General features: G+C 46.5%; 2 protein-coding genes across 2 annotated transcripts in view; one reads left to right on the forward strand and one right to left on the reverse strand.

Annotated features, from left to right (window-relative positions):
* Positions 1–29682: 29682 nt before the first annotated feature.
* On the forward strand, positions 29683–59416 carry pkp2 (plakophilin 2). Its single transcript, XM_061252127.1, has 13 exons — positions 29683–30044; positions 33079–33161; positions 37651–38288; positions 39574–39712; positions 42397–42604; positions 42897–43074; positions 52422–52539; positions 53191–53352; positions 53948–54124; positions 54922–55075; positions 55938–56130; positions 57362–57449; positions 57691–59416. Exons 1-13 carry the CDS (start codon positions 29828–29830, stop codon positions 57757–57759), a joined length of 2424 nt encoding a protein of 807 aa, XP_061108111.1. The 5' UTR covers positions 29683–29827; the 3' UTR covers positions 57760–59416.
* A 6612-nt stretch (positions 59417–66028) lies between these two features.
* The window catches only part of bmal2 (basic helix-loop-helix ARNT like 2), a 22108-nt gene continuing 16047 nt past the window's right edge, over positions 66029–72089 (reverse strand). The window contains 7 exon segments of the mRNA XM_061251538.1: positions 66029–67255; positions 68672–68771; positions 69246–69339; positions 69527–69641; positions 70107–70174; positions 71531–71681; positions 71915–72021. Coding sequence (XP_061107522.1) covers positions 67098–67255; positions 68672–68771; positions 69246–69339; positions 69527–69641; positions 70107–70174; positions 71531–71681; positions 71915–72021 — 793 coding nt within the window. The 3' untranslated portion in view covers positions 66029–67097.

Genomic DNA, 72089 nt, shown 5'->3' on the forward strand with positions numbered 1-72089 from the left:
TAGCAACTATATTTGAGTTTAAACCCTACACATGTCTAGTTTCTACAATTTTACTCAGTGAGTTTCCAGTTAAAGCATCTAAGTATGTTTACAAGTTGCCTGCACCAAGAGTTTAGATGCAATGCATTGAAGTGCAACTACCCCAAGTGCGTAATACATTCTTGTGTGTGGACTGCACAGCGCTCGACTGCTGTAAGTATTGGTTTCCTATGACCCAGCCATCTGGTTATTTATTGAATTTGTAGTTCAATAAACTTCCATATGCAAAACAAGCATTTTTGGGCTGGTGCTGAAGCTTCTAGATATTTTAATTGGTTTTATTCCCTAAATTAACACTCAACTGATTTTTTTTTTTTTTTTTGTAAAGCAAAATGGAAGCAATAGTAGCCAAAAAAATGTAGCAGGGTGCGTTGCTTGCTTTGAAACCAGTGGTATCTCTGTTTTTAGAAAACACACACAAGAACATACACAGTAGTAAATCATGTAAGAGATTTTTTTTTCTGTTTCTGTTTTTGTGCTCTGTGTTACTAGACTGTGCCAATCAATGGAGTGCAGGAAAAGAAAGGAACACACACTTATAAACAGTATCTTTAGAGAACAGAACACACACTTATAAACAGTATCTTTAGAGAACAGAACACACACTTATAAACAGTATCTTTAGAGAACAGAACACACACTTATAAACAGTATCTTTAGAGAACAGAACACACACTTATAAACAGTATCTTTAGAGAACAGAACACACATTTATAAACAGTATCTTTAGAGAACAGAACACACACTTATAAACAGTATCTTTAGAGAACAGAACACACACTTACAAACAGTATCTTTAGAGAACAGAACACACACTTATAAACAGTATCTTTAGAGAACAGAACACACACTTATAAACAGTATTTTCAGGGAACAGAACACACACACACATAAACAGTATCTTTAGAGAACAGAACACACACTTATAAATAGTATCTTTAGAGAACAGAACACACACTTATAAACAGTATCTTTAGAGAACAGAACACACACTTATAAACAGTATCTTTAGAGAACAGAACACACACTTATAAACAGTATCTTCAGGGAACAGAACACACACACACATAAACAGTATCTTTAGAGAACAGAACACACACTTATAAATAGTATCTTTAGAGAACAGAACACACTTATAAACAGTATCTTTAGAGAAAGGAACACACAAACACTTATAAACAGTATCTTTAGAGAACAGAACACACACTTATAAACATTATCTTTAGAGAACAGAACACAACACACTTATAAACAGTATCTTTAGAGAAAGGAACACACAAACACTTATAAACATTATCTTTAGAGAAAGGAACACACACACACTTATAAACATTATCTTTAGAGAAAGGAACACACAAACACTTATAAACAGTATCTTTAGGGAACAGAACATACACACACATAAACAGTATCTTTAGAGAACAGAACACACACATAAACAGTATCTTTAGGGAACAGAACACACACACACACACACACACACATAAACAGTATCTTTAGGGAACAGAACACACACACACACATAAACAGTATCTTTAGTGAACAAACTGGCTGAAGATGAACAGGGCCCTTTGTGTAATACTACACAGCAGTGCGATCACATGACCCAGCTCCAAGAGTTATATTTGTACAATCGCTTATTTCCTATCTGTCATGCAGTCATTTTTGCTAAATATTAATCTTAACTCCTTTATTTAATTATGCAAAAAAGAATTGGAAATGGATATGCCAAATTCAAAAGGGCTGTTATTTAACTTTAGCAGGTCCCTATTAATAAAAACATTTAAAAGATTGTCATGTAAAAAATGTAGCATGTACTCATAAGTACACTTGGTTTCCTGGTCAGTGAAATTGATACATATTTCATATGCCAATATGTGTTTGTACTGTATGCGGATAAACTTATAGATCAATGGATGTATGTATGTATTTGATAGCTACTTTCATTAAGATTTGTTAACATAAAAAATGGTTAACAATGTGTACACTGTACTGTTTTTCTCTGGGTTGTTTGATGATAATTTTTGCCACGTGTTTTTTGACATATTTGTACACAGTTTGCTGCCTTTGTGAACATTATAGAGAAATAATGTGTTAAATTTTACATGTGTATTGCACTATGCCACACGGGACAGACATTCCTGTGCAGTTGAATTTTCTGCTTCTCGATGTGTACTGTATGCATATTTGTCATATCAAAAGCAGCAGCAAAAGCGGTCAAAACGTTGCAAAGTGTACAGTTTGTGATAACTTTTGTAACAAGTAAGATATGTAACATTTGAGATTAATTTGATGTACTCAATTCCTATGTATTTTAATGAGAAAATCTAAAATAAACTTCAGCATTAAGATTTGCTCAATCTTTTCATGTACAGTATTGATTTTATTTATTTATATCTATATACATTGTAACATTGCCGCAGGTGAGGCATAAATGTTAATATCAGCCACTGAAAACAGCTTGGTTTACAAATGAATCATTGCTTAAAGTTAAGACATTCACATAATGTATTACACTATATTGTTGAAGGTTAGAAACTAACATTATGTTCCCTTTCATTTCACAATTAAATGATGGACTAGCTTAGATTAGCTTTTGTACTTTCAACAGTTAAGTCTGGTACTGTGGCCTTGAAAGCCTTGGGTATATCTGGATCTGGAGTGACTCGTCAGAATGTGTCAAACGCAGGAGTGGGCGGGGAGATCTTTTTGGGGAACATTGACTCAGGCAGTAAGAGCAGTCGTCTGGCAGTCAGCTCCTGATGAGCTGGTTGGTGCTTTATATGGCAGCCGATCGCCACTGGTGTGTGAGTGTGTGTATGAATGGGTGAATGAGAAGCATCCTTTGTACAGTGCTTTGGATAAAGGCGCTATAAAAATGCCAACCATTTTTTTTTTCTATCTTTCAGAGGGGTGGCTCAAATGCTTCCTGAGGGATTCATATACACACAACAGTCCAAAGGCAATGGCATTGAGCTTGCCCTTACAAAATATCCATACGAACAAAATCACAATTTCACATGAATTTAACATTTTCACACATGACTGAAAATGTTTGCATGCAGAAAGATAATGTAACCTGCGAAGTGGGCATTTTGAAATGTGAACAACAATTTTCACGTGTGAAAGCAAAACAAGTGTCTTAGTATAGACTACCCTTTCCTGCTCTCATCTTACAGGTAGAATTATGTTGTGTGTTCACTTGCGGTTTTTGAACATGTGATACTTTAAGGGTGTAGACCTGGGGTGTAGAATCATGCCATGTTTCCCCTTCACTGGCTCCCTGCAGCGAATCAGAATCAACAGTCAAGACCTACACCCTGGCTCCATCAATCGGGTCGTCCGACACAGGTCACCTGACACAGGTCACCTGGCAACTCCCACTCAAAGATCCAGAGGAGAGATAGATCACTAATCCATCTCGAGCATTGTCCAGGGTGGCCTGTAGCGTAGTGGTTAAGGTGAATGACTGGGAGACGCAAGGTCGGTGGTTCTAATCCCGGTGTAGCCACAATAAGATCCGCACAGCCGTTGGGCCCTTGAGCAAGGCCCTTAACCCTGAATTGCTCAAGGGGAGGATTGTCTCCTGCTTAGTCTAATCAACTGTACGTCGCTCTGGATAAGAGTGTGCCACATGCCAGTAGTGTAGTGTAGTGTAGTGTAGTGTAGTGTAGTGTAGTGTAATGTAGTGTAATGTAGTGTAGTGTAGTGTAGTGTAGTGTAGTGTAGTGTAGTGTAATGTAGTGTAGTGTAGTGTAGTGTAATGTAGTGTAATGTAGTGTAGTGTAGTGTAGTGTAGTGTAGTGTAATGTAGTGTAGTGTAGTGTAATGTAGTGTAGTGTAATGTAGTGTAGTGTAATGTAGTGTAGTGTAGTGTAATGTAGTGTAGTGTAGTGTAGTGTAGTGTAGTGTAATGTAATGTAGTGTAGTGTAGTGTAGTGTAGTGTAGTGTAGTGTAATGTAATGTAGTGTAGTGTAGTGTAGTGTAGTGTAGTGTAGTGTAATGTAGTGTAGTGTAGTGTAGTGTAATGTAGTGTAGTGTAGTGTAGTGTAGTGTAGTGTAGTGTAATGTAGTGTAGTGCAGTGTAATGTAGTGTAGTGTAGTGTAGTGTAGTGTAGTGTAATGTAGTGTAGTGCAGTGTAATGTAGTGTAGTGTAGTGTAGTGTAGTGTAGTGTAGTGTAATGTAGTGTAGTGCAGTGCAGTGTAGTGTAGTGTAGTGTAGTGTAATGTAGTGTAGTGTAATGTAGTGTAGTGTAGTGTAGTGTAGTGTAATGTAGTGTAGTGTAATGTAGTGTAGTGTAGTGTAATGTAGTGTAGTGTAATGTAGTGTAGTGTAGTGTAGTGTAGTGTAATGTAGTGTAGTGTAGTGTAGTGTAGTGTAGTGTAGTGTAGTGTAGTGTAATGTAATGTAGTGTAGTGTAATGTAGTGTAGTGTAGTGTAGTGTAGTGTAGTGTAATGTAATATCCACCGGGCCATCTCGTGGCCCGAGACTGACCTTCTGACAGAGTGGTCACCGTGGAGGCAGACACACTGGGGGATACTACTTAGCTTTCAGGTAAACATGACGCAACATAAACATTATGTTACGTTATGACTGAAGACTTATCTCTTCAAAGAACACCTGGACGAAACACTTACCCATCCTGCTTTTTTCCCCTCACTTTCCACTTAAAACCTTTTAATTTGTTGTTTACACAGTAATTATTTGTTTTTTTTTACTTGCTAATATGTTATGCAAAGCTATCTTGTCATAATTCAAAGCACATGCCAAGTGATGTATAATGCATTTGTTTGGACCAGTAGTCATGCAAATGTTTAAAGTACATTCAACATTTTCAGCTACTTACATATTAATGTATTCACCTCAGGTTTAGTGGAGTGAGACAGTTTTGTTTATAGACCAACAGAGTTCAACCGAATATGAGTGTATCCAGGCACTGTAATTAAAGTAATGCTTCTCACAGTGTGGTCTCAAATAAGCATAAGATTGCACGGCAGTCTCAAATTAATTGTTGCCGTGTGCTTCACCGAGCGCATTACTGAAGTCCAGTGGGAACCAGGGAGAATATGATGTGAAATCTATTAAACATAAGAGCTATTATACAGAGAAAACAAGGCATAAATACAAAATGTTTTTCAATCCCTTTGAATAGCAGGTTTTTTGGGATGTTTTTCTTTTCAATGTTCTAAGTCAGTGTCCCAGAACTCCATTGCTTTCAAAAATCCACCAGCAGTGATTGTGACATCAGCACTAGAATGCTCAGTTAAAAACATTCTAATCACACATTTGGTTCAAACTTTACAGAAAGGGTACATTAGTTGTTGAATTAACTGATGTATAAATAGATTAATTAAGCATCTAGTTACATTTTCTTAAGTGAATATATTGTAATTATTACTAATAACAGTGTAATAATGTATTTGTTACAGGAATATTTATACATTAGGGTACAGTAATTAGTTAACCATTAACAAATACACAAACTGACTTTTTCATTCCAATAACTAATGTAGCTGTTAACATGAATTAACGATGTAGTAATACATGAGCAACACTGAACAGATTAACTTCTCAGTAGTAGTTACATTAGTTCATGCCAATTAATGTAACCTCATTGTACAGTGATGCCAAGATTTCTGGCCTCAGCCCTGAAAGGGTTAATTGTGTGACTTGTGCCTCAGCCCTGAAGGGGTTAATTGTGTGACTTGTGCCTCAGCCCTGAAGGGGTTAATTGTGTGACTTGTGCCTCAGCCCTGAAGGGGTTAATTGTGTGACTTGTGCCTCAGCCCTGAAGGGGTTAATTGTGTGACTTGTGCCTCAGCCCAGAAAGGGTTAATTGTGTGACTTGTGCCTCAGCCCTGAAAGGGTTAATTGTGTGACTTGTGCCTCAGCCCTGAAGGGGTTAATTGTGTGACTTGTGCCTCAGCCCTGAAGGGGTTAATTGTGTGACTTGTGCCTCAGCCCTGAAGGGGTTAATTGTGTGACTTGTGCCTCAGCCCTGAAGGGGTTAATTGTGTGACTTGTGCCTCAGCCCTGAAGGGGTTAATTGTGTGACTTGTGCCTCAGCCCTGAAAGGGTTAATTGTGTGACTTGTGCCTCAGCCCTGAAGGGGTTAATTGTGTGACTTGTGCCTCAGCCCTGAAGGGGTTAATTGTGTGACTTGTGCCTCAGCCCTGAAAGGGTTAATTGTGTGACTTGTGCCTCAGCCCTGAAAGGGTTAATTGTGTGACTTGTGCCTCAGCCCTGAAGGGGTTAATTGTGTGACTTGTGCCTCAGCCCTGAAGGGGTTAATTGTGTGACTTGTGCCTCAGCCCTGAAGGGGTTAATTGTGTGACTTGTGCCTCAGCCCTGAAGGGGTTAATTGTGTGACTTGTGCCTCAGCCCTGAAGGGGTTAATTGTGTGACTTGTGCCTCAGCCCTGAAAGGGTTAATTGTGTGACTTGTGCCTCAGCCCTGAAGGGGTTAATTGTGTGACTTGTGCCTCAGCCCTGAAGGGGTTAATTGTGTGACTTGTGCCTCAGCCCTGAAAGGGTTAATTGTGTGACTTGTGCCTCAGCCCTGAAGGGGTTAATTGTGTGACTTGTGCCTCAGCCCTGAAGGGGTTAATTGTGTGACTTGTGCCTCAGCCCTGAAAGGGTTCATTGTGTGACTTGGGCCTCAGCCCTGTATAAGTTTCTCTGGGGTTTTTCCCTCGTCGAGCCACAGTGGGTCCCCAGACCGTCGACTCACACAAGCAAGAAATATGTCTTTTGTATTCCCTTTTCATGAGTGTTGGCAGTTGTTGAACATTTTGTGCCAGTCAATCAAAAACTTGTTACATCAGCTCTAGAGTGTTCGTTTGAGAACATAATCACAATATGAAAAATCACTAAGACGCCTTTTTCTGGACATGTAGCTGCTTTGTTGTTGGCGGGTTCAAGGCTTCAGGTCTCCTACATGTTTTTATACAAGGAAACAACTTGCGGTAGACTGCATTGTCAAGACTGGGTGGAAAATTTTGTGTCTACACCTTTGATTTTACATTGCTGTAAGACCAATTGTTCTGGATTGAACTGGGTTTGCTGGGGGAAATGTATTGAAGCGACCGGCTGAAAATAGACACTGTACCTCACGGACACAGAACTGCAATCAGCTTTCATTAGACGTCCGTCTGCGGATATTCGTCTTGACGTGTGTCACCACCACCACCACGTAACGTAGACCTGCAGATGCTGTTCACTCCACAGCGAGTGTTTAAAAATGCTAATTGTGTGTTTAAAGATAAAGAATTAATTAGTCTGCTTATCATGGTCTACATTCGGAAGACATTTCTCACATGATTAAATGCTGACTTAAAAAATGAATAGATGAATGATGATGATAAATGAGTGGAAATTAAGTCACAAATGAATGCATGTCAAATATGTGGAAGCGCAAGATTCCCACATGCTAGTTTTCATCATCATATTTTCCCTTCAGGCCTGTGTACAGGGTGTTATGTATAAAACGTGCTGTCATTTCTACAAGGTCAAACCAAAATGTATACAAACAACCTTTAATAAAAGCAAAACATCTGCACTTTACCATATGCAATTTTATTTTACAAATCTAAAATTGTGGAGTATGGAGCCAAATCAAGACAAAAATAAGTAATTATGAGTCTCACTGTGTATGACATGCAATATGACTATATATGACTCGGCAAAAAAACTGCTTCTGTTTCTGTAAAATGATAAAACAGTCATGCACATACCACAAAATAAAAGCCGTTTGTCTGTTCTTTTGCCTCAGTCATCTTTTGATCTCAAATTCCAATGTCTTAAGTACGCCAAAAAAAGATATATATATTTTTTTAATTCACTCGACTGTTCCCATAGTTTTAGAGGGCACGGTAATACTACAGAAAGCCATTTTCACTTAACAAGCTTGAGACAAAAATGTACCTATTTTTTGCCATTGTCCTGATTTATGTCACACAGGGAGGGGGAACCATTGTTATAAATTATAGAGGGAAGGGGGGAGGGTGTCGGGGACGCGCATGTGAATCCTAATGCAGGCATTTATCAAGGTGGATGGATTGCGTGGGTGCCATCTCAATGATCCACACGCCTTCTCCAGTCGTCCTGGGGGCCTTAATGCAGATGGCCTGCAGCCCTGCTTATGCATGCTGGGGGGGACCGCAAAGCCCTGTTCTCAGCTCTGCCCGCTGAACATCCACCAGACCACCTGCCAACAGACCTTTTCTTTTCTTTTCTTCGTTTCAAGGGGGTCAGCACCTAAATATCAGCTGCGTTGTTCAACGGCCCGCTTCGGAAAACCCACATTATCACAACACTTTACATTAGTACACACAACAAATATTTGGATGAGTGAGAGAGGCAAAAATGTCTCTCATTACATAGCAGCTGTGGCTGCTGCCTTCCTCACAAAGAAACAGTCCGCAGGGCAGCCTGTAGATAATAATAACATCCGCACAGCCGCTGGGCCCTTGAGCAAGGCCCTTAAACCTGCAGTGCTCCAGGGGGGATTAGTCCCCCCCCCCCCCTCCTCAGTCTAATCAACTGTAAGTAGCTATGGATAAAAGCGAAATGTTTTTAATTACTTATAGCATGCACAGGTACATGTTGCACAGTGTGGGTGGAGGCTGATCGGGGGATCAGGATGAAGTCATGGTATGAGCGACGCACTCAGTTCCAGTAAGCGCACGTGTTTGGTGATGCACACAGTTGTCATGGTTACAGCAATTGTAGTCAGTGAATTCACGGGACGTTTTATCGCCTGCTTTTTCTGACTGGTCATGGTGCCTCAGACTGCGTTTAACCTCCTTCAGGTGAAGACCTGTTGTTGTTGTTGTTGTTGCTGTTGTTGTTGTTGTTGTTGTTGGTTTGAGAATCTCAGAAACTGCTGATCTCCTGGCATTTTCACAGACACTAGTCTCTAGAGTTTGCAAAGCGTGGTGCCAAATAAAAAAACATCCAGTGAGCAGCAGTTCTGCAGACAGAGACGCCTTGTTAATGAGAGAAAAGGGTCAGACTGATCAAAGCTGACAGGAAGGTGACAGTAACACAAATAACCACACATGACAACAGTGGTACGCAGAAGAGCATCTCTGAACACACAAAGCAGCATAACTCTAAGTGGATAGGCTACAGCAATAGAAGTCTAAAAAATAAGTCTAATAAATACCTAATAAAATGCTTGGTGAGTGTAATAGTATTTTTTTCCAATAATACTACTGGAGTTAATATTACATGATGCATCTTGCGTGTTTATGGCGAGTAAAAATAAAAACAGAAAAACTGAATATCTTACGTTGTTTTTCGTCGAAGCTCAATTCAGAACTGACCAGCGGCCATGAGCCCTTCTACTGGGCGCAGAGGTCCAGAGTGGTGAGAGGCATCGGAGTCACGCGTCGGAGTCACGGGTCAGAGTCACGCATTTGGGGAAATGAAAGAACACCTGTGTTTACTCTCTGACTCACCCGTTCACTCACTGTGTGAAGGAGCAGCTAGCCGGCGTAGCGTACTGCACTCACTGTGTGGAGGAGCAGCTAACCAGCGTAGCGTACTGCACTCACTGTGTGAAGGAGCAGCTAGCCCCCGTAGCGTACTGCACTCACTGTGTGGAGTAGCAGCTAGCCAGCGTAGCGTACTGCACTCACTGTGTGGAGGAGCAGCTAGCCCCCGTTGCGTACTGCACTCACTGTGTGGAGGAGCAGCTAGCCAGCGTAGCGTACTGCACTCACTGTGTGAAGGAGCAGCTAGCCGGCGTAGCGTACTGCACTCAGTGTGTGAAGGAGCAGCTAGCCCTCGTAGCGTACTGCACTCACTGTGTGGAGGAGCAGCTAGCCCCCGTAGCGTACTGCACTCACTGTGTGGAGGAGCAGCTAGCCCCCGTAGCGTACTGCACTCACTGTGTAGAGGAGCAGCTAGCCCCCGTAGCGTACTGCACTCACTGTGTGGAGGAGCAGCTAGCCCCCGTAGCGTACTGCACTCACTGTGTGGAGGAGCAGCTAGCCCCCGTAGCGTACTGCACTCACTGTGTGGAGGAGCAGCTAGCCCCCGTAGCGTACTGCACTCACTGTGTGGAGGAGCAGCTAGCCCCCGTAGCGTACTGCACTCACTGTGTGGAGGAGCAGCTAGCCCCCGTAGCGTACTGCACTCACTGTGTGGAGGAGCAGCTAGCCCCCGTAGCGTACTGCACTCACTGTGTGGAGGAGCAGCTAGCCGGCATAGCGTACTGCACTCACTGTGTGGAGGAGCAGCTAGCCCCCGTAGCGTACTGCACTCACTGTGTGGAGGAGCAGCTAGCCCCCGTAGCGTACTGCACTCACTGTGTGGAGGAGCAGCTAGCCCTCGTAGCGTACTGCACTCACTGTGTGGAGGAGCAGCTAGCCCCCGTAGCGTACTGCACTCACTGTGTGAAGGAGCAGCTAGCCGGCGTAGCGTACTGCACTCACTGTGTGGAGGAGCAGCTAGCCGTAGCGTACTGCACTCACTGTGTGGAGGAGCAGCTAGCCGTAGCGTACTGCACTCACTGTGTGGAGGAGCAGCTAGCCCCCGTAGCGTACTGCACTCACTGTGTGGAGGAGCAGCTAGCCCCCGTAGCGTACTGCACTCACTGTGTGAAGGAGCAGCTAGCCCCCGTAGCGTACTGCACTCACTGTGTGAAGGAGCAGCTAGCCCCCGTAGCGTACTGCACTCACTGTGTGAAGGAGCAGCTAGCCCCCGTAGCGTACTGCACTCACTGTGTGGAGGAGCAGCTAGCCCCCGTAGCGTACTGCACTCACTGTGTGGAGGAGCAGCTAGCCCCCGTAGCGTACTGCACTCACTGTGTGGAGGAGCAGCTAGCCCCCGTAGCGTACTGCACTCAGTGTGTGAAGGAGCAGCTAGCCCCCGTAGCGTACTGCACTCACTGTGTGGAGGAGCAGCTAGCCCCCGTAGCGTACTGCACTCACTGTGTGGAGGAGCAGCTAGCCCCCGTAGCGTACTGCACTCACTGTGTGGAGGAGCAGCTAGCCAGCGTAGCGTACTGCACTCACTGTGTGGAGGAGCAGCTAGCCCCCGTAGCGTACTGCACTCAGTGTGTGGAGGAGCAGCAAGCCCCCGTAGCGTACTGCACTCAGTGTGTGGAGGAGCAGCTAGCCCCCGTAGCGTACTGCACTCAGTGTGTGGAGGAGCAGCTAGCCCCCGTAGCGTACTGCACTCAGTGTGTGGAGGAGCAGCAAGCCCCCGTAGCGTACTGCACTCACTGTGTGGAGGAGCAGCTAGCCCCCGTAGCGTACTGCACTCACTGTGTGGAGGAGCAGCTAGCCCCCGTAGCGTACTGCACTCACTGTGTGAAGGAGCAGCTAGCCCCCGTTGCGTACTGCACTCACTGTGTGGAGGAGCAGCTAGCCCCCGTAGCGTACTGCACTCACTGTGTGAAGGAGCAGCTAGCCGGCGTAGCGTACTGCACTCACTGTGTGAAGGAGCAGCTAGCCAGCGTAGCGTACTGCACTCACTGTGTGGAGGAGCAGCTAGCCAGCGTAGCGTACTGCACTCACTGTGTGAAGGAGCAGCTAGCCAGCGTAGCGTACTGCACTCACTGTGTGGAGGAGCAGCTAGCCAGCGTAGCGTACTGCACTCACTGTGTGAAGGAGCAGCTAGCCGGCGTAGCGTACTGCACTCACTGTGTGAAGGAGCAGCTAGCCAGCGTAGCGTACTGCACTCACTGTGTGAAGGAGCAGCTAGCCCCCGTAGCGTACTGCACTCACTGTGTGAAGGAGCAGCTAGCCCCCGTTGCGTACTGCACTCACTGTGTGGAGGAGCAGCTAGCCCCCGTAGCGTACTGCACTCACTGTGTGAAGGAGCAGCTAGCCGGCGTAGCGTACTGCACTCACTGTGTGAAGGAGCAGCTAGCCAGCGTAGCGTACTGCACTCACTGTGTGGAGGAGCAGCTAGCCAGCGTAGCGTACTGCACTCACTGTGTGAAGGAGCAGCTAGCCGGCGTAGCGTACTGCACTCACTGTGTGAAGGAGCAGCTAGCCAGCGTAGCGTACTGCACTCACTGTGTGGAGGAGCAGCTAGCCAGCGTAGCGTACTGCACTCACTGTGTGAAGGAGCAGCTAGCCCCCGTTGCGTACTGCACTCACTGTGTGGAGGAGCAGCTAGCCGGCGTAGCGTACTGCACTCACTGTGTGAAGGAGCAGCTAGCCAGCGTAGCGTACTGCACTCACTGTGTGGAGGAGCAGCTAGCCAGCGTAGCGTACTGCACTCACTGTGTGAAGGAGCAGCTAGCCGGCGTAGCGTACTGCACTCACTGTGTGAAGGAGCAGCTAGCCAGCGTAGCGTACTGCACTCACTGTGTGGAGGAGCAGCTAGCCAGCGTAGCGTACTGCACTCACTGTGTGAAGGAGCAGCTAGCCGGCGTAGCGTACTGCACTCACTGTGTGGAGGAGCAGCTAGCCCCCGTTGCGTACTGCACTCACTGTGTGGAGGAGCAGCTAGCCAGCGTAGCGTACTGCACTCACTGTGTGAAGGAGCAGCTAGCCGGCGTAGCGTACTGCACTCACTGTGTGAAGGAGCAGCTAGCCAGCGTAGCGTACTGCACTCACTGTGTGGAGGAGCAGCTAGCCAGCGTAGCGTACTGCACTCACTGTGTGAAGGAGCAGCTAGCCGGCGTAGCGTACTGCACTCACTGTGTGAAGGAGCAGCTAGCCAGCGTAGCGTACTGCACTCACTGTGTGGAGGAGCAGCTAGCCAGCGTAGCGTACTGCACTCACTGTGTGAAGGAGCAGCTAGCCGGCGTAGCGTACTGCACTCACTGTGTGAAGGAGCAGCTAGCCCCCGTAGCGTACTGCACTCACTGTGTGAAGGAGCAGCTAGCCCCCGTAGCGTACTGCACTCACTGTGTGGAGGAGCAGCTAGCCCCCGTAGCGTACTGCACTCACTGTGTGGAGGAGCAGCTAGCCCCCGTAGCGTACTGCACTCACTGTGTGGAGGAGCAGCTAGCCCCCGTAGCGTACTGCACTCACTGTGTGGAGGAGCAGCTAGCCCCCGTAGCGTACTGCACTCACTGTGTGGAGGAGCAGCTAGCCAGCGTAGCGTACTGCACTCACTGTGTGGAGGAGCAGCTAACCAGCGTAGCGTACTGCACTCACTGTGTGAAGGAGCAGCTAGCCGGCGTAGCGTACTGCACTCACTGTGTGGAGGAGCAGCTAGCCCCCGTTGCGTACTGCACTCACTGTGTGGAGGAGCAGCTAGCCAGCGTAGCGTACTGCACTCACTGTGTGAAGGAGCAGCTAGCCGGCGTAGCGTACTGCACTCACTGTGTGAAGGAGCAGCTAGCCAGCGTAGCGTACTGCACTCACTGTGTGGAGGAGCAGCTAGCCAGCGTAGCGTACTGCACTCACTGTGTGAAGGAGCAGCTAGCCGGCGTAGCGTACTGCACTCACTGTGTGGAGGAGCAGCTAGCCCCCGTAGCGTACTGCACTCACTGTGTGAAGGAGCAGCAAGCCCCCGTAGCGTACTGCACTCACTGTGTGGAGGAGCAGCTAGCCGTAGCGTACTGCACTCACTGTGTGAAGGAGCAGCTAGCCCCCGTAGCGTACTGCACTCACTGTGTGAAGGAGCAGCTAGCCCCCGTAGCGTACTGCACTCACTGTGTGGAGGAGCAGCTAGCCGCCGTAGCGTACTGCACTCACTGTGTGGAGGAGCAGCTAGCCGTAGCGTACTGCACTCACTGTGTGGAGGAGCAGCTAGCCGTAGCGTACTGCACTCACTGTGTGGAGGAGCAGCTAGCCCCCGTAGCGTACTGCACTCACTGTGTGGAGGAGCAGCTAGCCGTAGCGTACTGCACTCACTGTGTGGTGGAGCAGCTAGCCCCCGTAGCATACTGCACTCACTGTGTGGAGGAGCAGCTAGCCAGCGTAGCGTACTGCACTCACTGTGTGGAGGAGCAGCTAGCCCCCATAGCGTACTGCACTCACTGTGTGGAGGAGCAGCTAGCCCCCGTAGCGTACTGCACTCACTGTGTGGAGGAGCAGCTAGCCCCCGTAGCGTACTGCACTCACTGTGTGGAGGAGCAGCTAGCCCCCGTAGCGTACTGCACTCACTGTGTGGAGGAGCAGCTAGCCGCCGTAGCGTACTGCACTCACTGTGTGGAGGAGCAGCTAGCCCCCGTAGCGTACTGCACTCACTGTGTGGAGGAGCAGCAAGCCCCGATAGCGTACTGCACTCACTGTGTGGAGGAGCAGCTAGCCGTAGCGTACTGCACTCACTGTGTGGAGGAGCAGCTAGCCGTAGCGTACTGCACTCACTGTGTGGAGGAGCAGCTAGCCGCCGTAGCGTACTGCACTCACTGTGTGGAGGAGCAGCTAGCCGTAGCGTACTGCACTCGCTGTGTGGAGGAGCAGCTAGCCGTAGCGTACTGCACTCACTGTGTGGAGGAGCAGCTAGCCCCCGTAGCGTACTGCACTCACTGTGTGGAGGAGCAGCTAGCCCCCGTAGCGTACTGCACTCACTGTGTGGAGGAGCAGCTAGCCCCCGTAGCGTACTGCACTCACTGTGTGGAGGAGCAGCTAGCCCCCGTAGCGTACTGCACTCACTGTGTGGAGGAGCAGCTAGCCCCCGTAGCGTACTGCACTCACTGTGTGGAGGAGCAGCTAGCCGTAGCGTACTGCACTCACTGTGTGGAGGAGCAGCTAGCCGCCGTAGCGTACTGCACTCACTGTGTGGAGGAGCAGCTAGCCGGCATAGCGTACTGCACTCACTGTGTGGAGGAGCAGCTAGCCGGCGTAGCGTACTGCACTCACTGTGTGAAGGAGCAGCTAGCCGGCGTAGCGTACTGCACTCACTGTGTGGAGGAGCAGCTAGCCCCCGTAGCGTACTGCACTCACTGTGTGGAGGAGCAGCTAGCCCCCGTAGCGTACTGCACTCACTGTGTGAAGGAGCAGCTAGCCCCCGTAGCGTACTGCACTCACTGTGTGGAGGAGCAGCTAGCCCCCGTAGCGTACTGCACTCACTGTGTGAAGGAGCAGCTAGCCCTCGTAGCGTACTGCACTCACTGTGTGGAGGAGCAGCTAGCCGCCGTAGCGTACTGCACTCACTGTGTGGAGGAGCAGCTAGTCGTAGCGTACTGCACTCACTGTGTGAAGGAGCAGCTAGCCCCCGTAGCGTACTGCACTCACTGTGTGGAGGAGCAGATAGCCCCCGTAGCGTACTGCACTCACTGTGTGAAGGAGCAGCTAGCCCCCGTAGCGTACTGCACTCACTGTGTGAAGGAGCAGCTAGCCCCCGTAGCGTACTGCACTCACTGTGTGGAGGAGCAGCTAGCCCCCGTAGCGTACTGCACTCACTGTGTGGAGGAGCAGCTAGCCGTAGCGTACTGCACTCACTGTGTGAAGGAGCAGCTAGCCCCCGTAGCGTACTGCACTCACTGTGTGGAGGAGCAGCTAGCCCCCGTAGCGTACTGCACTCACTGTGTGGAGGAGCAGCTAGCCCCCGTAGCGTACTGCACTCACTGTGTGGAGGAGCAGCTAGCCCCCGTAGCGTACTGCACTCACTGTGTGGAGTAGCAGCTAGCCCCCGTAGCGTACTGCACTCACTGTGTGGAGGAGCAGCTAGCCCCCGTAGCGTACTGCACTCACTGTGTGAAGGAGCAGCTAGCCCCCGTAGCGTACTGCACTCACTGTGTGGAGGAGCAGCTAGCCCCCGTAGCGTACTGCACTCACTGTGTGGAGGAGCAGCTAGGCCCCATAGCGTACTGCACTCACTGTGTGGAGGAGCAGCTAGCCCCCGTAGCGTACTGCACTCACTGTGTGGAGGAGCAGCTAGCCGTAGCGTACTGCACTCACTGTGTGGAGGAGCAGCTAGCCGCCGTAGCGTACTGCACTCACTGTGTGGAGGAGCAGCTAGCCGTAGCGTACTGCACTCACTGTGTGGAGTAGCAGCTAGCCCCCGTAGCGTACTGCACTCACTGTGTGGAGGAGCAGCTAGCCGGGTAGCGTACTGCACTCACTGTGTGGAGGAGCAGCTAGCCCCGTAGCGTACTGCACTCACTGTGTGGAGGAGCAGCTAGCCGTAGCGTACTGCACTCACTGTGTGGAGTAGCAGCTAGCCCCCGTAGCGTACTGCACTCACTGTGTGGAGGAGCAGCTAGCCGCGTAGCGTACTGCACTCACTGTGTGGAGGAGCAGCTAGCCCCCGTAGCGTACTGCACTCACTGTGTGGAGGAGCAGCTAGCCCCCGTAGCGTACTGCACTCACTGTGTGAAGGAGCAGCTAGCCCCCATAGCGTACTGCACTCACTGTGTGGAGGAGCAGCTAGCCCCCGTAGCGTACTGCACTCACTGTGTGAAGGAGCAGCTAGCCCCCGTAGCGTACTGCACTCACTGTGTGGAGGAGCAGCTAGCCCCCGTAGCGTACTGCACTCACTGTGTGGAGGAGCAGCTAGCCCCCGTAGCGTACTGCACTCACTGTGTGGAGGAGCAGCTAGCCCCCGTAGCGTACTGCACTCACTGTGTGGAGGAGCAGCTAGCCCCCGTAGCGTACTGCACTCACTGTGTGGAGGAGCAGCTAGCCCCCGTAGCGTACTGCACTCACTGTGTGGAGGAGCAGCTAGCCCCCGTAGCGTACTGCACTCACTGTGTGGAGGAGCAGCTAGCCCCCGTAGCGTACTGCACTCACTGTGTGGAGGAGCAGCTAGCCCCCGTAGCGTACTGCACTCACTGTGTGGAGTAGCAGCTAGCCCCCGTAGCGTACTGCACTCACTGTGTGGAGGAGCAGCTAGCCCCCGTAGCGTACTGCACTCACTGTGTGGAGGAGCAGCTAGCCCCCATAGCGTACTGCACTCACTGTGTGGAGGAGCAGCTAGCCCCCGTAGCGTACTGCACTCACTGTGTGGAGGAGCAGCTAGCCCGTAGCGTACTGCACTCACTGTGTGAAGGAGCAGCTAGCCCCCGTAGCGTACTGCACTCACTGTGTGGAGGAGCAGCTAGCCCCCGTAGCGTACTGCACTCACTGTGTGGAGGAGCAGCTAGCCCTCGTAGCGTACTGCACTCACTGTGTGGAGGAGCAGCTAGCCCCCGTAGCGTACTGCACTCACTGTGTGGAGGAGCAGCTAGCCCTCGTAGCGTACTGCACTCACTGTGTGGAGGAGCAGCTAGCCCCCGTAGCGTACTGCACTCACTGTGTGAAGGAGCAGCTAGCCGTAGCGTACTGCACTCACTGTGTGGAGGAGCAGCTAGCCCCCGTAGCGTACTGCACTCACTGTGTGGAGGAGCAGCTAGCCCCCGTAGCGTACTGCACTCACTGTGTGAAGGAGCAGCTAGCCCCCGTAGCGTACTGCACTCACTGTGTGAAGGAGCAGCTAGCCCCCGTAGCGTACTGCACTCACTGTGTGGAGGAGCAGCTAGCCCCCGTAGCGTACTGCACTCACTGTGTGGAGGAGCAGCTAGCCCCCGTAGCGTACTGCACTCACTGTGTGGAGGAGCAGCTAGGCCCCGTAGCGTACTGCACTCACTGTGTGGAGGAGCAGCTAGCCCCCGTAGCGTACTGCACTCACTGTGTAGAGGAGCAGCTAGCCCCCGTAGCGTACTGCACTCACTGTGTGGAGGAGCAGCTAGCCGTAGCGTACTGCACTCACTGTGTGAAGGAGCAGCTAGCCGTAGCGTACTGCACTCACTGTGTGAAGGAGCAGCTAGCCCCCGTAGCGTACTGCACTCACTGTGTGGAGGAGCAGCTAGCCCCCGTAGCGTACTGCACTCACTGTGTGGAGGAGCAGCTAGCCCCCGTAGCGTACTGCACTCACTGTGTGGAGGAGCAGCTAGCCCCCGTAGCGTACTGCACTCACTGTGTGGAGGAGCAGCTAGCCCCCGTAGCGTACTGCACTCACTGTGTGGAGGAGCAGCTAGCCCCCGTAGCGTACTGCACTCACTGTGTGAAGGAGCAGCTAGCCCCCGTAGCGTACTGCACTCACTGTGTGGAGGAGCAGCTAGCCCCCGTAGCGTACTGCACTCACTGTGTGGAGGAGCAGCTAGCCCTCGTAGCGTACTGCACTCACTGTGTGGAGGAGCAGCTAGCCCCCGTAGCGTACTGCACTCACTGTGTGAAGGAGCAGCTAGCCCCCGTAGCGTACTGCACTCACTGTGTGGAGGAGCAGCTAGCCCCCGTAGCGTACTGCACTCACTGTGTGGAGGAGCAGCTAGCCCCCGTAGCGTACTGCACTCACTGTGTGAAGGAGCAGCTAGCCCCCGTAGCGTACTGCACTCACTGTGTGAAGGAGCAGCTAGCCCCCGTAGCGTACTGCACTCACTGTGTGGAGGAGCAGCTAGGCCCCATAGCGTACTGCACTCACTGTGTGGAGGAGCAGCTAGCCGGCGTAGCGTACTGCACTCACTGTGTAGAGGAGCAGCTAGCCCCCATAGCGTACTGCACTCACTGTGTGGAGGAGCAGCTAGCCCCCGTAGCGTACTGCACTCACTGTGTGGAGGAGCAGCTAGCCCCCGTAGCGTACTGCACTCACTGTGTGGAGGAGCAGCTAGCCCCCGTAGCGTACTGCACTCACTGTGTGGAGGAGCAGCTAGCCCCCGTAGCGTACTGCACTCACTGTGTGGAGGAGCAGCTAGCCGTAGCGTACTGCACTCACTGTGTGGAGGAGCAGCTAGCCCCCGTAGCGTACTGCACTCACTGTGTGGAGGAGCAGCTAGCCCCCGTAGCGTACTGCACTCACTGTGTGGAGGAGCAGCTAGCCAGCGTAGCGTACTGCACTCACTGTGTGGAGGAGCAGCTAGCCCCCGTAGCGTACTGCACTCACTGTGTGGAGTAGCAGCTAGCCCTCGTAGCGTACTGCACTCACTGTGTGGAGGAGCAGCTAGCCCCCGTAGCGTACTGCACTCACTGTGTGAAGGAGCAGCTAGCCGGCGTAGCGTACTGCACTCACTGTGTGGAGGAGCAGCTAGCCAGCGTAGCGTACTGCACTCACTGTGTGAAGGAGCAGCTAGCCCCCGTAGCGTACTGCACTCAGTGTGTGAAGGAGCAGCTAGCCCTCGTAGCGTACTGCACTCACTGTGTAGAGGAGCAGCTAGCCCCCATAGCGTACTGCACTCACTGTGTGGAGGAGCAGCTAGGCCCCATAGCGTACTGCACTCACTGTGTGGAGGAGCAGCTAGGCCCCATAGCGTACTGCACTCACTGTGTGGAGGAGCAGCTAGCCGGCGTAGCGTACTGCACTCACTGTGTGGAGGAGCAGCTAGCCCCCGTAGCGTACTGCACTCACTGTGTGGAGGAGCAGCTAGCCCCCGTAGCGTACTGCACTCACTGTGTGGAGGAGCAGCTAGCCCCCGTAGCGTACTGCACTCACTGTGTGGAGGAGCAGCTAGCCCCCGTAGCGTACTGCACTCACTGTGTAGAGGAGCAGCTAGCCCCCGTAGCGTACTGCACTCACTGTGTGGAGGAGCAGCTAGCCCCCGTAGCGTACTGCACTCACTGTGTGGAGGAGCAGCTAGCCCCCGTAGCGTACTGCACTCACTGTGTGGAGGAGCAGCTAGCCCCCGTAGCGTACTGCACTCAGTGTGTGGAGGAGCAGCTAGCCCTCGTAGCGTACTGCACTCACTGTGTGGAGGAGCAGCTAGCCCCCGTAGCGTACTGCACTCACTGTGTGGAGGAGCAGCTAGCCCCCGTAGCGTACTGCACTCACTGTGTGGAGGAGCAGCTAGCCAGCGTAGCGTACTGCACTCACTGTGTGGAGGAGCAGCTAGCCCCCGTAGCGTACTGCACTCACTGTGTGAAGGAGCAGCTAGCCCCCGTAGCGTACTGCACTCACTGTGTGAAGGAGCAGCTAGCCCCCGTAGCGTACTGCACTCACTGTGTGGAGGAGCAGCTAGCCCCCGTAGCGTACTGCACTCACTGTGTGGAGTAGCAGCTAGCCCCCGTAGCGTACTGCACTCACTGTGTGGAGGAGCAGCTAGCCCCCGTAGCGTACTGCACTCACTGTGTGGAGGAGCAGCTAGCCCCCGTAGCGTACTGCACTCACTGTGTGGAGGAGCAGCTAGCCCCCGTAGCGTACTGCACTCACTGTGTGGAGGAGCAGCTAGCCGGCATAGCGTACTGCACTCACTGTGTGGAGGAGCAGCTAGCCAGCGTAGCGTACTGCACTCACTGTGTGAAGGAGCAGCTAGCCAGCGTAGCGTACTGCACTCACTGTGTGAAGGAGCAGCTAGCCGGCATAGCGTACTGCACTCACTGTGTGGAGGAGCAGCTAGCCAGCGTAGCGTACTGCACTCACTGTGTGAAGGAGCAGCTAGCCCCCGTAGCGTACTGCACTCACTGTGTGAAGGAGCAGCTAGCCCCCGTAGCGTACTGCACTCACTGTGTGGAGGAGCAGCTAGCCCCCGTAGCGTACTGCACTCACTGTGTGGAGGAGCAGCTAGCCCCCGTAGCGTACTGCACTCACTGTGTGGAGGAGCAGCTAGCCCCCGTAGCGTACTGCACTCACTGTGTGGAGGAGCAGCTAGCCCCCGTAGCGTACTGCACTCACTGTGTGGAGTAGCAGCTAGCCCCCGTAGCGTACTGCACTCACTGTGTGGAGGAGCAGCTAGCCAGCGTAGCGTACTGCACTCACTGTGTGGAGGAGCAGCTAGCCCCCGTAGCGTACTGCACTCACTGTGTGGAGTAGCAGCTAGCCGTAGCGTACTGCACTCACTGTGTGGAGTAGCAGCTAGCCCCCGTAGCGTACTGCACTCACTGTGTGGAGGAGCAGCTAGCCCCCGTAGCGTACTGCACTCACTGTGTGGAGTAGCAGCTAGCCCCCGTAGCGTACTGCACTCACTGTGTGGAGGAGCAGCTAGCCGTAGCGTACTGCACTCACTGTGTGGAGTAGCAGCTAGCCCCCGTAGCGTACTGCACTCACTGTGTGGAGGAGCAGCTAGCCCCCGTAGCGTACTGCACTCACTGTGTGGAGGAGCAGCTAGCCCCCGTAGCGTACTGCACTCACTGTGTGGAGGAGCAGCTAGCCCCCGTAGCGTACTGCACTCACTGTGTGGAGGAGCAGCTAGCCCCCGTAGCGTACTGCACTCACTGTGTGGAGGAGCAGCTAGCCGTAGCGTACTGCACTCACTGTGTGGAGGAGCAGCTAGCCCCCGTAGCGTACTGCACTCACTGTGTGGAGGAGCAGCTAGCCGTAGCGTACTGCACTCACTGTGTGGAGGAGCAGCTAGCCCCCGTAGCGTACTGCACTCACTGTGTGGAGGAGCAGCTAGCCGTAGCGTACTGCACTCACTGTGTGAAGGAGCAGCTAGCCCCCGTAGCGTACTGCACTCACTGTGTGGAGGAGCAGCTAGCCCCCGTAGCGTACTGCACTCACTGTGTGGAGGAGCAGCTAGCCCCCGTAGCGTACTGCACTCACTGTGTGGAGGAGCAGCTAGCCCCCGTAGCGTACTGCACTCACTGTGTGAAGGAGCAGCTAGCCCCCGTAGCGTACTGCACTCACTGTGTGAAGGAGCAGCTAGCCCCCGTAGCGTACTGCACTCACTGTGTGAAGGAGCAGCTAGCCGGCGTAGCGTACTGCACTCACTGTGTGGAGGAGCAGCTAGCCGTAGCGTACTGCACTCAGTGTGTGAAGGAGCAGCTAGCCCCCGTAGCGTACTGCACTCACTGTGTGGAGGAGCAGCTAGCCCCCGTAGCGTACTGCACTCACTGTGTGAAGGAGCAGCTAGCCCCCGTAGCGTACTGCACTCACTGTGTGGAGGAGCAGCTAGCCGTAGCGTACTGTACTCACTGTGTGGAGGAGCAGCTAGCCCCCGTAGCGTACTGCACTCACTGTGTGGAGGAGCAGCTAGCCCCCGTAGCGTACTGCACTCAGTGTGTGGAGGAGCAGCTAGCCCCCGTAGCGTACTGCACTCACTGTGTGAAGGAGCAGCTAGCCCCCGTAGCGTACTGCACTCACTGTGTGAAGGAGCAGCTAGCCCCCGTAGCGTACTGCACTCACTGTGTGGAGGAGCAGCTAGCCGTAGCGTACTGCACTCACTGTGTGGAGGAGCAGCTAGCCCCCGTAGCGTACTGCACTCACTGTGTGAAGGAGCAGCTAGCCCCCGTAGCGTACTGCACTCACTGTGTGGAGGAGCAGCTAGCCCCCGTAGCGTACTGCACTCACTGTGTGGAGGAGCAGATAGCCCCCGTAGCGTACTGCACTCACTGTGTGAAGGAGCAGCTAGCCGTAGCATACTGCACCACTTCTGGAGTGCGGCGCCTGTCAGGCCGTTGATTCATTCCGCTACACAGGCAGACAGCGCTGGATTATCACCATTATCCCTGCTGTGGCTTCAGCCTCCCACACCAATGAGCTGTGTTCCAGGTTGTAGACGGCCTGTATCCACACGCACACGCACACGCACACGCACACGCACACGCACACTCATACTCACACACACACACACACACACACACACACACACACACACACAGACACAGACACACACACACACGCTCACACACACACACACATGCTCACACACACACACACATGCTCACACACACACACACACACACACACACACACACACACACACACACACACACACGGGGGGGCGATCCCCCGTCCGGGCTGTGTCGAAGTGTCCCTGAACAAGACACCTAACCCCTAAATGTTCCTGACGAGTGGGTCAGCGCCTTGCATGGCAGCCAATCGCCGTCAGTGTGTGAGTGTGTGTATGAATGGCTGAATGAGAAGCATCATTTGTACAGCACTTTGGATAAAGGCGCTATATAAATGCCAACCATTTACCATTACACACACTCACAGCGATAGGCTGCCATGCAAAACACCAGCCAGCTCGTTGGGAGCTATTGAGGGTTAGGCGTCTTACTCAGGGACACTTTGACACACCCGGGGCGGGGGATCGAACCCGCAATCCTCAGCTATTCCAACGCAATGGACTTCTAGAACACTGACTCGGAATTTTAAAGAAAACAATAAAAAAAAATTAAAAAAACACTCTTCAAAGTCTTAGAGCCGATCGATAGCCCCCCCGCCTGAAAGATAGCAGACACTTGTTTTATGCATCTCAAAGTGACACGCAGTCCTGCGGAGGGGCTGAAGGGAGGGGTAGGCTGAAGCTAGCATCAGGCTGTGGCAGTGAGATTAATGTCCCGTCGGCTCGGCTAAACCCAGGTTATCCCGTCGGGCCGGCGGGCGATCCCAGCTCAATTTCCCTTCAGGGCGGAAAAGGAACCAGCAGTTCCCTCCACCTTCTTCGGGGACGCAGACGTCGTTCATCTTCAACATCGCAACATTCCAGGCGACAGGCTTCCTCTCGGTGTAGTCTGCCAGTTTTCACTAGAGATAGGACTGTGCATTACAGAGAAATATCCAGAGGACAGTCCCTCGGTAGTCTTGTGGTTTGTTCGTGTGTGTAGCGTAGTGGTTATGGTAAATGACTGGGACACGCAAGGTCCGCGGTTCTAATCCTGGTGTAGCCACAATAAGATCCGCACAGCCGTTGGGCCCTTGAGCAAGGCCCTTAACCCTGCATTGCTCCAGGGGAGGATTGACTCCTGCTTAGTCTAATCAACTGTATGTTGCTCTGGATAAGAGTGTCTGCCAAATGCCAGTAATGTAATGTAATGTAATGTAATGATTAGTGTACCTGTATAGGGAAGAGAAAACTGTGAACAGTACGATGTGGAGAGAAACTGATCTACACTACTGATGTACACACCCCAGAGAGCTTTATGTATCTCTACACTACTGATGTACACACCCCAGAGAGCTTTATGTACCTCTACACTACTGATGTACACACCCCAGAGAGCTTTATGTATCTCTACACTACTGATGTACACATCCCACAGACAGCTTTATGTACCTTTCCGTTGATCACTATTTTTATGAACACTTTGTTTCCCGTGTCCTCCTCTTTGTTCCAGCCACTGGGGCAGGTTGTAACATTTGAATGTTTATAAAACTCATGATCGCTCATGAAGCTCCTCAGATTGAGCCTGTTATCTCTGATGTAAAGCCGTGACCTCTACACTACAGGGATGCACCCACACACATTTCGTTTCTCCTCCCCTGCAAACAGAGCAGACGAGTGGGGTTAAATCAAACGCAGCATAACCGTCGTTGGTGAGAAGCCGTCTGCCCAGCTTAACTCAGGAGGCGGGTCCTCATCGTGAAGCGATGTTTGGAGAAAAAGCTGTTGAGCTCCCATTGAGCCTTGCTGTCTGTAGCTTATTAATCTTCTTTAAAAAGCAGCACCACACTATGACAGGACACCCTCAAAATGGCTGCCAAGTTTCCAACTCAAAAAGAAACCTCCCTATGTAGACTCGGCTGTATAAAGATGAAACATACCTTGTAAAAAATGATGCCAGTTGCTACAATAGGAAAATACAAAAAAGAAAAACTAAATCTATATTGTGTTTTGGTGGCATTTCATACCTGTAGAATGTCACTCATTTCCAAAATCAAACATATGGATCGAGGTACTGAAAACTGATTTTTCTGAGGTAATCAAATTAATCACCTCACAAAGGATCCAGGGGCCTGTATCAGGAAGCAGGATTACTGAGTTAGCTCGATAACTGCATTGAGTAAAACTCACAAAGCAGGATAACTGAGTTAGCTGGATAACTGCACTGAGTAAACCCCACAAAGCAGGATTACTGAGTTAGCTGGATAACTGCACTGAGTAAAACCCACAAAGCAGGATTACTGAGTTAGCAGGATAACTGCACTGAGTAAAACCCACAAAGCAGGATTACGGAGTTAGCTGGATAACTGCACTGAGTAAAACCCACAAAGCAGGATTACTGAGTTAGCTGGATAACTGCACTGAGTAAAACCCACAAAGCAGGATTACTGAGTTAGCTGGATAACTGCACTGAGTAAAACCCACAAAGCAGGATTACTGAGTTAGCTGGATAACTGCACTAAGTAAAACCCACAAAGCAGGATTACTGAGTTAGCTGGATAACTGCACTGAGTAAAACCCACAAAGCAGGATTACTGAGTTAGCTGTGTAGCAGTGCCTCCCAGTCACAGTGCAGTTATCCAGCTAACTCAGTAATCCTGCTTTGTGATACAGCCCTCTAGTGCCACGGCACTATAATAAATGACCTGAATGTCTCCGTCTCTGAGTGTGACTGAGGTGGGAGATGTGTGGTTATTGCAGTTAGAGAATGTTTAGGATGGCTGTCTCACCAACAGCTGACCTTCAGGCAAGGGAGGAAAGAAATTTACCACAAAAACATAGAGAGAGAGAGAGAGAGAGAAAAGAGAGAGAGAGAGAGAGAGAGAGAGAGAGAGAGAGAGAGAGAGAGAGAGGTTGTTTTAATCACTGTGGTTACTGTGCGCATTGTTGATATGCCTGATGTTATGTGTGTGCTGGAAATAAGCTGGAACATGCTGTACTGAAAGCCAATTCACCAGGCTGGCTGTGTGGTCATTAATCTATCTGAATCTGAACCGTTCAAAACAAAAGGCATGCCTCTGTCTTCGCAATCTATAATCCTGTCCACGGTTTGCTCAGGAAGCAGCTGTGATTATTGTGTCGGACTGCCCCTCCCCCCCTCCTCTCATACACACACCCATACTGTGTCACCTTTAATTAACCCCCTGCCTGGCTCCTTTCAACCCCCCCCCCCCCCCCGGATATTCAGCTGTCAATCACCGGGTCACACACCCAGTGGAACCACCCCCACTATATCCCTCCAGATTAGCATATGCTAATTTCAATAATGTCTGGGTCACGTATCGCCAGTCACCCCCGCTGAAATCACCCCCGCTGAAATCACCCCCGCTGAAATCTCATCCTCACCCCCGTTTTCTCGCCACGCACTTAGAAACGGCACAGGCAGGCGCCATTCTGCCCTGTTACAGGTGCAATAGGTAAGATTGTTGTGTCAAAACATTGTTACAAGACCATTGTTAATCCCTTCCTGTCATTGAAAAAGGCTCACTGACGTGCTGACGCACCCTCTGCCTGTGTTTATAGTCCGTATATAAAATATACAGCTGACGGGCCGGCACAAAAACATTGTATAGCTGTACAATAATTCAAGCTCATTGGTTGAAAATTGGTTCTAATTGTCAGCGCATTTACAGAGAAGGGGAAGGGATAAACAGTGTTGTGGTCTGAACGTGTTTGTTGCTGCTATTCCTCTCTTGACCATTAAATATTGTACCATTAAGCATAAGTCCTGCTACTGTTGAAAAAGTGTCTCTCGGTCACAATATCGGGGCCAGACTACAGAGGAATATAGCAAGGACCTTAGAGTACCTGTGCACAGAACATAGTGGCAAAGAACGGATGATACCTGTTTCACTGCGGCGGATTTCTCAGCAGGAATTCAGGCCTTTGACTGAGGATGTTAGAGCCCTGGTCAGTTCTCTCACTGCCCCCAGGGCGCCAAACAGCCCCCAGTGCCCCAAACAGCCCCCGGTGCACCAAACAGCCCCCAGTGCACCAAACAGCCCCCAGTGCCCCAAACAGCCCCCAGTGCACCAAACAGCCCCCGGTGCACCAAACAGCCCCCGGTGCCCCAAACAGCCCCCGGTGCACCAAACAGCCCCCAGTGCCCCAAACAGCCCCCAGTGCACCAAACAGCCCCCGGTGCACCAAACAGCCCCCAGTGCCCCAAACAGCCCCCGGTGCCCCAAACAGCCCCCAGTGCCCCAAACAGCCCCCGGTGCCCCAAACAGCCCCCGGTGCACCAAACAGGACCCAGGGCACCAAACAGCCCCCGGTGCCCCAAACAGCCCCCAGGGCCCCAAACAGCCCCCGGTGCCCCAAACAGCCCCCAGTGCCCCAAACAGCCCCCAGTGCACCAAACAGCAGGCATTTGACAGAAACATTATTTTTCTAAGCACTGGGAAGTAAAAAAAAAAATAGTTTGGGTTGAATGGAAGCCTGGTAATGTGTTGCCTGCCTGGTCAGAACATGTTACTTTGTGTTAGTAATAGCAGCTATGAGTTACAATTGTGGACTGTCATTGGCTTTTATATATATATATACATTTTTTTTTTTTTTGCAGGGCCCCTTTGGCCTATTTTTTAAACACTGCATTAATTTGGCCTGACTCGAGAGACCCCTGGTTTTGTTTCAGAAATAGGTTCATACATTGATGTACGGTAGCAATACACACAGAACAGTCCTGGACCGGGCTGGTCAGTTGTGAGGAGATTTTAATGAATTTGAATTATGTCACCGTTGCAAAAGTACAAAGTCAATGCATGTTAAACAATGCAGTCTTCAAAATTATTTATTTTCTCAGATTCTCAGCCAAATATCATTTTATATATCGTATAACTAGATTGAAACATGATAGAGGGTACAACCATTAAAATCTGGCATAACGTCTCAAAAGGAAATGTATACAGTAAATATTTCACTAAATATGGCTAAAACTCTTTCAATGATCCTTTTCATGAAAAACACAGGAGCAATCATGTGGAAGTTTACTTCCCCTAGTGGTAATGGAGGTAATACTTGGCTGTGAAATTAAAGTGTTTCTCACAGTCTCACAGTCACAGCCAACAGAAAGGCAGTTCTCACACATTTCCACTAGATGGCACTAAGTGCATAAGTGTATTTTTAACCAGATACTCAACTCCTAAAAACAAATGATATATGCGTTGAGAAGATGTGTAAACTATGATTTTGTTGCATGTATAACTAAGACCAAGGAACCCAGCAATGCACCAGGACGGTGACTGTCCATCTGAATGCAGCATTTCTCCAGTTACAAGATTGCACAGCAAACTTCAAGCAAAATCTAAATGGCACCATTTATGAAGCATGAAAACATATCATATTAAATATTGAATATAAAAAAATGCAAAGGTGACAGTGGTATCCCTAATCTCAGCTACCCCCTAAGAACAATTAGCGTTGGTGCCCTTGCGAAAAAAAACATGCGAAATATGCCCTTTCACGTGTGAATTTAGCATTCACAATATTCACATGTGAAAAGAAAGGCTACTAAACTAATGCAAAATTTTCAAAAAGAATTTAATTTGTGAAAACAAAACATGTGACTTGACATAGCAGTTTACCCTTTTTCTGATCTCATTTTATAAACTGGATTATTTGTCTAGTGCACATGTGAACTGTACATGTTGGGTGTTCACACGTGGTTTATTTTTTGTCTTTTGTAAGGGTGCACTCTCACCCTCACTCAGATGTAGCCACTAGAACTGGCACATGAGACAAAAATAACAAATGCAGACAAAATTAAAGTACAAGAAAGCAAAAGTTTCAGCGTTGTATTCATCCACGGTGTATAGAGAACGGAGATGCACCCAGCGGACAGCATGTTGTTAAACAGGTGTGAGACAGTTTATCTCCGTAAGTGAACATCACACATGACAGATAGTTCCACAGAGTTCATCAAAATGCATAAAAACAAAGGAGGAGTACTTGTATATAATTGTATACTGTAACTATAGATACAGGAGCGGGCTGATGGGTAGGTGGAGCCAGGTATGGTGCCCGTGCGAGTCGCCTAAGGGCCTAAAGTGTTACAGGAAACACTAAGATTCAAACGTTTTATTCCGTTTTAGACAGAGGATGAGGGTTTTCAGGGAAAGAAACTTGTTTTGCACTGAAGTACCAACTGTAGGTGCTATTCTGTGTTCCGCCTTCTGTCATTTTAAACTACACAATCAATTGCACAAAATTGCAATTCGGAATTGCAAATAGATGTTTCTCAAGCCGCCACAAAACAATGAGCGCTTCAATATCGGGATTTATTTAGGAGAGACGTGTTTGGAAACGCCGCAGAATGACCGGAGAAATCCGGGACATCGACAAAGCAATAAGAAGTATCGATAAAGAAAGAGAAAAAGGATGCACTGGATGGTTAAGCATCAGCAAAATCAAATGCATTGAATATCAATTTATAAACATTCCCGTCTATTCCTATGTGCGGATTGAATGAGCTATGTTGTTTTCAATATAAAATGCATGTCTGACTTGAAATGTGTGTTATTATTAGTTATTTGGCTGCACTAATTTGAATATATATTTGGTGTGTAGTGGTTACAAATTTTATCAAAATCAAAATGATCAAAATTGTCCAGTCATTTTAAATCAATGTCCCTCTTCTCGAGGAAAAAAAGATTAATTTAAAATGTAATGTGTTCTAACACACTACACAGTAAGTCAGATGATAAATTATAAAATAAACTGGCCTCATTCTCATACACCTGATGAAGTGGTAGCCTCTGAATTAATTCATAGCTTGAAACAAGATAATAACTTGGGATTCTTCCGCATACCCTTTTCACGCAAGATAGGTTACATTAAATAAACACATATTGTTGATTATTCGATATACTTACGGTCATACATTAGTTCCCATCTGGCTACAATAATGCAAGATTATGCGTCTATTAACTAGCCTATATTCAAGCTAAGCATAATGGTTTGTTCTAATATAGCCTAATGAAAGTGTTCAAGTCTGCAGCAGGGGAACATAATCTCCTCTCAGTTTAGGACAAATCCGCCCGTCTTTTTTGAGGAAACACTTCCGACATTGGAACAAAGGTTCGGTCATTGTAAAACGATCGCATAAGGTGAGGCCTGACCTGTTTAGGCCACACCCATCTCTCTCTCTCCCACGCACGCACGCACAAACACACACACACACACACACACACACACACACACACACACACACAGAGGGAGAGAAACGCAGCGCAGTGAATTGGGGAGCAAGGCTGTTTTGCCTACTCAGCTGAAAAGTGTCAACTTAAAGCACGGATAAAAAAAGCTTTGATCGTCGCTCGCAAAGACAGGCTACGGAGTTTATAGGTGAACGTGGGAAACATGGCATCAGTATCAGTAAAAAAGAAAAACTTTTTCAAATCGGTTCTACCAGCGCAAGAGGTTTTTCTTGGGACTATAGAAGACACAAGTTTGGCGTTGCCGTTGGAGGGAAAGATACGCTCGTCGCAAAACCACACGACCGAGAGAGGTTCCAGAGTGCAACAGCAAGTGCAACTTACCCTAGCGCGGAAGGGGAAAAGGACATCATCATCTAATGGTATGATATTAGACACCAACCTGTCCGGTAAACGGAGCAGGCCAGCGATTTAGCATTTCAGCACATGCGCCGTGTGGGTCGACGAGCCTGTCGTCATCTGTTTGAGCTCGTGGCAGACGTGTTGTGAAATTAAATGGACCCCCATACATTTGTTCTCTTGTCTTTTTTAAACATTAAACATTAAATATAATAATCATCTTTGTCAATACAAAAGTCGCTATTTGGCTTTTAACTTTTCATTTCGCATAATAGCCCACAGCAAACACAACGTTTTATGAGCTGTAAGGACTGGTTGAACATACTCAGTATTCTTCTCGGGATGAATTGACGTATTATTGGCTCGTAAGGCAGAACCTCCAAACTGCGTCTATATTTTATCGAAATGAAGCATACTCTTTATGGGCAACTTTGGTTCCAAATGAGGTGTCCTGTAAGAAGTTTATCGCCCATTTGTAAATGACACAGTCTGAAATAATTGTTTCCGGAGAAATTTCTTTTCTCGAGCTTTTAATATATGTCGTGTAGGCTATGCAACGGTTACCTTCTACGTCGCTCATTCATTAATGTGCTGTATATTACAACATAACATTATAGGAAGGGTCCGTTGGATGGTGGGTGTGTGTTTTGTATTGTAAAAACAATTTTCAATATCAAAACGTTTGCTTTGCTGCTGTGCCAGAAAATCCAGGTGTACATGGACTACGACATGCATTTCTTTATTTTTAATCACTTTGGTATTGTAATCGTCGCATTATTGTAAACTTCCCTACTTAAAAAAGTTGAACAAAAGTATTGTTTAATGATTGCTTATAACTAGCTTTAACTTGTTTACATCAGGAAATTAGCAAAGTTCCAGTGATACTGTGTACATGATTTCAATTGACATTTCTAATGGCCTTGAGAGAATGCCAGCTATTTTAGTTACACTGCAGTTACTGAACTTTACTTCAGGGCCAGAGCGGGAAGCTTAGCTCACACTGCAGCCAGGTTCAGCCCTAGCCGCTGCAGTTAAAGAAAATGGTCTATTGGTCTATTGGTAAATTGTGAACCTGAATATTGTGGACTCATGCAGTCCTGCCACAGGGATAGATCCATGTCTTTGGTAGTGTACTATTGTACTAAATACAGCTCCTTTTCCTCCTTACATACAGCTGTGAGGTGAACAAGGGTGTTAAATGCACGTGCATGCCTTTACAATTCTTTATCATTAAATTGTATGGAAAGGAGACTTGTTATGATCCTGAAATTGACTGGCACAAACTGCTCTCTGACTTGAGGTCTGAAGTGCTGTCATCGAGTGATAAATAAGTGCTGGTTTTCTCACCAGTCGTTTTTAACAAAATACTCTTTATGCAATTATGTATAAAGAGAATCCACACACCTCTTATATTCCCCTGCCTAATGATAATCCCTCTTTGGTCTATTCCATACACTCACAGACAAAAGGGTTCTTTGGCTGGTCTCCGTAAGGGAACCCTAGTTGTTTATAGAACCCTCTATTGTAGGCGTGAAGTGTGAATGCTCCTGCGTTGAGCGGTTTTGCCTGACGGAGAACCCCTGACCTAGATCAGGCTCCTCTATTGATTGGTATTGGTACACAGAAGAACCTTTTGGAACCTTTTCTTGGGGCAGGCTGGCTGATGGGCAGCGGCAATAAAAAGCTCCAAATTTGTAGTCCCGGCAAGAACAGATTTGACCTTCCGTTGACGCAGCTTACGAAGAGGCCAGGCCACAGCCGTTTTATTATTTTTCTTTGAGGCTCAGAGAGGCCCAGAGGCTCCCCACTGCACATGTTTGCACGCAACGCTATCTCTCAACATTTCATTTCACCCCGTGCCCCACGTACATGCACGCCATAACTGAATTCACACAGACCCCTTAGTCTACAATTTTACCTTTATTCACGGAATGAACTGCAAATAAACATTATACATGACATTAAACATTAATTAAGTGAAATAAAACTGATTATAATAATAATGATAATGATTAAGTACAAAATCCATTTTATTTGCATAGCGTTTTTAATAGAAATCAGCCTGTGCTGCCCACAAAGCCATTGGTCTTTGGGCTTTATGCCTGGGGTTCAAAGAGGGCCAGGGTGGCTGCAGGCTTTAATCTCAACCAAGCAGCTACACACCTGACTCTGCTACAGTACTCAAGCAAGCAGCTACACACCTGACTCTGCTACAGTACTCAACCAAGCTGCTACACACCTGACTCTGCTACAGTACTCAACCAAGCAGCTACACACCTGACTCTGCTACAGTACTCAACCAAGCAGCTACACACCTGACTCTGCTACAGTACTCAACCAAGCTGCTACACACCTGACTCTGCTACAGTACTCAACCAAGCTGCTACACACCTGACTCTGCTACAGTACTCAACCAAGCAGCTACACACCTGACTCTGCTACAGTACTCAACCAAGCAGCTACACACCTGACTCTGCTACAGTACTCAACCAAGCAGCTACACACCTGACTCTGCTACAGTACTCAAGCAAGCAGCTACACACCTGACTCTGCTACAGTACTCAACCAAGCAGCTACACACCTGACTCTGCTACAGTACTCAACCAAGCAGCTACACACCTGACTCTACAGTACTCAACCAAGCAGCTACACACCTGACTCTGCTACAGTACTCAACCAAGCAGCTACACACCTGACTCTGCTACAGTACTCAACCAAGCAGCTACACACCTGACTCTGCTACAGTACTCAACCAAGCAGCTACACACCTGACTCTGCTACAGTACTCAACCAAGCAGCTACACACCTGACTCTGCTACAGTACTCAACCAAGCAGCTACACACCTGACTCTGCTACAATAGCCCACCACGAGAGTCTTTGCTAAGGACCTTGATTCGTACAATCGGGTGTTTTTACTGCTTGGTTGAAAGCCAAGGTGAAAAGCCTGGCCACACACTGGGTAAGATTGTGAATGACCCCTGCTTCATGCAAATAAAAACGGAATTGAACTGAATTCCAGAAGTCGCCATGTTAATAATGCTTATGTGTCGTTTCAGGCAGTCTCTACCCTTCCAGAAATCAGCAGTTCACAGACTGCTTTTCAGCACCGGGCTCCGCAAGTGGGCTCCTGTACAGTAAGGTAAGGGCCGACAGGTTCATCATTCAGGGCCCGTCCGCACCAAGAGCTCGAACTATAACCACGGTAAATATAAATATGTTGTTTTAAATATCGTTATTGCTATAATTATAGTTATAATTCTTGTTGTGAATGGGACAAAATTATATACCTATAAATTATAACTACAAATATGTCCTTTGAAATATTGTTACCATTATCGTTATCATTGTTGTGGTAGTTATAGTTCTTGGTGTGCATGGGCCATATTTATATGACTATAAACTATAACTATTAATTGTTTAAAATATCGTTATACTTCTAGTTCTTGGTGTGGACGGGCCGTAGCAGTCTGATTCAAAGTGCAGTATTTGTTCACAGCCCACACGCATAGTTGTGACATTTTGGTCGAAGTAGCTGTTTTAAAACGATTCCCCATGTGACATGATGTAATGTTTGTGCATTATTATGGGATGACGTTGCTAAATGTCAGCACACAGAGCAGACCGCTGGGCTCTGGGGCACTCTGGGGGTTCAGGGCTTATGCCACGGCTCTTTGCGAACGTTTTGTCGGCATTTTAGATACTAAAACCAGGAAGAAAAACCTGATTACCCACATCCAGCTCGATAGATTACATCATTTAAGAAGATATAATTAATGTCCAGTACTGTGCAGAGGTCTTAGGCACCCTAGACTTTATTATATATATATGTTTATTTTTTTGTGTGTGTTCGTATAAAAGAACACATTTGAGATTTACAAATATTCATTTTCCAAAAGATTAATTTTACAGAGACATTTTTGTATTTAATTTTAAAAAGTAACATATTGCTGGAAGCAATTGACTACTTTTTACATAAAAACTTGATCAAGGCTGTCTGAGATCAGAAGCAAGGTCCCAACCAAAGTCTGCAGAAGAACTGTGGCAAGTTCTCCAACATGCTTGGAACCTCTCTGCTGATTGTCTTATTGAACTGCAGGACAGTTGGCCATCTCAGAGAAGTGATGCAGTTTTAACGCCGAAGAGTGGTCACAAAAAATATTGATTTGATTCAGTTTTTAACTATTCTGACAAATTACTAAAATGTAATGTATAGTACACTTATTTTGGACCTTTCACTGAATTATTTTTGAAAGAATCTTATCTGTACAGAATGTTATACAGGTGCCTAAGACTTCTGCACAGCACAGTACTGTAGCTGGGTATGTCTTGCGGCAGTTGAGGCTATACTATTTATCGACTATCAGTCGTTTCCAGCACGAGAGTTGAACCTGCAAACTCCTTGGAGTCGGCAGCCTAGCCCCTGGACTGCTACACTGCCTTGTTGCTGTGTATAGTGCCCTGGTGATTTTGCTGATGTGATCTTGACAAGCACCTCCCCCCTAATCTGGGGTTTTGACCTAATGCATTGGGAATGCAGCTGATTACACTGTGTGATGTTTCAAGGGGAGCCGTGAGAACCACAGAGCCATAGATTCCATTGGGTAGACTAATGTTAGCCTGTTAGTGAATGCTTATTCATACACTGCTGAAAAAAGTCAAAATAATAATTCAGTCCTAAGTATCTTAGTCTTATATTTAGATCTTATTTCTAGTCTACTGTTTTGCTAAATGAGATAAAAAATGAGGTGAGAAAGTTTGAATCATTTCAAGATGTGCCAATGGGGTGAAAACATTTCACTTCAAAACAATCAAACAGTAACTTAAAACAATCTATAATTTTTTACTTGAGAGAAAAGAGTTTAAGTCTCATTACAACACTTTTTAAGGCAGATGTTTTTTGCAGTGTAGCGCAATTGACAAGGATTAGAAATTCTTCAGTGATCAGAGTAAACTACTGTTTTTCAACATTAGCCTACTAATTACAGCCATGTACTTAGCGAGGACACTCATCTCACGCCGGGATTTTGGGAAAGTTTACCTCAGTGCTTTCCCTGGTCCTGCTCTCTTGGGCGATGTAGCGATGAACCGTAGGGCAGGCGTATGGTTTACATGAACGCTTGAAAACACAACATGAAAGAGCAGCGATACCTTCTTTCTGCCAAGAGCTCAGGGCTGTCTGCATGACGGCTATACTATCTGCCAAACAGTCCCGCTTTGATGTGCAGTGGAACCAGCATGGAGAATTCTTTCCAGCGGCTGGGAAAGCGAGTGCACTTTGGCCGCACGGATTTTAAGGCAAGACAGCAATGGTTCTGCGGATACTTATTTTAAAATAAAAACAAGCCACTGTGTGGAAGAAGCCACAGCATGAAATGTTTTCAATATTATACGGACAGAATGATACAAATAAATGCCCAATCACTATAATCACACACCGATAATCGCATTTCCAGATTTTCTAAGAATCTAATATTTATATTTTTTATGGGATGCCAGATCTGTATTTGTTTTTGTTAGTGTAGTCCATGATTATGGAGATTGAGAGGGAATTCAATCTTTTCACTGTCCGTTCAACTGACATTTTGTGCAGTAGACATGGGTGGGATTCTCTACTAGGAAACAAAAGCCAAGGAAAGAGCATTACCTCCTGTAGAATAATGTAGAATATGTGTGTCAACAGCAGAGAATGTAAAAGTTATTGACAACGGAAAGCACTAGGAGGATAGAGAGAGGCAACGACGCTTTGAAAGTAAGACAAGGATTCTTGCAATTGTTCTGGCATAGCTGAGAAACCAGTCAAACAGAGGAAGAAATATAGACAAGTTGGCAACAACCAGGAGAGATCTTAGACAAAGCTTGCCTGGCCTACTCACTAGAGGCTGTCTAGAGGATGGTGTGAGGGTGGAACGGTTGTGTTTGGTTTTCTGTTTGGTTGTGTTTGGTTTTCTGTCAGGCCAAAGAGGTAACTTTAGTCTCATCAGCCCACACAATCTTCATCCAGAATGTCTGATCGTCTGCCACAAGGTCCTATTCCAGGTGTGTCTCGGAATTGGCAACTCATCACTCTCCCAACGAGTCCATATCGGCGAAGTGCTGAAGAGATTGTTGATCTCTGCACACCACTTGCTGGCCTCCTGGGCATTTCTTCCACAATGGCCCTTCTCATTTGGTCACTACTGTAAAATGGCCTCACCTAGTCTAAGTTTTGTGCCATGTTTATTTCCATTTTTGTTGTGATGGACTTCCTGCCAAACCTTTTGCAATCACCTCTAGCTTGCGTAAGATCATTTTGATAGCAACCTTTGGGTTCATGCCAGGGATAATATAATAAAGATGGGTTGTTGTATCTTCACCAGAATGATCTACGTCTCTTAAAAAGCAGAGAGGTGTTTTTATCTTTCCACGTAGTGACTATTTTCAAAGTATGTATACATGAATGTATGAGGCGGAGTATCCTTCTCTTTAGTTAGAACATATATATTTTTGACTGACTGACTGACTTATTTGGCTAAAATTATTTTGCCTAAAAGAATTAGAACGTGTTGTACAAGCTTACAGTGCTTCTGTGCTCATAGTCCTGCCCTTCCTGACTGGCACCAGCAGTTGTTCTCGTAGTAAAGTGTTGTATTTACCCTGCCTGTAGCACCCACGCTGTCTGCCACACCCCAGGCCTCTGTGCAGGGAGTGGTGGGGTATCAGAGCCTCAGAAAGAATAGTGTAACTGCAATAGGGCCGTCCATATGTCAATTCTCTCATTGGCAGCCGAAATGAGGGCTGAGTCTATACGAGACAAGATATTTACTGCAGGCTCTGTGATCTTTACCTGAAGTACCTTATATTACTGAGAAGAAGTTTCTCTCATACATTTTTCTGTGTGGGGCTTTTACAGGCTTCGTGGTTGTACTGCCCTACTGTAAGACTATTAACTATTAATTAGTCAGGCTGTTGTGGAAATACTATCACCTCTAGAGGAGGAGTTGAAAGACGGTGCTAAAATGCGGCTTACATTTCACGGTGAGTCGGCGTGCGGCCGTTGCATCACGTTTAGATGACAGAAGCGATGTCCTTAAATGCCACAAAGGACTCGAGGGTAATACGGAAAACACCCTGTCGACGTTTTGAGATTTCAAGTGGCTGGAAATGGTTGTTGATTACTGCAATATTGATTCACATGTCAGTTGTTCCAGATGCCTCCCCTCTTTTAGATATGTCTTCTTCTCGTACTTTTAACACGAGAAGAACTGCATCTATGTGGGCCATGTGAGGCCTTGGAGCAGGTTGAGCGGCATATATTGCAGTAATCTCTCCATGAAGTACCTGCCATAGGTTCATTTGTTTAAACAAAGTAGCATTATAAGCAGATGGCATGCTTTTGTTTCTCTCCTCCCCTGAAATGTCAGACCCAATATCAGCTTGTGGTGCTGGGAGAGCGGCTCTATTCCTACAGGCTAGAGCTGGCCCAATGGGCACAGCCCAGATGTTAAACCAGACAATGCTCTATCCATGCACTGGGTCCCGAGTGCCGGGTAAACGGCGTCTTCATTCACATGACTAATATTAAAAGACTAAAGTAAGACCCTGTTGGGCGTGGGTTTGGATGTCGCCTGACGGGTGTGTTTCCTGCGCAGAAGTGCTCCTCCAGCAGTCATGTGACCGGCGGCTCCTGGGGGCGGGAGCGCAGCTCCGGTCGGTTCGTGTGGAGGGACGGAACGGGCACCAGGAGGACGGCCGCGAGGGCGGAAGGGCCCGCCCAGCCCAATCCCCTGGCCCCGCGGCCCTGCCTGGGGGGCAGCCTGCGCTACGGGACGTCCTACAGAGGGGCCCACACCTTACCCATCCGCAGCCCGTCCACCGCCCGCAGCCCCCAGCTGGTCCAGTGCCGGGCGCAGGCGGCGTCCCAGAGCTACGCCCGCTGCCAGGTGGTGCGCAGCATGAGGGTGGGGGAGGCCCCGAAATCGCCTCGCGCACCCCTCGCCACGGACGACGCGGTCTTCGTCCCGAACAACGTGGTGGCGGTGAACGCCCAGCCCCAGCAGGCCGCGCTCCAGTCGGCCCGGGGCGGGCAGCGCCCGGAGGGCCTCTCCCTGCTCCGGCACGTCCGCCGGGAGACCGTCGTGGAGCAGAGCGCCCGGCGCATCTCCCACCCGCCCGCCAGGCCGCCCTCGGGCTCACCGTCTCTGGGCAGCATGGAGCTGGACCTGGGCAGGAGAGCGGCTGTGGAGGCCCAGCAGCAGCACACGGCTGTCCAGGGAAACATCGTCCAGGGGTAAGACGTCTTTCAGCAAACCTTTACGTCTGTAACCAGGGAAACATCGTCCAGGAGTAAGACGTCTTTTAGCAAACCTTTACGTCTGTAACCATGGAAACAGCGTCCAGGGGTAAGACGTCTTTCAGCAAACCTTTACGTCTGTAACCAGGGAAACATCGTCCAGGGGTAAGACGTCTTTCAGCAAACCTTTACGTCTGTAACCAGGGAAACATCGTCCAGGGGTAAGACGTCTTTCAGCAAACCTTTACGTCTGTAACCAGGGAAACATCGTCCAGGAGTAAGACGTCTAGATAAGTTATTTGTTGTGGCCAGTGTTTTATGCAGGAATATGCACAGGGCAGGCCTTAGCCCTATCGTGTGGGTGCTCGAGCAGACTTCCAGGGGCTTAGGTTGTCCCATTGTCTTCTCCTCCCACCAAAGGAGCACACCTTTGTTCAGGCTTAATGCCTGAGGCCCTTCCTGACATGCACGGACTGATCCGGGATTACCAAACCAGACTCTTATCAAAGGCAAAAAAAAGCCACTTTCTGCTTCTGAGAATCTCAAACCCATTTAGATTCCTAACAAAAACCAACTTCTTGAGTTCTGTTATGGTTTTAAGAAACTTTATTTCCCAGGTGGGAAACTCAAATGTCCCAGGTGGGACATTTGAATGCTTCTCACATACATTCAAGCATCCACTTGCTTGAGTGTAATTGTTGATTGTTGACTGTTGATTGTTGACTGTTGTTCATGCACGGTTAGTCTGTATCTCTAAATGCAAGTGAAGGGAAAAAATTATGCGTTTCAAAAAATGAAATCTGAGATTGTGTCATAAAAGAGATCACTGCACATATGCCGAATAACAGGCTGATCTGTGTTTGGATAAACAGTAAGCTGAGAGGAAGGAATACTTTTTGAGCTCATGGATATTCTGCTAGACCTTAGTCCTTTCTGCAGTTTGTTCTCAATAAAGCTCCATATCTGTGAGCTGACTACCAAAAACACATATCATACTTATGAGACTTTATTTGTTTTACTTTTTTGCTAAATAAGAAAAAAAAAAATTCCAATGAGGTCAGATAGTTTTTGACTCATTTCAAGATTTACCAATGGGATAAGAACGTTTCACTTAGCTTTGTTTTAAATTCAAACAGTAATTTAAAACAAAGCTAATATTTTCTACTTGCAGTGATCTAGGCTCATGCCTGTGTGTGATGGATTTTGTGTTATTCCCTGTGAAGATGGTGTCAGTTATGGGCCCCGTTAGGTTCATGTCTTCTGCCCGTTCTCGCCCTCGCAGGAAGGCGGAGGGACACGTGACGGAGCTGACCTTGGAGAAGGCCGTCGCTCTGCTGACCCAGGAGAACACGGAGACGCAGATCACTGCCGCCCAGTTCGTTCAGCACCAGAGTTTCAGCAGCGCGGACGCCAGGAAGATGGTCAGTGAGGACGGAGCGACCATCTTACTCTTACAGCAGCAGCACCAGGGATCACACACATTCACCCTTTCAGTCCCAAGCCCAACGTGACGGGCCTCCACCCAAATCCCAAGAGGTTTGGGGTTCTGGTTGAGAAAATGTAGTTGGGGTTTTAAGAGGGGCTCAAAACAACAGTATAGCGGCCATTTTGTTTGGTTGAAAAGGTATAGGGTGGAGTGCAGCAGGTAGGTAATTTTATGGTAGTTACACTTGGCACTCTTGGGACTGAAATGGTTAATAATCAGTAACTGATGTGAAACCCACACCCACTCAAGGAACACTGCCACTGAAATGTGTTATCTTCTGAATCAATGACGGTTTTCCACACATAGCTACACAGTACTGCAGGAAAGCTAGCACAAATCAGAGGAAGGACATTGTAACAAGCCCCAACACACCCATGGGATAATGAAATGTTATCTTTAAACAGTTCATTTATTTAAAAAATGAACCAAAAGAGCGGTCTGCAGCCAGACTGTGAACTTTTAAGAGATATTTATTTTGCCCCTCGTGTACTGTTGATCTGTGTCCTGGCCTTTGGCACTTGTGCACTGATTTCAATCCAGGTGTGTGTGTCTACTTAGCCAATAGGTGTGGCTCCTGGTTGCCTTGATTCCCTCTTCTAAACCCTGCCACAGGTGTGTCCCTCAACTGACACGCCTGGTAGCCCACGGCTATACGGCACGCTGTTTACATTACAGTCCATTACATTACAGTCATTTAGCAGATGCTCTTATACAGAGCGACGTACAAGAACGTGCAAATCAAACCCAAGTGCGTTGAGGACCCTAGCATGATCACATAGATACTTGAACTCACTTGAACACATGACAAGTATGAACTCACAACTAGCACATGGTTGGCAGCTAGAATCCCCTGAATACTACAATAAGTATACATAAGTGCTATTATAAGCTATGGCGTGCACATGGCTAATCATATTAGTGAGGAAGGGAGGGAAAGGTGCAGTCTGAAAAGGTGAGTTTTCAGTTTTAAAGAAACTGATAAAAGGGGGACGTCTCAATACTCTAAAAATGCATCCTCCTTTCCTCCACTACCAGCTCGTCTCCTATCTGGAAGTATGGGGAGGAGATGAGTGGAGGAAAGGAGGATGCCTTTTTTGAGTATTGGGATGCAACCTAGTTGTATCCCAAGGACTTCTGGGCCCTGTTTCAAGAAGCAGGGTTACTGAGTTTGCTGGATGATCCAGCTAACTCTGTAACCCTGCATTGTGGGTTTTACTCGGTCCTGTTATCCAGCTAACTCAGTAATCCTGCTTTGTGGGTTTTACTTAGTGCAGTTATCCAGATAACTCAGTAATCCTGCTTTGTGGGTTTTACTCAGTGCAGTTATCCAGCTAACTCAGTAATCCTGCTTTGTGGGTTTTACTTAGTGCAGTTATCCAGCTAACTCAGTAATCCTGCTTTGTGGGTTTTACTCAGTGCAGTTATCCAGCTAACTCAGTAATCCTGCTTTGTGGGGTTTACTCAGTGCAGTTATCCAGCTAACTCAGTAATCCTGCTTTGTGGGTTTTACTTAGTGCAGTCATCCAGCTAACTCAGTAATCCTGCTTTGTGGGTTTTACTTAGTGCAGTTATCCAGCTAACTCAGTAATCCTGCTTTGTGGGTTTTACTTAGTGCAGTTATCCAGCTAACTCAGTAATCCTGCTTTGTGGGTTTTACTCAGTGCAGTTATCCAGCTAACTCAGTAATCCTGCTTTGTGGGTTTTACTTAGTGCAGTCATCCAGCTAACTCAGTAATCCTGCTTTGTGGGTTTTACTTAGTGCAGTTATCCAGCTAACTCAGTAATCCTGCTTTGTGGGTTTTACTTAGTGCAGTCATCCAGCTAACTCAGTAATCCTGCTTTGTGGGTTTTACTTAGTGCAGTTATCCAGCTAACTCAGTAATCCTGCTTTGTGGGTTTTACTTAGTGCAGTTATCCAGCTAACTCAGTAATCCTGCTTTGTGGGTTTTACTCAGTGCAGTTATCCAGCTAACTCAGTAATCCTGCTTTGTGGGTTTTACTCAGTGCAGTTATCCAGCTAACTCAGTAATCCTGCTTTGTGGGTTTTACTCAGTGCAGTTATCCAGCTAACTCAGTAATCCTGCTTTGTGGGTTTTACTTAGTGCAGTCATCCAGCTAACTCAGTAATCCTGCTTTGTGGGTTTTACTTAGTGCAGTTATCCAGCTAACTCAGTAATCCTGCTTTGTGGGTTTTACTTAGTGCAGTTATCCAGCTAACTCAGTAATCCTGCTTTGTGGGTTTTACTCAGTGCAGTTATCCAGCTAACTCAGTAATCCTGCTTTGTGGGTTTTACTTAGTGCAGTCATCCAGCTAACTCACTAATCCTGCTTTGTGGGTTTTACTTAGTGCAGTTATCCAGCTAACTCAGTAATCCTGCTTTGTGGGTTTTACTTAGTGCAGTCATCCAGCTAACTCAGTAATCCTGCTTTGTGGGTTTTACTTAGTGCAGTCATCCAGCTAACTCAGTAACGCTGCTTTACTCGGTGCAGTTATCCAAGAGAATAGCAAGCTTTTTGGTGGCAGAAAAAAAAATCAATTCACGAAATGAGGAAAAAGACAGAATATACGGTATACGTTTCGGCATTTGGGATAAAAGCCTCCGGTGGCTGTCTCCGCAGGTGTTCTACCTGCACGGCGTTCCCAAGCTCATCGGCCTGCTGAAGGTGGACGAGGAGCAGCTGCAGGCTGCCGCGGCGGGCGCCCTGCGAAACGTCGTCTTCGAGAGCAACGACAACAAGATGGAGGTCAAGGACAATGAGGGGATCCCGGTCGCACTGCAGCTCCTGAAGACGTCCCGCAGTATCGAGATCCGGAAGCAGCTCACTGGTCAGTTAGAGAGGGCAGGGAGGGGATGCGCTAGATGATGCTTGAAGTCTGGTTAAGATGGGGTATCTGAGATCTGAGATGCTTGTTGATTGTAATTTGGTGGAGGTAGGGTATCTGAGATGCTTGTTGATTGTAGTTTGGTGAAGGTAGAGTACTGAGATCCTTGTTAATTGTAGTTCAGTGAAGCTAGTAGGATATCTGAGGTGCTTGGTTGGCTGTTGGCTGTAGCTTTAAAGGTTGGCTGCGCCTGTGGTGTTCCAGCCATTGATTGGCTGCTGTTCTGCCACCCCAGGGCTCCTGTGGAACCTGTCCTCTAACGACATCCTGAAGGAGTACCTCTCCAAAGAGGCCCCAGAGACCCTGACTAAATCTGTTCTGATTCCCTGCTCCGCTATCTACGAGGGCGAGAACCCCAAGGATGACCTCCTGGCCCACCCGGACATCTTTTACAACACCACGGGCTGCCTACGGTGAGTGACCTCTGGGCTGCCATCTACTTCCTCCTAGCAACCATCACCTGGCTGAATTTGAGCACAGTGTTCATACATGGTCCTTTGTTGACGTTGACTCCGGTTATTGTCGTTAGCAAAAATAAGAGTTGCCTGTAAACACACTTTTACCAGAGTTGGATACCGGTGACATTTCACACCTGTGTGTAATGGAGGAAAGAAGCCACTTCAATGCTTTTCATTATTTATCTGGCTTTATTGCTGAACAGGAGAAAGGGAACATATAATTGAATATGTGGTGGTAAGAATATAACTAGAACTAGAGCTCAAGAACTATCGCCATTTTATTTTGGGTATGTCATTTTCAGGCTTGTATTAAAAGTTCGTGCTTGAGGCGTTAAACACTAACATAAATTTGTTATTTTAGGAAAGTTATTAAAATGAATTAAAAAAAGATAAATGGTGATCTACACAGCTCACACACACTAGAATACTGTATAATACACACATAATACACTGTTGCAGCATTTGGTCTGGTTTAGAAGGGGCAGCCTGTAGCCTAGTGGCTAACATACATACCTGGGACCTGGAGAGTTGGCGGTCCAAGCCCTGGTGTAGGGACGATAAGATCCTTGAGCAAGGCCCTGAACCCCACATTGCTCCTGGCGGGATTGTCCCCTGCTTTGTCTAACTGCAAGTCATTTTCTATAAAAGCGCCAGCTAAATAACAAATTATTTATTTATTTATTTAATCAGATTGTCTTGGCATACGCCTACAGAAATGATGAATATTGGGGCGTATTCAGTCTTGGGTTAGGTGCGTCAAGTGCCCAATGCCAGCTTAAGTCAAAATTGTGTGAGAGTTTGATGTTTAAAGGGTTTGCATTTGGAGGGGACCGAGAGATGCCTGCAGGGCTATAGGGAGTGTCGCATGTGAGACAGAGATGTGCATAATCAGGCTGGTTTTAACGCATGCTCATGCTTTTCACTGCAAGAACGCAGAATATTTTATGCGCTACCATTAGGAAATGCTGCTCAACATTTCAAAGCGTGTTCGATGAAACTGTTTACATTTCATGTAAAATGGTAAATTAATGATATCCTTTTCTAACTGAATTAAAATGTGAACGGTATAGTCATTATTCTCCTGTAAATTGAACGTGGCGTTTGTTTAACTAGGGACTGCACAAGTGTTCTTTGAGTAGATGATTAATTAATAAGTTGCCACGAAGGCTTGAGAAGTTTTGATAGTGTAATGCGTGTATTTATATCCTGATCACTAATGCGTTATGACTGACCTGCTCATTTTCAATTGCAGGCTGCAGGTTCCTACATTTATGTGTCGTGTTGCCCACATCCCACTTACTTTGCCCCAGTGATCTCACCGAGTCATGTAGACACGGGCCATGCCTAATCAAAACAGTCACATATATGTGAAATGGAAAATTTCCAATTAAAATATTCACATGTAGAAAGAAAATGTGAACTGGGCATTTTGGACATGCCCAAAACAAAAAACGTAACAAAACAAAGACATGAAATCACATGAAATTTTCACATGTAACTGATTTATTTCAAATGTGAACACCTGAAATAGCGCGGGTTACCTTTTCACGCTCTGAATTTATAAGGGGGATTATTTTTATAGTTCACATGTGTACTCTTGACATGGGTGTGCAGTTCTTGGACACCTGGTTTTTGAACAAGGCTTGCAATCCAGATATAATGGAATGGTGTTCGGGCGCTTTCTGTGAAAGCACCTCCTTTGGTGAAGGTAGGGTATCTGAGATGCTTGTTGATTGTAATTTGGTGGAGGTAGGGTATCTGACATGCTTGTTAATTGTAGTTCAGTGAAGCTAGTAGGATATCTGAGGTGCTTGGTTGGCTGTAGCTCTGGGTGTTTTAAAGGTTGGTTGCGCCTATGGTGTTCCAGCCATTGATTGGCTGCTGTTCTGCCACCCCAGGGCTGACATGTTCTTGGACACCTGGTTTTTGAACAAGGCTTGCAATCCAGATATAATGGAATGGTGTTCGGGCGCTTTCTGTGAAAGCACCTCCTTTGGTGAAGGTAGGGTATCTGAGATGCTTGTTGATTGTAATTTGGTGGAGGTAGGGTAACTGAGATGCTTGTTGATTGTAATTTGGTGGAGGTAGGGTATCTGACATGCTTGTTAATTGTAGTTCAGTGAAGCTAGTAGGATATCTGAGGTGCTTGGTTGGCTGTAGCTCTGGGTGTTTTAAAGGTTGGTTGCGCCTATGGTGTTCCAGCCATTGATTGGCTGCTGTTCTGCCACCCCAGGGCTGACATGTTCTTGGACACCTGGTTTTTGAACAAGGCTTGCAATCCAGATATAATGGAATGGTGTTCGGGCGCTTTCTGTGAAAGCACCTCCTTTGGTGAAGGTAGGGTATCTGAGATGCTTGTTGATTGTAATTTGGTGGAGGTAGGGTAACTGAGATGCTTGTTGATTGTAATTTGGTGGAGGTAGGGTAACTGAGATGCTTGTTGATTGTAATTTGGTGGAGGTAGGGTACCTGAGATGCTTGTTGATTGTAATTTGGTGGAGGTAGGGTATCTGAGATGCTTGTTGATTGTAATTTGGTGGAGGTAGGGTATCTGACATGCTTGTTAATTGTAGTTCGGTGAAGCTAGTAGGATATCTGAGGTGCTTGGTTGGCTGTGAAAGCACCGCCAGTTCTTTTTGCAAAAATTTTTTTTTTTTTTGGATCGGTTGTACCTTTGAACCAGTCTCTGTTACTGGTGAAGATACTAAAGCAAAGGGTGTCTGTTAGACCGTTATTGTGCCCTATAAAATCGTTGGATTCAGAAATTGTGAATAATTACGCAATTATGGTCTAACGGTTTAATTGTAACCGACCCCTATTTGTGCATTCAAATCACATTAATCAGGGATTCACATGTTAAATCACATTAATCGGGGCTGTTTTTGTTCCCCAATTTGTTTTCCTTTCTCAGCCGTAACTGAAACCATGTGTGTTGCCATTCCACTGCAGTGGCGTTTGGCTGTCAGAATAAATCCTATGCCAAGTGGCATAATGAATGAATCCCATTTAACTTGTACAAACCTGCACAGCCCCAGAACAATGCAGCCGCCTCAACCAAGCTCTGCCACTCACCTTTTCCTGACAGTAATTCCTTACTTATTTAGCTTTGTTTTGATTTTTACATTTATCTGTTGTACCTCCTGCACTGTGGTCCATCTATCCTGGTTTTCATTATATTACATTATATTACATTACATTACATTACATTACATTACATTTTATTTCGCGGGCGACGTACAAAACAGTGCATATCAAGGTCACACAACAAACAACCGAACACGCCAGATAAGGAGACAATTTATATAGGATCAGTTGTAAGGGCAGAGCTGACAGGGAGGTGACAGCAATGCAGATAACCACACATTACAACAGTGGTATACAGAAGAGCATCTCTGAACACACAACGGGTCAAACCTCTAAGTGGATAGTCTACAGCAGCAGAAGACTTAATTCTAAAAAAATATGTCACTGAGTCTATATTTATGGGTAAAAACCCCTCGCCATAAAGCTGACATAACACTGTCATACACGCACATGATGGGGTGTGAGTGTGTATGAATGGGTGAATGAGAAGCATCAACTATACAGCACTTTGGATAAAGGCGCTATGTATATGCCAACCTTTTTTCATTTACATCTGTCGCAAGATGGCAAAAGAGATCAGGTTGTGTCAAGTGACGTAAAACTGACATACCTTTATCGGGACATTTTATGACCGTAACATCATCTGCTGTGCCATCTTGTGACAGCTGTCATGTCATGTGTATAAGACAGTGTTATGTCACGTGTTTGACATTGTTATGTCACGTGTATGACAGTGTTATGTCAGCCTGAAGGTGAGGGGCTCAAGTAAAGCGTTACCCACTTATGAAAGGCTGGAAACACTGTGCAACGGTCTACTCCCTAGTCCGGAGCCGTTTGTATTACATGGGTGTCTTTGTGAATCCAGTCCATATTTTTGTTTCCCCCTCGTTATTGTATTATTACCCGTTCATGTTTCCCACCTGATGTTTATTTGTTAGATCATCCCCACTTCCTTCCTAGTTTGTCTCATCCCTCTGTGTATTTAAACCCTGGTCTCAGTCGTGTTCCTTGTCAGAACGTTGATCTACATATTCAGTGCCGATTTTGTTTAAGCCTGTTTATTTGTGATTCCCGAGACACAGCTTTGCCTGATTCCAAGTTTGCCTTGCCCTTTTGATTTGTTTGCTATTTTAGATTTTTGGTTTTGATCTAAACTCTGTGTTTTCGACATCTCTCTTGCCTTGCCCTGCCCCTTTTTACTGTTGCCTTTCTGCTCTTCTGGATTTTTTGGACTGTTTACTCACTATTCTTTCTGCGACTCGATTTGGCACTGTGCTTATCAGATTACCTGGCTTTGACACTTGGACTGAAATAAATTACGTTTCCTGATTATCCCTGGTGCAGTGGGTAGCACTGCCGCCTCACAGCATGGAGGTCCTGGGTTTGAAGCCCGGTCAGCCAGGGCCTCTCTGTGTGCTCCCCGTGCTTGCATGGGTTTCCTCCAGGTACTCCGGTTTCCTCCCACAGTCCAAACACATGCAGGTTAGGCTGATTGGAGTGTCTAAATTGCCCATAGGTATGAGTGTGTGAGTGAATGGTGTGTGTGCCCTGCGATGGACTGGCGACCTGTGAATGAATGAATGAATTAATGAATGATTATCCCTTGGTCTACACTTGGGTCTTTTTTTATTCCTGCCTCCTATCATACCAGCGAAGGTTGTTTTGATAAGGTTGTTTTCTTCTTTTTTTTTATCACCCAAATCTCGAGCCAGGTTTTAACATACCTTAATCTTCCTTCCAGAGAAACTCCACCCCCAAGCACATCTGTCATCTCTTCTTACAACAGCGAAGCCAGGCTGCATATTAAGGGGGAAAAAGGGCTTGACTTCCACAGAAACTCCAGTTCACCCCGTATATCCGGCAGGATCAGGCCCTCAGTGTTGAGCTGCTACCATTGTCCTACCCCAATACATGTCTACTGGTGCTACCATCACCCTTGCTTATCAATTGTAATTTTTCACTCTGAGTACTCTTTACATATTATTTGGCTGACACTGTTATCCAAAGCGACTTACAGTTGATCAGACAAAGCAGGAGATGATCCCCCCTGGAGCAATGTGGGGTTAAGGGTCTTGCTTAGGGGCCCACCGGCTGTGCGGATCTTATCGTGGCGATACCAGGGATGAGTCCTGTATGTTAGCCACTAGCCTACAGGCTGCCCCCTCCTGGTGACGATATCTGCATGGTGTTCATGGGGTAAATGGTAAATGAATGGTTGGCATTTATATAGCGCCTTTATCCAAAGCGCTGTACAATTGATGCTTCTCATTCACCCATTCATACACACACTCACACACCGACGGCGATTGGCTGCCATGCAAGGCACCGACCAGCTCGTCAGGAGCATTTGGGGGTTAGGTGTCTTGCTCAGGGACACTTCGACACAGCCCGGGCGGGGAATCGAACCGGCAACCCTCCGACTGCCAGACGACTGCTCTTACTGCCTGAGCCATGTCGCCCCACATGGATAATGGATAATTAGGCGTAGGAGCAGTGGAGTATCTCCCAAGGATTGTAATCACTCGCCCCATTGTCAGACCGTTGCCCTGTCTCACCACAAATCAACTTCTGACACAATGTCCGTCGGCAAACGCCACTGCCATTCCAGCACGACCATCTTGGCCTTTCGGATCCAGGTTCTGAAGGCCATCCTCCAAAGAGACCGTGCTGTAGTCCTGTATTCCAGAGTACGTTCAGTGCCCTCCAAACGTATGAGGATGGTAGAGTGACATTGGTTATTTTTGCTATATACATAATTAAGACATTTGTATTTGAGATCAAAAGATGAGTATGAGACAATCAGCTTTTATTTCATGGTATGTACAAGTACACAGTCAGTGAGCATGTTTTACTTAGACCTGTACACCAGCAAATATTGAATCAGCCAATCAAGTGGCAGCTACTAAATGCATAAAAGCATGCAGACACGGTCAAGAGATTCAGCTGTTTTTCAGACCAAATGTCAGACAAGGGAAGAAATGTGACCTAAGTGACTTTGACCGTAGAATGATTGTTGGTGGCAGACAGGGTGGTTTGAGTACTTCAGAAATTGCTGATCTCACGCACAACAGTCTCTAGGGATTGCATCCAGTGAGCACCAGTTAAACGCATTGTTAATGAGAGGTCAGAAGAGAAGGGCCAGACTGGTCAAAGCTGACATGAAGGTGACCGTCACGCAAATAACCACACATTACAGCAGCGGTATGCAGAAGAGCATTTCCGAACATGGACCTTTATGTGGATAGGCTACAGCAGCAGAAGACGTAATGAGTCTAAAAGAGGAAAAGTCTAATAAATTCCTAATAAAGTGCTCACTGAGTGTATGTTTTTGTGTGTGTTTGAGATCTTTCCTCTGATCATGATTCACGTTGCGCATGATGACAGGACGAGTCCAATAAAGGGGGGGGCATCACCATTGCGATACAGGAGTGGCATCCTCTTCCACACTGAGCAGGGGTGGAGCTTTGGCCAGGTGCCAGGACTCCCGGATTCAAATGAAAACAGCTTTGTTGTGAGATATGGTTACCTAGCAACCTGTCAGCCGAGAACCTTGTAGCATAAATAATTAACTGCCCTTTACTTCCTGATGTCTGACATACAAACCGCCTCACCGGGAGGGATGTCAGTGAATTTTTCATAAACACATTTTTTTCCACACCTGGCTATCATTAAGAGCGGTAGGTTTCAGAGCTGTGCAGCTCGTTGTAATGCAGTCTGTTTTCTCCCAGACACAACTTCCATCACAGAACTACAATGTCCGAACAAGCGTTTTAGTCTTGTATTTTTTTTCTCAAGTAGAAAATATTTTCTTGTTTTAAGTTGACATCTTACTTAGTGGGCAAGTACACAGGTAATTATTAGGTAACTACTTTTATTTCAGTGGTAAGAACTATGAAACAAAGTCATTAAGTACCATATGTAAGTACTATTTAAGTAGTTTTACAGCCCGTTTTATAGGACATACCACTGAAATCTAAATAGAATCGTTACCTAATAAGTACCTGGTATTTACCCAGTAAGTACTATGTAAATAAGGCTATCAGGTAAAGCGCTACAACATTTATTTTCTTGTTCCAGTGACAGATCTTGAAATGAGTCTTGAAATGAGTTTGTCTTTCCGCATTGACAATATTTTTATCTCATTTTGCAAAAATGTAAAAGAAACAAGATCTTAAGATTAAAATACTAGTATTATTACAGTCTTTAGATTTCCATGTGCCATCGTCTCTTTAGAATGGTTGCTGTGTCCCCTTGTTTCTCTTTGATGGCACAGATATCAGCAATTTCTGCTCCACATCTCCAACATATTTTGTGTTTCTGAAAATATGTACGCATGCAAGAAAGGCATGTGTTCACATACAGAGGAGGAACAATTCAGGAAGAAGTCATCCAGTATCGGTCAAATAGACACAACACAAAATAGGAGGGTTTAAAAAAAAGACTTTTCTCCTTTTATCTCGCAGGTCTTGTGGCGATCACCTTGATGGTGACGCTCGTATGTTTTATCTGCGCACTTGTGAGATTCCATCTATTAATCTACTTGCTATGAAGCATAGTTTGTATGCAAGTAGTTTGTGTGAAGTATACTTTGTATGTAAGCTTCTGATAAAATTACAACACTGTGAGGAGTAATTGATTAATCGGAATGTATTGGTCCGTTTGGTTGGGGAGAGTGTAGTGTAGAGAGTACATGGTATCAAGTCATAAAACTGAAGTGTTTGATGAATGATTATTATTCATGATCGAGCTCCAGCTGTGGTGCGGTCTGGAATAACCTGAAAGACGATCTGTCCACAGATCCCTGCTGGCTGAGGAGCTGTGTTCGTTTTAAAAGCGGTCACACAGGTAATATATTACACATGAGTCAGGGCTTACCCACAATGCAGTTGGCGATGTGAAAGCCCCTTTGGGGCCTGGGTTTGTGCCGGTCGGGGCGTGGCAGGATATGGTATCGGTGGGAAAAGAAAGAGCAGAGCCACGGGGCAGGCAGCACAGGGCAGGAAGCATGGGGCAGGAAGCACGGGGCAGGTAGCACGGGGCAGGAAGCACGGGGCAGGAAGCACGGGGCAGGAAGCACGGAGCAGGCAGCATGGGGCAGGCAGCACGGGCCTGGCATTCGGGCACTGCTCTCGCTCGTCCAGCTGGAACACCTCTGGGTGTCCTGGGTGCCCCACGGTGGTGGGATGACCTTCCAGTGGATGTCAGAGTCTTTGACCATGTTCAAGCGCAGACTGAGAACTCACCTCTGCAGGCTGCACTTTTCTCTCCCTACCTCACTACTATAATTAGCCACATGCATACCATAGATTCTAATAGCACTTAGGTATAGTTATTGAAGTATTTGGGGTATTCTAGCTGCCAACCGTGGTAAGCTAGATGGTAACTCTTCAAGGGTTCAAGTTTTATCTGTATGGTCACGCTAGGACTCGGAACCGTACTGTACCCTAGGGTCCTCTTCTTGTCCCCGTGTTCGATCTGTACTTCGTTGTACGTCGCTCTGGATAAGAGTGTCTGCTAAATGCCTTGTAATGTAATGTTCTAATCATGAAATGCACAAACCACAAGCTCAGCCATGTAGCCGAGACCTTACAGGTTAAAGCGGTTTTGGTAACTTTCATTGGGAGTTCAGAGCAGGGAGATGAAGCGGGTTCCTTCCTTTGCCGAGACTGAGTGGCACTAGTTTACCGGGCGTCTCCGTGGGTTCTGCTGCATTAGCTTCTTAAGGCCATGTCATAGTAAATGTGTTTTTGAACATAATGCTACAGGTACAGTAGTGTTGGCTTGAGGGGCACTTTACCCTGCCTCTTCCAGGGACCTGCAGCACCAAGCTTTTTTTAACTGATGTTGTGTCTAAGACAACGTGAAAGGTATATGTTTTGTGTGTGAAATGTGGCAGACTACTACACTACACTACTACATGATGTTTGGCACAAAGATGATGTCAGATTTTTCTTGATTTCAGATTTGTCATCAAGCAAACAATTCACATGTAGCTAAATTAGCAACGTATCAGCTTTTAGTGAAAGGATTACTCATACGTTTTGGTTTCACCGTGTAGAACGTAGAGCACGTTTTTTTTTTTTTATACACAGTCCCCGCCCCCACCGTTACAGCGGTGTCCCGCATTGTATATGTGTTTGTCCCAAACATTATGGGGAGCGCACTACGTATATAAGCAAGCTGTGGCTAAACTGTGGCCTTTTTTTTTTTAATGGCAGGAACATGAGCTCAGCCGGACCGGAGGGGCGGAAGGTGATGCGTGAGTGTGAGACCCTCATCGACTCACTGGTGCACTATATCCGTGGAACCATCGCGGACTATATACCCGACGACAAGGTACCCCAAACATACCATCGCCGCACCTGGGCTTCTGATGGAAATAAACCTGCTTGTGTGTATAATCCTAAAATGTTACCCCGCTGGAAAAAAAAACTGCTCAAAGCCTAGGTTTGGAAAAAACACAGCTAGGTCCGCTGGCATTTCAAGCTGGTCACAGCTTGATTTAACACCAGGGTTACACTCTCACTTCGAGCTGTTCCTGGGTTTCAGATTTTAAAAAAATACATCTCACAAAGATGCCTTTTGCAGTTTGTTTTTAAAGGAGTAATCTGTCAAGAAATGAATTCTTTATTATTTTTAAAATTCTACACAGGCAGGAACACTCCAAACAGATGTAAAAGTCAATCAGTCCGATATGCCAGATTGTATGCATGTAAAATATAGCATAACCTTCCTTCTCAGGAGCAATCTTTGATCATTGTATTAATTTATGGATTGTTCATAAGAAGAGAAGTGTATTCTCATTTTCTCAAGGATATTTAAGTCTTATACCTTTTCCTCCATCCCTCACTGGAGCTCTAAAATAAAAAATAAAAAGTAATTTGATTCAAAGCCCAAACGCACCCGGTATCTGCACTCTGCTTCCAGGAGAGACGCCATTTTGTTAATATCGTCTCTCCCCCAACCCCCCCCCCCCCCCCCCCCCAGTCCACAGAGAATTGTGTCTGCATTCTGCACAACCTCACCTACCAGATGGAGGCCGAGCTTCCGGAGAAGTACACCATTAAGATCACCGACCCGCAGGAGAGCCCGATCGCCCGGCCCAAAACGCCGGGCTGCTTCGGAATGCGCAGCAGTAAGGTTCTGGAGGTACGGGGCAGGGAGGGGAACACTCGAACAGCAGTAAGGTTCTGGAGGTACGGGGCAGGGAGGGGAACACTCGAACAGCAGTAAGGTTCTGGAGGTACGGGGCAGGGAGGGGAACACTCGAACAGCAGTAAGGTTCTGGAGGTACGGGGCAGGGAGGGGAACACTCGAACAGCAGTAAGGTTCTGGAGGTACGGGGCAGGGAGGGGAACACTCGAACAGCAGTAAGGTTCTGGAGGTACAGGGAAGGGAGGGGAGCACTCAAACAGCACAGCAAAGGAGGCCATTTTGTTGTTTTATGAGACCCAGAGGAAAAAAAACTCCTGGGTCTCATTAAATACTTTCACCACAGCATGTTTGTATCTTCCAAGACACTTGTATTAATGTCAAAACAATGTAAAACACTTAGCTTTGGATTGTTTTGACATTGTAAGTGTCTTGGATGACAAATACATGTTTCAGTGAAAATATTTTGTCTGGATTATTCAGATTAATTCAGATTAGTCATTATAACACTGTTGAGACTGTATGAATGTATGTCCTTATGGTGTTGAGTATTCGTAGTCATCGTCCTGAATCCAGGAATGTGTTCTTTTAGCGTTTGGAGAAAGAAGGCCCCCTATTGGAGGAGAAGAGTAACCCCAGGGGCGTGGAGTGGCTATGGTGCCCAATCACAGTGCGGATGTACCTGTCACTCATGGCTCGCAGTTCCCGTCGCTACAGCAAGGAGGCAGCACTGGGCGCCCTGCAGAACGTTACCGCGGGAAACGGGAAGGTAATGGAAACCTGGAGAAAACACTGGCAGCATCAACAGACAGGGAAGTGTGTGTGACACAGAATTAACCCATTACACATGGGTCCGGTTTCCACAGACACAGATTCAGCCTAGTACTAGACTAAACTACATTTTGAACGGAGATTCTCCGTACAAAACTCAATTTAGTCTAGGACTAAACTTAATCTGTGTCTGTGAAACCGGCCGCAATGTATGTTCCGATGTAACTGCAGTGACTAGTGAGCCACAAGTACAGGAAGCAAGTCTAATCTCACATCTTTTTTCCACAATCAAAATCCTACCCACGTGTGTCGCTTTAGTTTTTGTTTGTTTTGTTTGCTTAATAAAGTGGAGCTGGACTGAACTTTGACCATGGTGGTTCACGGAGGTGATAACCACCTGCTTCTTCTTTTGGTCAAGCCTGTGTTTGTTCATCAATGTTCTCGCTAGCCTATTAAATGATTAACTACTAAAACCACACATTTCACCCAGATTTTAACCAAAGCTTTTCACAAATTCTGTAGGAAAAGCTTTGGTTAAAATCAGGGTGAAATGTTGCATATGTGCAAAGCTTATGCCATTTATTTAGATGTCCTTATGGCCTTTCCTTAAAATCACCGTTCCTTAAATTCACTGAAGCACAGTCGCCATCCGACACAAGCTGTGTGTGTTTGTGTACTGTAAGCGTGGGTGTGGGTGGATTTCACGTGCATCTGCTTGTGGATATGAGCAGGAGTGTCTTATCTCCCTTTGGCGAATCAAGAGTTGTGACGGGTGGTTTGGGGTTTGATTGACAGGTGTCCCATGCAATGGCCTGCACCATAGTGAAGAAGGAGGGCGGGCTCCAGCAGGTGAAGAAGATCCTACAGGAAGACGAGTTGGTAGTGAAGAGGACAGCCGTGTCTCTGCTCCGGAACATCTCCCATTACGAGGAGCTGCACTCCGACATAGGTACGCTACCCACAATGCCCTGGGGCTCCTAAAGCCGTCAAAGCCCGTTGAAGAACATTGAGGAAACATATCCTTCAACCCAGAAACCATAGCAAAACGTTTTCCTATTCGACGTGCCCCAGCGTACGTCAAATACATACGCTCCACGTACAACTGAGAGTGAAAGCACCCCTGACATGTCTGAATGTGAACAAATGAATTAACATCCTCCTTCTTGAAAAGGAATTAAAACCATTTAAGGAAAACAAACAAATGAACCTGGGACAAAGGCGTCATTGGTTCAAATACATTTTCTACGCTTTCCTGAGCATTTCTGGTGTATTGAAACCTATGAAATACTGTCAAAAAGTGCAAACCCCACCGGCCCTGAGCAAGGCCCTTAACCCCACATTGCTCCAGGGGCTCCCTGCTTAGTCTTATCAACTGTAAGTCACTTTGGATAAAAGTGTCAGCTAAATAAGAAATTAAACTTTCTTCAGGGCAACATTAGCCCAGGAGGTAAGAGAAGTCTTCTGGCAGTCTGCAGGGTGCCGCTTCAAAACCCCTCCCTGGGTGTGTCAAAGTGTCCCTGAGCAAGACACCTAACTCCAAATTGCTCCCAACAAGCTGATTGGCACCTTGCATGGCAGTCAATCACTGTTGGTGTGTGGGTATAATTGTGTTTGTGTGTGAATGGGTGAATTGGTGAATGAGAGGCATCAATTGTAATGTGCTTTGGATATAAGCGCAATATAAATGCAGTCCATTTACCATTTTTTAACTTTTCGGTCCAGAAACCACACCTTGCAGACTTTTATGGAAATGTATGGGCAGCGAATTGGAGCTCTCTCTCTCTCTCATTCACACTCTCTCTCACTCACAGTGCACCAGGTATTACCGGAGCTGGTGGCCATGCTACCAGAGCTTGACAGCAGTGAGGAGACACCAGTGGAGGTGACAGTGTCTCTGTGCAACATCCTCCTCAACCTCAGCCAGAACCAGCCCCAACACGCCCGCGCCATCCTCAACACCGGCGGCCTCAAAAAGATCATCGCCATCAGCGCCAAGGACTTCGGGTCAGACTTCCATTCGCCTCCATCCCACAGGGACCAGTCTTAACACCAGACCTCTCAAAGTTTCACAGAGACCAGTCTAACACCAGACCTCTCAAAGTTTCACAGAGACCAGTCTAACACCAGACCTCTCAAAGTTTCACAGAGACCAGTCTAACACCAGACCTCTCAAAGTTTCACAGAGACCAGTCTAACACCAGACCTCTCAAAGTCTTATAGGGACCAGTCTAACACCAGACCTCTCAAAGTCTTATAGGGACCAGTCTAACACCAGACCTCTCAAAGTTTCACAGAGACCAGTCTAACACCAGACCTCTCAAAGTCTTATAGGGACTTTATAGGGAAATTATTCTTCTCTCCATGGTAAATGGATTATATAGCATTTCATCCAAAGCGCTGTACAATTGATGCCTCTCATTTGCCGATCACACATACTCACACACCAATGGTGACAGGCTGCCATGCAAGGTACCAATCAGATCACCGGGAGCAATTGGCGGTCAGGTGTCTTGCTCAGGGGCTTCTTGTGTTTCACTGCAGTTTGAAAAGAAGTGTAGGTGCATTACGCCACCTACTGGAGTGGAGGGTGCTAGCTGCACAATCACTCGGGTCGCGGACAGTGACTGTCCCGAGCTGTTCCGAATATTCAAAGGTTATGAAAGAACTTAAACGTGTTCAACATCTTTGACAATTGAGCAAGAGATTGACTCTAAAAAAAACAACAACATACACAGGGGACCTCAGGATTGAAGCCTGATTTAGACTCTTATGTTTGAGAAGCACTGGCCTCAATAAGGGCACAGACTAAAAGGTTTGGATCACACTTTGCAATAAAGGTACATGAATTGCCATTAACTAATGTAGTTGTTAAAATTAATTTATGTACAAATACATTAAGTATGAAATGAACTTTTCATTACTTAATGTATATAACTTAACTAATGTTTTAGTTACATGAATATTTATACTTTAGTTAATACCAATTAATGTAATCTTACTGTAAAGGTCATATATGTGATTTGAACGTTCTTAACTGAACATTCTAATGCTGATGACAATCACTACCGGTGTTTAAACACAATTCAGTTCTAAAACACTGACTTGTTTAAAATAAATATGTAAGTACATTAAAAAAACATTACAAAAAAACCAACACTCTTTAAAGGGTTTTGATGCCTGCACTCAGCACTGGTTCTGCCCTGTCAGATGGACTCTCTCACTTTCTCTCTCACAGGAACATGCCCTCCAGAGAGAGTCAGGCTGCCAGTCTCCTGCTGTATGCCCTGTGGAGACACACAGACCTGCACGGGGCCTACAAAAAGGTGGGGCCCCTGTGTGTGAAACACACACGTGTAATAAAGTGTGTCACTGCAGTGCCTTACCGCTCACACACAATGTTCCCCTGTGGTGGAGTGGATTGGGTTGGGATATTTTTTCATTTTATATCTGGAATTATATTTGTTGTATAGATTTGTTTTCCCTTCCCCTTTTCATTGTGTGTGCCAGTATCATGTGTTTGTGTGTGTGTGTGTGTTAATGTTCCTTGTTTTGTTTTTTATTCAGGCGGGATACAAGAAACCAGCTTTTGTCAACAGCAGGACGACCAAAGCGATACATTTACTCCAATCATAGGAGGAGTTAGCAGAACTGACACATATTGGGATCTCTCTAAATTTTGTATCGTATTCTACTCTCTGTCTGTCAAAAACCTTTGGGCTGTCGCAAGCAGGAAACTCCCAGCTATTTCATTTCTATTTACCCATTTCTGTGTATGTAATATTATTGGATTTTTATGAGCATTTCCCTTTTTTGAGGGAAAAAAATGTGACTGTCCAAAAAAAAAAAGGTCTGCTACATGCCTGAGATAATGTACAATGAATGCAGCACAGCTTTGTGGGAATATCGCTGTCAATCATCATATTAATTAGCACACATTTGCCAAAAATGGCATCCTATATTCCCCAATTTAGTGGGAATTTACCATTACAATGTCTTATATTCATCCAAGTAAATCTTAAATTTATTCTGAAATATTGAAATACAGTGGCTCCCCCACACCACCAAGTGGCGGAAGAGGACAACACCATGAAGAGGGAAACGAGTTTTAATACTCTCCCACGCTGTTAGGTTATTAAAGGCGAGCTGTATTCATTTTGAAAGTCATTGTGATGTACAGTATACATTAAATCGAGGGAAGCTCCTTCTCCTTTGAATAGATTAACTGAATCCCCTGACACTGACACTGCTGCTGTTCACAGAACGAAAGATCTCCCTCCTAAAAGCATGATAACCAATCACAAGTCAAAATCAGACTCCACCTTAGTGAGCAGGCTGGTTCCTCCAGAACTCCACACGATTGGCTGATTAGATAATTGCATGAAGCTGGTGTACTGGTGTTCCTAATAAAGAGCACGGTGGGTGTATGTGCATGTACCAGTAAGATATTCCCAGAAGGCCACTTTCCCGGCCTGGATCGGTGTTATTGACAATACTTTTGTTATTGACAGACTGCCGGATGTGGCCGATTGTAATCGGTGCACCGAACTAAGACAGGTGCCAGTAAAGATGACAGGATGTGAGTAGAAAATAGAGGAAATGCCTTTGCCGTTCAGGACTGGATTAATGACTCTGCTAGCATCTGACTGACAGAGAACCCGACGGGTTCATTGCACACTGGGCAGCTTCCATTAAGAGGTTAATGTCCCAGTGTTTGAAATACATTTTCCGTCGTAATTAAATGTTGGTACACTCCAGCAACGATACTAATATGTAACTAAGGGGGCTATTTTCACCAAAATGTTTCACAAATTTATAAATGCATTTTATTTTTCTTTAATCGTCACACACACATGACCTGGCTTGTCTGTTCAGTGTGCGTGAGAGCGCTTAAGGGCAGCGTACAGCAGGCTCGTTTCGTTTGAACTGAGTCCATGTGTTCAAACTGAAAAAAGGAGGGAAAGTTTGCCAAAAGATTGGTGTGAACAGAAAAGATAAGTGTTTCAATCATGTTTTTGTTACTGCCATTTGAGTAATCTGTTTTTTTTGTTATTGTAATATACATCTTGGCTTGCTGACAGATATATTGTATAATCTGCCAATGCATTTGCATTAGCTTTAAAATGAATGTATTTTGTCTCTTGCACTGTGATCATGTGAATGTATACACACATTACCGTTTCATTAGCTACTCTTTGCACAACATGTACCTTTTCTGCAAACAACTGCTTTATATGAATATGACATTTAATGAATGCCTGTTAGACATATTTTAATAAAATGCCTGTGTGTACAGCTATGTTTGTATTGAAATCATTTTGTACTGAAATAAAAATGGAAAAGACCAACGTGGTGTGGGCTACATGTTTTTGTTCAGTGTAGTAGGACTGTTTTGGAGGGAAAACCGACACACAGGGCCAAGGCTGGGGAACACTGATGTGTACGATTCTGTTCACATTAAATTATCCTCCTGATCGTATACGTAGAAAATGCTAATTCATGTAGGAAATTTGCTTAAATAAATGGAAACACAATGTATGTTCAAGGAATGCATACATCTCTGACTGTGTGTGTGTGTGTGTGTGTGTGTGTGTATAAACGCGACAGGAAGCAGTTGTTTGTTTAAACTCTTTATACAGACCGCCAGTGCGTGCCGGCCAGCCCAGGTGTGTGCAGGGCTGATGAACAGGAGGCGTTAAGTGCTACGTCTTCAACAGAAACGCACAAAAACAAACAAAAAACTAATGATAGGAAAGCACAGGGGGGGGAGGGGGGTGGGAACAGCCAGAGGGCCCCAAACCTCTCACCCTACCTACACCAACACAGCACATACTGAGGGCATACACACCTTTGCCCCCCCCCCCAAAAAAAAAGGTACAAAGAGAAATACCCCCCAAAAAATTAGAATTTGCATGCACTCTATAAGGAGAAATACTAAGATGGACAAACAGGAACTAAAGGGTCTGTCTAAAAACACCATCCAGGCTAAGGCCAGCTAGCGTAGTAAAACACCATCCAGGCTAAGGCCAGCTAGCGTAGTAAAACACCATCCAGGCTAAGGCCAGCTAGCGTAGTAAAACACCATCCAGGCTAAGGCCAGCTAGCGTAGTAAAACACCATCCAGGCTAAGGCCAGCTAGCATAGTAAAACACCATCCAGGCTAAGGCCAGCTAGCATAGTAAAACACCATCCAGGCTAAGGCCAGCTAGCATAGTAAAACACCATCCAGGCTAAGGCCAGCTAGCATAGTAAAACACCATCCAGGCTAAGGCCAGCTAGCATAGTAAAACACCATCCAGGCTAAGGCCAGCTAGCGTAGTAAAACACCATCCAGGCTAAGGCCAGCTAGCGTAGTAAAACACCATCCAGGCTAAGGCCAGCTAGCGTAGTAAAACACCATCCAGGCTAAGGCCAGCTAGCATAGTAAAACACCATCCAGGCTAAGGCCAGCTAGCATAGTAAAACACCATCCAGGCTAAGGCCAGCTAGCATAGTAAAACACCATCCAGGCTAAGGCCAGCTAGCGTAGTAAAACACCATCCAGGCTAAGGCCAGCTAGCATAGTAAAACACCATCCAGGCTAAGGCCAGCTAGCGTAGTAAAACACCATCCAGGCTAAGGCCAGCTAGCGTAGTAAAACACCATCCAGGCTAAGGCCAGCTAGCATAGTAAAACACCATCCAGGCTAAGGCCAGCTAGCGTAGTAAAACACCATCCAGGCTAAGGCCAGCTAGCATAGTAAAACACCATCCAGGCTAAGGCCAGCTAGCGTAGTAAAACACCATCGACAAGTTCCCCGCTCGGTTCAGGGGCTCCAAATAAGACTCACATTTCAGACTCCACTCGATACTCGATGAACAAGAAAGCTCAGCTGAGAATGAAGCACACGCTCACTCTGAGGCAGCCGAGCGCCCGTAGGGTAACACGGATACAGTACTTTGATTAAGAAAGGTTATCGCGTTTTCACGGACACGCTTTCCGCAGGAGGTCGACCTCTATGGCACATTCTAAAGAGCAGTGGTGGGGAAAAGTCATTCATAAACACCTGATGCACTGTAAATTGGAAATATAAAGAATACATCTGAATGTCAAAATATATACTGTATTTAATTAGGATATACAGTGGGGTCCAAAAGTCTGAGACCATATTGAAAATCTGGGGGGGGGGGGGGCCCTGCAAAAATAAACAAAGTTTTAGGATTTCAAAAATTCTGCACAATCCACAATCACCTGACCTCAACCCCACTGACAATCACCTGACCTCAACCCCAGTGAATATTTATGGGGGCACTTCAAGACTGACAAAAGCCAAGCATTCAGTAACATCACAAGGTGCTCTTTGGAACATTGTCAGGCTGGAATAACATGGATCCTGTGGAGTCTGTGCCAGCTCCAGAGCACACTGCCATTAAAGCAAAAGGGGGGCATACCAAATACAAGAAATTCTGAAATTCATGTATATTTTTCAAAGATTCAACTTTTCACTCCAATTGTTATGCTGGTAATATAAATTGTAATTTAAAAGTTTGCATTAAATTAGAAAAGAATGCAAAATAGAAACATTTTCACTGGTAGTCTCAGACTTTTGGTCAAAAGATGTACATGAAAGATGACAGATCCAAATTTCAGCTTTTATTTCTTGGTATTGTATCAGACGACCCAGTTGTTAGGTTAGAAAAGGCATTGACATGCGTTTCCTGGATGGGTCCTGAATGACTACTCTTGGTTTTAGCCTTGAATTTTGCCTGTGAAGACTGCATTTGTGTTAGAAAAGATAAGCCGACATGAAGGCCAGAAAGCTGTCTTTGGAAGAAAAGCAAGCTATTTTGAAGGTTAGAACAAAACATCAGTCAGTGACATTATAGACAATCTCCACAGGGGAGGGGTGAAGGTATCTCAATCAACCGTTCGTAGAAAACTTAGAGAGCAGCAATATATACCACAAGATGCAAACCACTCACCTGTAGTAGGAATCGGAAGGCAAGATTTTTTTATGGACCGATGAAACCAAGATTAACCTCTAAAGTGATGGAAAGGCCAAAGTGTGGAGAAAGAAGGGGTCTGCTTATGATCTAAAACATACAGGCCCATCTGTTAAGCAGGGTGGAGGAAGTGTCATGGCTTGGGCTTGCATGGCTGCTTCTGGAGAGGGCTCACTAATCTTTATTGATGGATTTATTAACTCATGATGGATGAATTCAGAAGTCTATAAAAACATACTGTCTGCCAACTTACGGAGAAATGCATCCTAAGTAATTGGGAGGAAGTTCATCATGCAGCAAGACAATGACATCTAGGAGGAAATACCAGGAAATAAAAGCTGAAATTCTGAACTCTTATCTCAGGTTCATCTATTTATCTCAAACTCAAATGTATTCAGTGTATTGCAAAAACAAAGGAATTGTGTGTGTGTGTGTGTGTGTGTGTGTGTGTGTGTGTGTGCATGTGCAAGAGAGTGCGTATGGGTGTATGAGAGTGTGTGTGCGAGAGAGAGCATGTATGCGTGTGAGTGAGCACGCTAGAGAGTGTGTACGTGTGTGAGAGAGTGAGAGAGAGAGAGAGAGAGAGAGAGCTCCAATTCGCTGCCCATACATTTCCATAAAAGTCGGCAAGGTGTGGTTTCCGGACCTTCATGAAAGCAGCAGCTCTGAAATGTCACAAGGCACATTGGAAGCTCAGGTTTTGTGATCCAACGGCAGCACGCCATCATAACAGCCATAAATAAGAAACTGAAACCAGATTAAACCAGGAGCCACAAAGTTGAATGTGGCTCATTTCAAATGGCGGTTAACTGACTAGCACGGCCCAGAACGCCATGAAAGTTCTGCGATTGCTTGTGACACAGAAACCGTCAAAATGCTTCACTGTAACAACCAAAATCATTTTCTTTCACGTTTAAATAGATTATGTTATTGCGTAGGAACTAGGCTAGCTAGCTCCATTAGCGGCATTCATTTTATTCAGCCAAACTATTCAGCTACTAACTTTAGCCTAGTTAATGGAGCGGGTCAATAACATGACATGTTAACTCCTGTGGAATAAATCTTGTGGAATACTGAAATAAGAATTCCTCCAGGAAGTGGAGATGGTCCATGCAGCAGGGAGGACAGCTGACAGGAGTAGCCGTGCCTTAATGCAAGTACAGCCAGTCAGGTCCCCATATAGCTATAAATACGTGTTAAGATCGCTTCACACCGTAATAATGGCGTCTTCCTTATTTCTCCACTCCACAGCGCAAAAAAAAAAACAAAAAACCAAAAAAACCTTGACACTGTTAAGAGTGTTCTTTTTCTATTTTTAAACAAAGTTTGGACTTAGTTTTAGGAGAAAAATCATTAGAAACACAAATAAATGAATTTCAGCATAGCCATCCTCTGGCAGTATTTTTGCATTTCTTTTTAACTCACTCAACATTCGACTCCACATTTTTATTTGCGTTTCCTTTGTAAAGCGTCATTGTGACAGGCACAAAAAAAAAAAAAAAAAAACTATCAGGCATGCGTTCAAGACAGCGAACGTTGACGGCAAACTACATTTGCAACAAACTGCTGCCGAACGACTTTAAATGAACATTCCATTTAATTCGCCACCAATGCCTCTAATCTAAAAGAATGCGATTTACGTTACAATGCCAGCTAGTTGATTTATTTCTTACCTGCGATTTTTTTTTTTGTAAAAGGCAAGAACAAATATTACACTGATTGACGTGGATTATAACAGCCAAATAATTGTCAACTTTTTCTCTGCGTTTTCCCCACCAGCAGCCATTTTTGTTCGCCACGCACTTTTTCAAACTTGTCTATCGTTAGCTAACGTTCGTGGCAAAAAGGGAAAAAATTGAAAGCGCTGGTGAACGTTAGCTAACGTTTGCCATCTTGAACGTACGCTTGGATTGTGCAGAGTAGCATCTCAAGGTCAAAACACTGCAGCACCCAGAATGCATTGCAGTTCTCTTGGTGACACAGCAGATTAATCTTAGTGGCGCACTGGTTTACAAATTTGATAATGAATTGTATGAATTGCTTTTGGCTGTCCTCACAGTAATATACCTGTATAACAAGTGATATATTTCAATATGCAAATACTGACACATAATTATGGATAATGTTTTAAGATGTCCCAAAAGGGCCACATACTGTATGTATGTTGAAATGTGTTATTTTTGCTATATATTCAAGGCATTTTGATTTGAGATCAAAAGATGAATATGAGACAAATGTATGTATACAAATGTAACAGCTTGCATGCCATACTGTTTTTATGTGTACAGTAAATGTTTTGTCATATAGTTTAGTTATGGATGTGATGCTTTAACTTGTGGAAGAACCTATGCACTTGTAAATCGCTTTGGATTAAAAGCGTCTGCCAAATGACTAAAATGTAAAATATAAATATATTTCTTTATGATGTCATACACCACTATAAAGACCAGAGGGTAAACTCTGGGTAAAATACAACTAATCTGTAAACTGAGAGGAATTCATGTAGAAGGATAGCACAAGTAGAGCCATTTGGAAAGTCTTGAAAAATAAACACCGCACAGAAGGGCAAAGGAAGACGGCTGCAGTTGATGAGAAATGAATCCAGCAGCAGTCCCAGAGGGCAGGGGTGGAAATATCACAAGACACCGCACACAGGGAAGAGAAGCTACACATCTTCATCAGCCCCAAAAATCAAAAGGCCAGATTACAAGAAAAAAAAAAATTATATATAATATATATATATACACACAAAAGCCAAAAGGGATATAGAACAAAGCTTTTGAGCAGATAACAAAATGAACTTTTATCAAAACGATGGAAAGGCGAAGGTGCGGAGAGAGCAAGGAGCAGCCTGTGACCCAAAGCATCCCTTTCAGCTGTGAAACATGAAGGGGGGGGGGGGGGCACCAGGGCACGGGCCCCTTCTGGACAGGCTCACTCAGAGGAAAAGGGAGGAGTCCCTGCCTTCTACTTCTCACTCCTAGAAGGAACATTTAACGGGTTGGAATGTCCTTAAATCTGGTGGGACCTAGATTGAATTCCAGGGCAGGAGCGAGGGAGAGGAAAAAGAGGAGAAAAATAAAGGGCTTGGAATGATCCCACTGCGTACGCAAGCATTCATCAGTGGGGATGAGTGGGGATGAGAGGGAATGAGTGGGAATGAGAGGGAATGCACAAACAAGCGCAAACTGAAGACGCACCTCTTCAAGCAGCACCTCTCCCCATCCCTCCCTACCTCCCTGTGAACCTTAATTGTTGTCTTTGTGATTTACGTAGTGTTTCGGTATATTTAGTTGGCTAGGTAAGCAGTATTTGGATAGTTAAGATTGGTCACTTTTGCTTTGTTGTTTGTTTATTTGTTGTACGGGTAGCAATTGAAATTGTACTTCCCTCTAGGGTCTTTCAGCGCACTTACCCCTGGTTATGGATATGCACTTTGTTGTACGTCGCTCTGGATAAGAGCGTCTGCCAAATGCCAATAATGTAATGTAATGTAATGGAATGAGTGGGAATGAGTGGGAATGAGAGGGAGGCTCAGGATTGGCCACAAACCCCCGAAAACAAAGATAAACTGAAGTGGCTGCAGTGAAGATCAAATACCCAAGATTGGGTGAGGTCAGTGGGTCGTAGACTTGATGCAGTAATTGGATTGTATAAGGGCAAATATGTGACTACTGCTTTCATTTCCTTAAAAATGAATCCCTCAACATAATTTAATTTTGCACCGCTGAAAATGGGTGACTCGGCAGAAAAACTGATTGTGTTAAATGCTGAAATAAATGTGCATATGAAATAAAAGCCGATTGTGCTTTTGTCTCAGTCATCTTTTGAGCCCAAATCCAAATTCCTTACATATGTAGCAAAAATGATATATACACACACATACACACACACACACACACACACACACACACACACACATATTGTGTCATTCACTTGACTTTCATTCATGTAAGTCTACAAATATACAGTATTCTACACATATACATAAAATGACATATACAGATGTTTCAAAAACTGCGGGACATAAATATAGGCAATAGTCAAAAACGATACTCCATAATCTCTGAATTTCCTGGATAGTTTTTTTTCCCCCCAAACATTTGACTTTTCCAGAAGGCCACAACAAGAAGTGTGCGATACCTAAACGCAGCGATAAATACTAACCGCAAGACGAACCCGGAGGAATGTTGTAGAGGACTGAATCTGGAGGATTTGCTGTCCCCTCTCCCGTCTGGGTCACAAAGACACATTCGTCAAACGGCTCAAATTAGTCACACGGTTCTTGTTCTTAAATTCAGTGATTTTTTTCTTCCTTCCGTGAAAAACCTTGGAGCTGTGCGCTTCTGGCAGCTTTAGGAACACATAGTTTAGGGGGGAGGGAGACACACTTTTGGGGATCCCCTGGGACCGATCACAGAGGCCCCAGCGAAACCTGCCTCCCATAGCCCCCGCCCACAACAATAAATACATACGTGACTTTGAGCCGTCTCAAACAGAGATCACCCAGAGACCAGTGAGTGTGCGTCTCAAACAGAGAGTGTGCGCTCCATCACAACCGACAACTGTTCTTAGTTCAAGTGTAGATCCATCAAGGCGAAAAAAGAAAAGAAAAAAAAAATCCCTCTTCAGCCACCGTAGGGGGTCACTGCATTTAGGAGGAAATGACCTCATCTGGAGCTGTATTTAGGAGGAAATGACCTCATTCGGAGAAAAAGAGACTCTGGCTGTTTCACCTGTGAGGCACTGTGCTCTCCTCTTCCTATTGAGAGCTGGCAGACGGAGCAGAGCAGAGATCTGTAGTCCTTTATCGTTTGCAGCTTTTATTTCCCATTGTTGACGAGCCTCCAGTTTCCCTTGTGTACACCGCCCGCTCACGTCCTGCCCAAAAGAGACGGCAGAGAACCCCGTCGCCGATGGACAGCTAAGAAAACGAGTGAAGAAAGAATGGTAGAAAAAGAGGAGAGTGTTGTTTCTAAAGAAAGTCTGTTTCTATAGCGACCAGTGCATCTCGTCAAAGTCCACCGTGTCGCCGAGGTTACCGTCGCTCTCCAGGAGGCTCATGATGACCGCCATGGCAGCCTCGTCGTTGCTAAGGTTACCGAGGCCGGGCCCCACCACCGTGTCCAGGTCCAGGTGTGAGCTCGCACCTGCGGGAGACACACACACAGGTGAGACACACACATGCACACACACGCACACAGGTGAGACACGCGCACACAGGTGAGACACGCGCACACAGGTGAGGCACACACAGGTGAGACACGCACATGCACACACACACACACACACACACAGGTGAGACATGCAGACGCAGACACACACACAGGTGAGACCAAAACACACACACACACACACACACACACACACACACACACACACACGTGAGACCAAAATACGCTCACATCATGAGAACCTATCACAGAGACTGGATGACAGTAGTCAGAGGATATATAAGAACATGGCTTCACATAAAATGTGCACCCGGTACCTGTTAAAAGGCAGGAAAATGTGGAGTACTGTGAGGCTGAATGGCCTGTTCTCTTCAGTATGGTATGTCAAAACACTCAGCTGAAGGGGTTGCGTTGTGTGTTGTGCTGTGTGTTGTGTCGTGCTGTGTTGTGTCGTGCTGTGTGTTGCGCGTGTTGTGTGGTGTGTGTGGTGGTGTGTGGTGGTGTTGTGGTGTTGTGTTGCGTGTGTTGTGGTGTGTGTTGTGTGGTGTGGTGTTGTGTTGTTGTGTGGTGTTGTAGTGTGTGGTGTGGTGTGTGTTGTGTGTGTTGAGTGTGTTGTGGTGTGTGTTGTGTGGTGTTGTGGTGTTGTAGTGTGTGTTGTGTTGTGGTGTTGCGTGTGTTGTGGTGTGCGTTGTGTGGTGTTGTGGTGTTGTGTGGTGTTGTAGTGTGTGGTGTGGTGTGTGTTGAGTGTGTTGTGGTGTGTGTTGTGTGGTGTTGTGGTGTGGTGTTGTAGTGTGTGGTGTGGTGTGTGTTGTGCGTGTTGTGTAGTGTGTGTTGTGTGGTGTGTTGTAGTGTGTGGTGTTGTAGTGTGCGGTGTTGTGTGGTGTTGTGTGGTGTTGTGCGGTATTGTGGTGTGTTGTAGTGTGTGGTGTTGTAGTGTGTGGTGTGTTGTGTTGTGGTGTTGTGCGGTATTGTGGTGTGCGGTGTTGTAGTGTGTGGTGTTGTGTGGTGTTGTAGTGTGTGGTGTGTTGTGTTGTGGTGTTGTGCGGTATTGTGGTGTGCGGTGTTGTAGTGTGTGGTGTTGTGTGGTGTTGTAGTGTGCGGTGTTGTGGTGTGTGGTGTGTGGCGTGGTGTGTGGTGTGTGTGTTGTGTGGTGTTGTGTTGTGTGGTGTTGTGTGGTGTTGTGCGGTATTGTGGTGTGTTGTAGTGTGTGGTGTTGTAGTGTGTTGTGGTGTTGTGCGGTATTGTGGTGTGTTGTGCGGTGTTGTAGTGTGTGGTGTAGTGTGTGGTGTTGTAGTGTGTGGTGTTGTGGTGTTGTGTTGTGGTGTGCGGTGTTGTGTTGTGGTGTTGTGGTGTGCGGTGTTGTGTTGTGGGTGTTGAAATGAGCAGCAATACCCATCATCACTTCACTGCTGGAACACGACGCTAATGGCCCTTCTCCGTCTGACCCAAGCTTCCCAGCATGCTCTGCCTCGGTCACCTCTCCGTTAGGCAGCTGGAAGCAGAGCAGAGTCAGCCGGAGGAAAGCACTGTGGGACACTGTGGGTTCAGCCGTAACCTCCCCGTTCTGGCACAAAATGGCCGCTGTGCGTCACCCAGATGGGTGCTACACATCGGTGGTGGCTGAGGTGAGTTTCCCCCTCATCACTGTCAAAAGACACTATATAAATGTAGAGATTTATTTTTTCCTTAAAAGCAAAGTTTCATTTTTCGGACAGCTCTATAAACTCCTCTGGCTCAGTCCTGAACTTCAGCACAGTGAAATCTAAAGAACACAGTTTTAGGACTGTTTTTATAATTTACGCTTGGCAAACCGTTTGCCCTGAAAGTAGAGGTGGGCAGGCAAAAAAATAAGTGGAGTGAAAAAAGAGGAGGGGGAGAGCAGTAGAAGAGGAGGAAGAAGGGGAGAGGAGTACAGGAGTAGAGAGAAGAGAAGGAAGGGAGAGAGGAGGAGAGAAGAGGAACGCACAGTGGTAGAGCTGGCCAGAGAGAGCATGAGGGGGGACTTGTCCTGGGCCAGGCTGAAGGGGCTGACGTTTCCACTCGACGGAGACGAGTTCAGCCTGCCAATCACAAAACACACCAGTTAGGCAGCCAATCACAAACACACGCCAGTTAGGCAGCCAATCACAAACACACGCCAGTTAGCCAGCCAATCACAAACACACGCCAGTTCAGCCAGCCAATCATCAAGTTCTAATGAAGCTCTTCAGAGCAAAGCCATGATTACGGAGAGAGGCGGCCTCTTGCCTGTTGAAGTCCAGCATCTCATTGGCGATTTGGGTGCCGATGCAGCCAGCGTATATCATGGTACCGGAGCCACTGGGAATTCCCGGAATGATGGAAAAGGCCTTCTTGGCATCTTCTGCAGACAAACCAAACGCACAGAGAGACTGATTAACCAGCAGCACAGCAACCTAACCCCACACTCACTCCAACACACTCTGAGCTGAATATTTACCCATTTTTAATCAGGGTTACCACGTGCTTCAGCCAACAACTCTCAACTCACCAGGTCAGATTTCACAAAATATTATTCAAGTTGAGCACTCAAGAAGCCCTTGAAACTGTACTTCCATCGAGGGTTTTCAGCACACTTATGGTTATGGTTCTGCACTTATAAGATAAGATGCACGCTGGATAAGAGCGTCTGTCAAAAGTCTATAATGTAATGTAGAGTAAAAGTTCTGTCTGGTTTCTCCACAAATAAAATGGCAGTGCACATTTTAACAAAACATTTTAACAACAAAACTGGTGGAAGTTAATGCTTATAATCTGACTGAACGGAGACATTTTGTGAGAGCGGGTATCGCGGTCCCCATCAGCTCACCCTCCGAAGCCCTGGAATCGCCCGGCTGTTCCGGCCTCTCTGCCGACGTTCCTGTTCGACTGGGACCGCTGTGGTGTGAGCAGAACACACAACACAAAGCACATTTCACCAGGAGGCCACCAGGGGGCGAACTTCGCACCGGCACTGCGAGGCTTGCACAGAACCCTGAACTCAGAAGGCCTTTTACGGGTCTGTGCCAATGCTCATGAATATGGACAGGTTTAGGGGGAAACTGGCTTTCATCATCGTCAAAATTAAAGGCGCACGATACCCACATTTTTCTTTGTAGAATTTGTTAAAAGACAGAAGTGAGAAGAATTTAAGAACCGTTTTGTGAATGAGTCCCACCGAGTGTATCAGATTGCCAGTGACACGTACATCTGTGCTTGTGCTAATAACATGACATATAAACGGACTGCAAAAATATACATCATTATACCACGGAAGTGAAAATTAACCGAATACCCAGTGCAAATACGGCATTCTGATTGGCCGCATTTCTTTCGTATAACCTTTGTTTTCACAGCTAAAATATCAAACAAATATCAATATCAACATACACTACTAAGCAATGCAAGCGGTCCGGTTATAGCCGACCTGATGACAAAAAAAAAATGTTACATTGCATTGAGTTCGGCTACACTTTGCATTGTCGGAAAGATGGCCTAACCATGCGAGACGTTTCAAACATAATGCAACCGAGCGTTTTAACATAGGCAGTAATAATAACACAGCTTACAACACACGAGTAAGTGAGGAGAGAATGAGCAAACGTTTACTCTCTGTAATTCACTCTGAAAAACAACAGAAACACCCCGAGATGCTAAAATATATTCAGCACACTGTAAACTACATAGGCTACAGCGTGAAGTCCGCAATCATTTATTATGGCGTTTTGCAGGACAGGCTGCAAGAACGAGACATGTCAGCTGATTTTGCCAGCTGTGCTGTACAACTCAACGAATTATTTAGGTCTTTCGATGCATCAGTTCAAAACGGGGAGGGCTCTGTTCAGTTGCAGCCTGGAATGCAACGTCAAATTTATGAATATTGCTTCCTATTATTTTGCGAGCCAACATTAGCTACTTAATATGTTGCTCTGTTATTTCCTAGCGGCGATGGTAAGCTATTGAGCTTTTCTTCGGGGATAAATTGTCCATAGCTACATTACTTTGGCAAGTTAGCCGTGGTATAAGCGGCATAATTCCCATAGTATGAACGAGTCAGTTATGAGGAAATAATTGCCCTTCGGGTGGTAAATGGCCGGACGCGCACCACACTGCTGTGCAGTAACTGACTCGTCCATAGGGTATTAGCCCTTACATATACGGGCTGTCAGAATTTGCCACACTGTATTTTAAGAAATGTACAAAACTACATTGAGTTTTCTCTTCAATTATAAAGACACTGAAGCGCATACTTACGATATGACCGTGTTGGTTGAGACTATATATTCTACTTCTTTGGTCCATGGATTTATAAAACTAAACCACTGACTTTGCAGAGTTACAAAAGAACCGTATTTAGTTTTAAACTTGTAGCGGTTCGTTTCAATCTTCTCTTTGCTTCGTAGAACTGCACGGAAGAGAACACAAATATATTTTTAGTTATAGCAGGACACAAGCAAATATGACATCTGAAAAGTCTTTCAACAAATAAACCCTACAAAATACCAACTACAGCATTTTAAAATATACGGTTCAAACTATATTTAATAGACATGAGTCGGCTAACGTACAGTCATAGACATCGCAATGCCCACACAGGTGTATCAGTAGAGACCACTGAGGTAGTGTGCTAGGAGGTACCTTTCCTGTGTCTCTCTGCTAATTGCGGGAGGTCGTCCTGGTGAAAGTACTCATAGCACGACGTTCCCAGCAGTTCCTGAGGCAGATATCCCAGAATGGTAGTGGCTCTGTTCAGGGAGCAGACGGCGAACTAAGTTTGCAGCAAAGAGTTACTGTTCACCCATTTTACAGCTCC

This window comes from Conger conger, chromosome 8 (genome assembly GCF_963514075.1).
Source record: "Conger conger chromosome 8, fConCon1.1, whole genome shotgun sequence".
Classification (NCBI taxonomy): domain Eukaryota; kingdom Metazoa; phylum Chordata; class Actinopteri; order Anguilliformes; family Congridae; genus Conger; species Conger conger.

Coding starts and splice junctions, on each gene's coding strand:
- pkp2 (XM_061252127.1), top strand. CDS start 29,828: ATGGCATCAGTATCAGTAAAAAAGAAAAACTTTTTCAAATCGGTTCTA. Junction 33,162..37,650: donor GTGGGCTCCTGTACAGTAAG/GTAAGGGCCGAC, acceptor TTTCCTGCGCAG/AAGTGCTCCTCCAGCAGTCA. Junction 56,131..57,361: donor ATCAGCGCCAAGGACTTCGG/GTCAGACTTCCA, acceptor TCTCTCTCACAG/GAACATGCCCTCCAGAGAGA.